The sequence below is a fragment of the Bidens hawaiensis genome, unplaced genomic scaffold (assembly GCF_021521415.1).
Source record: "Bidens hawaiensis isolate Kalapana, Puna unplaced genomic scaffold, B.hawaiensis_p1.1 tig00027305_1, whole genome shotgun sequence".
Lineage (NCBI taxonomy): Eukaryota > Viridiplantae > Streptophyta > Magnoliopsida > Asterales > Asteraceae > Bidens > Bidens hawaiensis.
In genome coordinates, this window is record NW_027494410.1 from 208,147 (window position 1) to 280,235 (window position 72,089).

The following is a 72,089-nucleotide window of genomic DNA, read 5'->3' on the forward strand; positions in this document are numbered from 1 at the left end:
CGTGTTCATCTAATGGTACCATGAGAACTGCGGAATAGACCGACAAGACGGTTAATGATCCACACATACAAATAAACAGCCAAGTCTACGTCCTCAACACATGGGATACTGCGCGACTAAAGTTCATAAACAAGTTTAAGACTCTAAGTTTGTATGAACACATGAACATCCCAAAACATTAAAAATAAAAAGGGATTAGGTACGAGATTACTCACTTGATAAACGGTGCGGTGTAAGATAAAGCAAGAACCAACTCTTAACAAGCAAAGTTAACCTATAAATAAGATTATTGTTTTAATGATTTGTTTTAATGTCTTGATTATAAGTTAGCATAATTAATAAGTAACTTAAACAAATTATTATATATTATAGATTACCGGAAAACAGGGCAGAACAGGAGAGAAGACGAAGGCAGAGAGAGGAGGCGACTGAGGACAACGGCAGAGAGCAAAGGAAGAGAAAGGAAATAAGTATTTGTGTGTGTAGTGTTAAGAAAATAGCATTATTATTTATAGGGAAACCCTAGGGAACACAATCCCTAGAAAAGGGGAAAAGATCTTCAACAGGATCAAGCAAAAGACAACAAAAGCAAAAAGGTTCCAAAAGCAAAAGATATCAAAAGATATGGCAGCTGCAGGGGACAAGGAAAAGCTGACAGGTAACAGTAAACAGGCATGGGAGGGTCAGATAAAGGTACTGGTCAAGCATGGGAAAAGCAGATCTCAAAAGATAATGTCAGTCACTTTTCCTGCCAACCAATGGGGTTGGTGCGCATGCTGCGCCAAAAGTGGCTTTTCAGACATAAGATAGGTCAGGTCAACAGCACAAAAGATAAGATATCAAAAGCAAACAAGCAAGTTAAAACAGAAGAAAGGACACAAGACAGCGCGAGAAAGCTGCGCGCGCGAGAGGCTGCGCACACGAGAAGATTGAGCGCGCGAGGGCGAAGGCAGACAGAACAAACCTTAGCGCGCGCCGCGGGAAGAACTACAAATTCACAGCGCGTCGCGGGAGGATCTACAATTCTTAGCGCGCCGCGCGAAGAACTATAGTTCTTAGCGCGCCGCGGGAAGAACTACAGTCCCTAGCGCGTAACGCAGGAACAGTCAATCTTCACGCAGGCTTCCTTGTAAGGAGTCTAGCGCGCGAGGCTGCGCAGACATCCTTAGGCGGGAAGAACCAAAGGGGCAAGCAAAGAGTTAAAGAGGGGGGAGGGGTTCAAGGCTCAAAGGTTAAACAGAAGGGCGGGACGGCAACAAGAGGGAAAAGAAGGCGGAGAGAAGAAGAGGGACGGGACGGCGGAAAGGAAGAGAGAGGAAGAGGCGGGAAGGAAAATATTATTAGTAATATATATATTTTAAATGTCAAGTTTTAAAAGAAAATAATTAAATTTTAAATCATAAAAAGAATCGGATCAGAAAACGGGTACCTGGGTCGGGTCGGATCGGGGCAGATGTCATAGTCTCCCCTACTTTAAGAAATTTCGTCCCGAAATTTATCTCGAAGTAGGTTGCGCAGAGAACAGGTGCGGGTACTTGATCTTCATCTGATCTTCCCTTTCCCATGTAAACTCGGCTCCTCGCTTGGACTCCCAGCGAACCTTCACGATAGGGATGCGACTGCGCTTGGTTTGCTTAACCTCGCGATCCATAATCTCAACAGGCTTCTCAACGAAATGCATGGATTCGCCAACTTGAACTTCATCAAGTGGAATGTGAAGGTTCTCGTCAGCTAAACATTTCTTGAGATTGGATACATGGAACGTTGGATGCACATTGCTGAGCGCGGGCGGCAGGTCAAGTCTGTAGGCAACTTTTCCCACACGCGCGAGAATCTTGAATGGCCCAACATAACGAGGAGCAAGCTTACCTTTCTTCCCAAAGCGGACAACACCCTTCTAGGGCGACACTTTGAGGAGAACAAGATCACCAACTTGAAATTCGAGAGGCTTCCGCCTACGATCTGCGTAACTCTTCTGTCGGCTTCTGGCAGTCAGCAGATGATCACGGATCTTGGCGATTTTATCGGTTGTCTCTTGAACAAGTTCGGGTCCTGTGATTTGAGCTTCACCCACTTCGCTCCAACAAATCGGGGAGCGGCACTTACGACCGTAAAGTGCTTCAAATGGGGCCATACCGATACTGGAATGATAGCTGTTATTATAAGAGAACTCGACCAGAGGTAGGTGTGAATCCCAATTACCTCCAAAATCAAGAACACAAGATCGGAGCATATCCTCAAGAGTTTGAATAGTTCGCTCAGACTGTCCGTCAGTCTGAGGATGATATGCAGTACTCATGTCCAAGCGAGTTCCTAGCGCAGATTGGAGAGATTTCCAAAAGCGGGATATAAAACGGCCATCGCGATCGGATATGATGCTCAAAGGAGTACCATGACGGCAGACAATCTCCTTGACATAAAGCTGCGCAAGTTGCTCAACACGGTAGTTTTCACGAATGGGCAGAAAGTGAGCAGACTTAGTCAAACGATCCACTATTACCCAAATGCTATCATGTTTGCTTGCTGTCAAAGGTAACTTGGTAATAAAGTCCATCGCTATACCTTCCCATTTCCACGTAGGAATTTCTGGTTGTTCGAGCAAACCAGATGGGCGTTGATGTTCAGCTTTTACCTTAGAACAAGTTAGGCATTTAGCTACGAACACAGCAATATCCTTTTTCATACCGGGCCACCAATAAGTAATACGCAAATCCTTGTACATCTTATCAGCGCCGGGATGAATAGAATACCGAGATTTATGCGCTTCACTCAGGATATCAGCGCGAAGATTCTCATCAAAGGGAATCCAGATGCGATTTAGATAGCAGAGAATTCCACTCAGATTAGGGACAAAATGAGCTTCCGCGCCACACGCTAACTCGGCGCGAAGGTTACCATTACTGATGGATGCGCGCTGCGCGTCACGAATGCGCGATTCAAGGTTGCTTTGGATCGGCGCAAAGTGAAGCTGCGTGCACGGCAAGATACAGTTAAGCTGGCTGGGTTTTCGGCTGAGCGCATCGGCTACCACATTAGCCTTACCAGGATGATACCGGATCTCACAATCGTAATCGCTGATGAGTTCGTTCCATCGGCGTTGCCTCATGTTGAGTTCCTTTTGATCAAAGATATGCTGAAGGCTTTTATGGTCAGTGTAGAGGATACACTTAGTACCATAAAGGTAGTGTCTCCAGATCTTCAAGGCAAATACCACTGCGCCTAGTTCGAGGTCGTGAGTTGTATAATTCTTTTCATGAACCATGAGTTGCCTTGATGCGTAAGCGATAACCTTGCCTCGTTGCATAAGAACACAACCGAGACCTTGGTTGGATGCATCGCAATACACGACAAAATCTTCATTACCCTCAGGTAGCGCAAGAACAGGAGCTTCACACAACAAACGCTTGAGCGTCAGAAAGGCTTCTTCTTGCTTCGAGCCCCAAATATACGGTTTACCTTTGTGCGTTAGAGCTGTTAAAGGCAATGCGATCTTTGAGAAGTTCGAAATAAATCGCCGGTAGTAACCAGCTAAGCCCAAGAAGGAACGGATTTCGGTAGGAGTGGATGGCGTAATCCAGTTCTTGATTGCTTCAATCTTGGAGGGGTCGACATGGATACCCATCTTGTTAACAACATGACCAAGAAACTGTACTTCATCCGACCAGAATTCACACTTGGAGAGCTTGGCAAATAGCTGCTCGGCTCTAAGCTTTTGCAATACCAACCGAAGATGTTGCTCATGCTCGGCCTTGGTCTTAGAATACACCAGAACATCATCAATAAACACAATCACAAATCGGTCCAAGAAAGGCCTACACACCCGATTCATTAGATCCATGAAAACGGCGGGTGCGTTGGTTAAACCGAAGGACATGACCAAGAATTCAAAATGGCCATAGCGAGTACGAAAAGCAGTCTTGGGAATATCTTCATCGCGGATGCGCAACTGGTGATAGCCAGAGCGGAGATCGATCTTGGAGAAACAAGAGGCACCTTGGAGTTGATCAAAGAGGTCGTCAATACGCGGTAAGGGATACCGGTTCTTAATGGTGAGTTTGTTCAACTCGCGGTAATCGATACACATGCGAAACGTACCATCTTTCTTTTTAACGAACAACACCGGAGCACCCCAGGGCGAAGAGCTAGGGCGAATGAATCCTTTATCGGTCAACTCTTGAAGTTGACTTGCCAATTCCTGCATCTCAGCGGGTGCAAGACGATAAGGAGATTTGGCTACGGGGAAGCACCAGGGACAAGATCAATACGAAACTCGACTTCACGAGCGGGAGGGATACCAGGAAGATCATCGGGAAAAACTTCAGGGAAGTCACGCACAATAGGGATTTCACCAAGTTTCTTCTTTCCTTCATCGGGTTTAACCACATGGGCTAAAAATGCAATACACTTCTTCCGCATGAGTCTTTGGGCTTCGGCGCAAGACATAAGCTTAAGACCACTGGAGGGTTTCTCACCGTAGATATGAAGATCACCGTTTTCTCGAGGAATGCGAATCACCTTCTTGGCGCAAATAACTTCGGCGCGATTATTCGAGAGCCAGTCCATACCAATAATAACATCAAAACTTCCAAGAGGCATGGGGATGAGGTCGATTAGAAAATCATTTTCGTTAAGGTTAAGCGTGCAATCCTTGATCACAGAGTTAATTAAAACAGTTTCGCCATTAGCCAATTCAACTGAAAAATTTTCTTTTAAGTTATCGCGCGGTTCGCGCAAGCTTCTGCTCAAACGCGCGAGAAATAAAACTTCTATCGGCGCCAGTATCAAAAAGTATGGATGCATAATGTCCGTTAAGCAAAAATGTACCATTAACTACGTCATTATTCGCTTGCGCTTGGTGCGCGGTTATGTTAAAAGCTCAACCGCGCGTCACTTGGTTCGAAATTTGGTTCACCGGATTCGCTTGTGTGATTTGCACTTGTAGTCTCGGGCACGCGTTCCGGAAATGACTGGGATCACCGCAGTTGTAGCACGACCTGGGTCGTGGGTTTGGGTATGCTGGTTGCGGGTTCTGCAGGTAGGCTGGTGGTGTTTGCGCGATTGGGTTGGCGGGAAGAACTCTACAGTTTTCCGCCATGTGACCAGCGCAGCCACATCGGTTACAAAGTCGACATGGGACTTGAGGTGGGTGGTGAAGTCTACAGGTTGGGCAGAAGGGGTGGTTTCCTGTGTAAGGTTTCTTAGTTGGCGGGGCAGGGAGTGCCGGATTGGTTAAGGCATAGTTGTGGACTATAGGGGGAGTTGGGTAGGTTGACAGTGGGTTATGAGCGTATACTGGAGGTTGGTAGGTGGGTTGCTGGACAATGGGCGGGTTGGTAAGCGCATAAACTTGTCTGCGCCTACGCTTCGGGTTGTTATGGTGTGAGGGTTCAGGTTTGGTTTCTGTTGGTTCAGGGACAGTCTTGGTGAGTTTGGTCTTTTCTGTTCCCCGCAGGAACAGGGTTCCTGCTCTGACATGGTTGTCGCTGAGCACAGCGGCCAACTCAATGGCGTCAGAGAGGGTTACTGGGTTTCTGGCCCATACAGAATCTTGAATTTCCATGGGGAGACCCCCAAGGAATTTCTCGATGGCTCGGCGGGAAGGGGTAACAAAGTGAGGGACAAGCAGGCTTAGTTCATGGAAGCGCGTCGCGTACTCGCGCGCTTCGCCACTGTACTGCTTAAGATTCCAAAATTCTTCCTCCAGGCGCTTAACTTCGTTGGGAGGGCAGAATTCTCGCGTCAATAGATCCTTAAATTCCTCCCAAAGCATGCTAGAAGCAGCTTCTGCGCCACGCGCATGAGCTACTCCATTCCACCATGTAAGCGCTCTAGATTCCAGGACACTGGAAGCATATAGGGTTCGTCTGTTAGGAGGGCATTGGGTATGGAGGAAAGTGTTTTCAATCTTCTCGAGCCATTGGAGCATCACGGTGGCTCCTTCAAATCCTGTGAATTTCGGAGGGTTACCCGCATTGAAGGATTTAATATTGTATCCGGAGGAGTTGGGATTATTTTGGTTTAAGGCTTGGGCTATCGCGGCGGCCATTTCCTGGGAACGTTGCTGTCTACGCCTGCGCGAGGCTTCTCTCCTCTGATAACGGCGAGATAGCGGAGGCATTCTATAAAAGTTTTAGTTTTGTTAATATCTTAGCGCAAAGCATAATCTTATAAAGCTTGGTTTCGCGGGGTTAGATACCATCAACAGTTAAAGTAAAACATGAATTTGAATGCAAACTTAGTACAGATAACAAATTCGAATCGAGAATCGACAATTCATGTATCACCATGACTTTCCGAATTCTCAATTTAAAATGACTAGTAAACGAGTATTGGAGATTGACGATTCATGTATCACCATAACTTTTCAATCCTCAATATAAAATATACAAGAAAATGAGTATTGGAGGTTGACAATTCATGTATCACCATGACTTTTCAAGTCTCCAACCTCAGAACATATTCGTAAATGGAATTTGAAAATCAACTATTCATGTATCACCATGACTTTTCGGATTTTCAATCCCAACAAACGAATATGTAAGTAAAATCAATAAAAATCGAAATTCAGCAAAAATCGAAATATCGCGAAATAAAACATAAAACCATACGCTGCGTCTGCGCAAGCATATTTATAAATAACGAGTAATTAACAATAAGCGCGCAAACATGAGATTTCTCTCATGCGCGAGAATGGACTCTTAGGTATTCTAGGCCGTTACGTCTAACCACCTATCCTAAAGTCAACGAGCTCTGATACCAATCTGTAGCACCCCGACCAAAGGCGGATTATACATCGGGGCGCCACATATTGTTTCATTACTCGTGACACTATTGGGTGTCAATATGTAATAAATATATTCATTCGCGCACGCGCAACGTAAACACAAGATAACACAAATCAACATAAATCATTATATTATAAGGCAAAATATTCGAACAACAATAACTTGTCTTGATACATTTTAATCTAGGTCCAAAAGTAAAATCGTCCTACGTGTCCACAAACTCCAAATGTAGCTACAGCAAACCTGAACATGTGTTAAAATAAAACGTCAAACACTTGCGTGTTGGTGAGAAATCAAGTTTAATAGATAATAGATAACAATAAATCTGCGCGCAACATGTGTATGTCTGGTTTTCAACAAGGGTGTAATCAGATCGGGACCAAGTCTAAGATTCATAGCTCATAGTCAATCCGTGCTCCCAATTGAGCACAAAAACAAGAAAACTGTGCAAGTGTAAACAAAAGAGAAAATCATAAACGATAGTTCTCCCGTGTTCATCTAATGGTACCATGAGAACTGCGGAATAGACCGACAAGACGGTTAATGATCCACACATACAAATAAACAGCCAAGTCTACGTCCTCAACACATGGGATACTGCGCGACTAAAGTTCATAAACAAGTTTAAGACTCTAAGTTTGTATGAACACATGAACATCCCAAAACATTAAAAATAAAAAGGGATTAGGTACGAGATTACTCACTTGATAAACGGTGCGGTGTAAGATAAAGCAAGAACCAACTCTTAACAAGCAAAGTTAACATATAAATAAGATTATTGTTTTAATGATTTGTTTTAATGTCTTGATTATAAGTTAGCATAATTAATAAGTAACTTAAACAAATTATTATATATTATAGATTACCGGAAAACAGGGCAGAACAGGAGAGAAGACGAAGGCAGAGAGAGGAGGCGACTGAGGACAACGGCAGAGAGCAAAGGAAGAGAAAGGAAATAAGTATTTGTGTGTGTAGTGTTAAGAAAATAGCATTATTATTTATAGGGAAACCCTAGGGAACACAATCCCTAGAAAAGGGGAAAAGATCTTCAACAGGATCAAGCAAAAGACAACAAAAGCAAAAAGGTTCCAAAAGCAAAAGATATCAAAAGATATGGCAGCTGCAGGGGACAAGGAAAAGCTGACAGGTAACAGTAAACAGGCATGGGAGGGTCAGATAAAGGTACTGGTCAAGCATGGGAAAAGCAGATCTCAAAAGATAATGTCAGTCACTTTTCCTGCCAACCAATGGGGTTGGTGCGCATGCTGCGCCAAAAGTGGCTTTTCAGACATAAGATAGGTCAGGTCAACAGCACAAAAGATAAGATATCAAAAGCAAACAAGCAAGTTAAAACAGAAGAAAGGACACAAGACAGCGCGAGAAAGCTGCGCGCGCGAGAGGCTGCGCACACGAGAAGATTGAGCGCGCGAGGGCGAAGGCAGACAGAACAAACCTTAGCGCTCCGCGGGAAGAACTACAAATTCACAGCGCGTCGCGGGAGGATCTACAATTCTTAGCGCGCCGCGCGAAGAACTATAGTTCTTAGCGCGCCGCGGGAAGAACTACAGTCCCTAGCGCGTAACGCAGGAACAGTCAATCTTCACGCAGGCTTCCTTGTAAGGAGTCTAGCGCGCGAGGCTGCGCAGACATCCTTAGGCGGGAAGAACCAAAGGGGCAAGCAAAGAGTTAAAGAGGGGGGGGGGGGTTCAAGGCTCAAAGGTTAAACAGAAGGGCGGGACGGCAACAAGAGGGAAAAGAAGGCGGAGAGAAGAAGAGGGACGGGACGACGGAAAGGAAGAGAGAGGAAGAGGCGGGAAGGAAAATATTATTAGTAATATATATATTTTAAATGTCAAGTTTTAAAAGAAAATAATTAAATTTTAAATCATAAAAAGAATCGGATCAGAAAACGGGTACCTGGGTCGGGTCGGATCGGGGCAGATGTCACATCATGTCCTTTGATCTAGGTATGGAAGTGAATCTTTGTTCATCAAATATTGCATCTCTTGACTCTATAACAGTGTTTATAGACACCGAGTCATTAGGTTCTAATACATAAAACCTATAAGCCTTGGAATGCTCGGCATAACCAATAAATATGCAATCTATACCTCTTTCACCCAAAGTTTTCCTTTTTGGTTCAGTTAGCCTAACCACGGCTCTACATCCCCAAACTTTAAGAAAACTTAAATTTGGTGACTTTTTGTACCAAAGTTCATATGGGGTTATTTTATTCCGTTTATTTGGAACTCTATTCAATAAATAGCAGGCTGTTAGCATAGCCTCACCCCAAAATCCATCACTTAAACCCCAATAGGATAACATGGCATTAACCATTTCTTTTAATGTCCTATTCTTCCTTTCCGCCACACCATTTTGTTGTGGTGTATAAGGAGCCGTTGTTTGATGTATTATACCGGTAGATTGAAAATATTCCGGATCATAATACTCACCTCCCCTATCAGTACGAAGATTTTTGATAAACTTATTTCGATGTAATTCAACTTCTTGTTTATATATTTTAAATTTGTCAAGTGACTCATCTTTAGCATGTAATAAATAAACAAAGCAAAATCTAGATGAATCATCAATAAATGTAATTACATATCTTTTATTTCCTAAAGATGGTGTACCATTGTAATTACATAAATCGCTATGAATCAGTTCTAATACTTTGGATTCTCTATTTACTCGATTTGTAAAAGGTTTTCTAGTTATCTTAGTTAAATCACAAGTATGACATTTTTCATTAGCAATATCAAAACCAGGTATTAAACTTATTTTAGACATATCTTTTAACCTTTTATAATGAACATATCCTAATCTAGCATGCCACAAAACAGATTTATCCAAAGTTCTATTAGAGCTAGTAGAAGCCATGTAAACAGAATTATGAAAAGGAACATCCAAATTCAACTTAAACATCCCATTACAAAGATAACCAAAGCCAACAAAGGCACCATGTCTTGACAAGATAAACTTGTCACTTTCGATCACTTGTTTGTAACCATAATTATTCAAAGCAATACCAGACAACAGATTCTTTCGAATCCCGGGTACATACAAGACATTATTCAAAAGCAAATGTTTTCCGAAAGTAAATAAAAGTTCAACAGATCCTAAACCCTTGATAGGTTCAGTAGCAACGTTTCCCATGATTAAAGTAGATCCATCTTCAACTGGTTCAAGCTTCCTAAACCATTGGAGATTTTTGCAAACATGACTTGTTGTTCCTGAATCCACCCACCAGGCAATATCATCATCCTGCACATAACATGCTTGAGATATTAAAGAACAATAATTCTGTACCGAATTATAATTAGGTATTAAAACCTGACCTTGTTGTTTTCCCGAGTCCTTAGACCCGCTTGGACCAGCACCATCTAACTTGCCTTTTCCATCACTTTTACCGGTCCGGCAGTCCTTTTTAAAGTGACCGGGCTTTCCACACTTCCAACACACTGACTTTGACTTCTTATTTGGATTGAAATTGTTGGAACTTTGAAACTTTTGTTTCCCTTTGCGTTTTTTAGCAGCATTGGATGATTCCACCATGTTAACAGAATTAGGCCCCGTGGGTTCTTTAATCCACACTTTCTCTTGAGCCCTTATAGACTCTTCTATTTGAAACGTGGTTCCTAATTCAACCATGGTATATTCCTCCTTCTTATGTTTCATGGTGTTTTTAAAATCTTTCCAAGAAGGAGATAATTTATCAATCATGCTTGACACAGCAATTGATTCATCCATGTTCATGTTATACTGCTTAAACTGCCCTAACATTCTCAACAACTCATTATATTGTTCCATCACAGATCTAGAATCAACCATCTTATAGTAAATTACCAACAAGGAATTTCTTACTAGATGCATCTTCTGCCATGTATTTTGATTCTAGGGTTTCCCATAATTCACTGGCAGATTCTACACTATGATAAACATGAAATAATGAATCAGACATACCATTTAATATGTGACCTCGACACAGATAATCATCGTTTTTCCATTTGGTCTGCCTTCGGGTCTGTTGCATTGTCACGTTCTCATCAGCACTCATCTCCACTGCAGGCATCGGTGTACTCAGTAGTACACAAGTTTGAGAGTGGTTAAAAAGAAGTGCATCTTTTTCTGCCATCTACGAAAATCGATCCCTTCAAACTTCTCCAATTTCCCAAATTTCTCTATCACTTTCTTAGAAGACTCTCCGTTTGACATCTTTCAACAAGCAGTAATGTTTAATCTTTTGTTGGGGATTTCAATATAGCAACCTGGATTATTTAGAGAGTCGTGTGATAACTTTCAGATTAAAATATTTTGGTGGTTCTTCAAAACACTTTAATCGGATAAAACTCTAAATTGAGACAAGAATTTCGTATGGAATTTTTGTAAGGAAGATGAATCAGGGCGTCTGTCGATCAATCCAATAACGTATATATCACCAGGGCAGTTGTATTCAAGGGCAGTTGTATTCAAGATAACTGCTTCAAGCAGTTATCTATTCAAAATTTAAAATTTATTAATAAATAACTTCAAATAATACTTATGATTATGTGTAACATAATCATAAAATTCATTTTTCTAATGAATTTTTAATGAAGCGTTATTAACGAAAATAAAATTTTTCCAAGCTACCCTGCTAGGGGCTGCCGCCCCTAGAACCCCGCAACAGGGGGCGCTGCCCCCAGACCCTTATTCGTTAGGGGCTTCGCCCCTAATATCACAGTAAACTAAAGCAAGTGTGTACTCCACACATCCCCGAATTTGCTTAATGTTTATTATGATTAAATTGATCAACCAGTTAATCCAATTACACTAAAATACTATCATGGGGATGATAAGAAAGTAATGTTGGCATGCATAATATCAGGAACTCTTTTCACTCTCTTGGCCTCGGCTTCTTTCGCCAAGTACTTTTTATTGGCAATGTTGATATTGGCGGCCGTGGCGGATTTTACAGGTACTTTTTATTCACTTGCTTTCAGGACGAACCTTTATATATGCTGTAACATGTTGTACATATGATTATGGTCTTATGTGCATTGTGCTACTGCAGGGGCGGATCTATAGTGAAAACGGGTGGTTCCCCGAGTTTTGAAATAATAGTGTATTTATATATAGAAAATAATAAAGGAACCACCTTATAAATTAGAAAGGAACCACCTTACAAACGTTTGAAGCCTTTGTCTAGCTGGAAACCTATTGGTTTTGTAACCCGGAGGTCACAGGTTCAATTCTGGTTTTTGAAACATTTTTTTTTACTTAGTTAGGGTTTTATAATAAACACAACCAGTGACCAGTCCACAAAACACCACACAGCGCCTCCCCAGTCTCGTCGTTTAACCGCCGCAGATCTTCTCCGTGATTCCAATTTATCAAACTATTACTTCTCAAAGCCACCACCATCAGATGACTTCGAAGCTGACTTCCAGGGATTCAAAGACCGAATTCAGGATAACAATAAGCCTAAGCCTTTTGTTTTCTCAGCCAACAATAACTCATCTGGTAATTCACTTTTTTTTCATTAATAGTTTAAGAAATTTGTTATAGGTAAATTACAAGTCGTGAACTTGAAGCATCTAGATCTGACTTATCAAACTAGATTGATGACATAGAAACTAGTCTGTTCTTTCTTGTTATGAATTGCGTATTCGTAATAATATATATATATATATATATTGAAATTTAAAGCTTTTTGAATACCAAAACTAAGTCATTTGAAAATTAATTGATCTTTAAGTTGTTTATTTGTCCCCAGCCCCTGACCCTCTTCAGCCCCTGACTGCTGGCAGCCTCACTCCGTCAGCCACTCGTCCTCGTCACTCCGACCATCGTGGAACGTCGGCTACCTCACTCTGTCAGCCACTCAGCCGTCCCCGTCCTCTTGCCACTGCCTACTCTTACTCGAATCCTCTAATCCTCCCACTTTGAAGGTAAGTTTACATTCACAATCCATTGTTAAATGTTAATTGTTCTTGACTTCTTGTAAAATGTTAATTGCTCTTGATTGTTAAGTTATTTGTTAAATTTAGTTTTAGTTTGTTAGATTGTTGGTTTTAATTTGTTAGTTTTTAATTTCTAATGACGGTGTCTCTTTTATTATTTTATCGTATTTTTATTATGTAATGAACTTTCTCGAACCATCGAATCGACCCGAACCTTAAACCGACCCGGATTTTTTTATACCCGACTCCATGAAATAGAAACGTCTAAAAGTAGTGCACCACATGGAAAAAAATCCTGGATCCGCCACTGTGCTACTGGTTAAACCTTAAGTGGTAAAACACCAAATGAGAAGAATTTATAGGATTAGTGTTGTATGGCAAGTATCAAAATCTGGTCTTTTGCCAAATTTTCATTTCCCTATAGTTGGTGGTCAAATGTCAGTTAATGAGCTATTATAGATTGATAGAACATTTCACGGTTTTACCTTCCCTAGGTGTCTTTGATGCTTATGCCAATATGTAAAGAAACTTATTAATCAACACCATTTGTATGTTTTTTTGACATTATTACGCGGCTTTGTGCAAACACAATCGGTTTAAGTTATTATGTGACCCTTCTTTTTTGCAATCAGTTGGATCTATGCTAGAAAATGGCCAAGTTTCTTACAAGGGCCTCAACTGGGAATATTATGTGGTTTTCTTTCCCTGTGTGCATGGGTAGCTGTCATTTCTCCAATTATAGTTCTAATCTCATGGGGATGTTGGTTAATATTAATATTGGGGCGAGATATTATCGGTTTAGCAGTCATCATGGCTGGAACCGCTCTGCTTTTAGCATTCTATTCAATCATGCTTTGGTGGAGAACACAGTGGCAGAGCTCAAGTACGTCTTTCATGAAATTTTAATTTGTTCCGGTTTTTTAAAAATATGAAAGAATAATACAAATGATGTAACCTTTTCATGTTTGTTATGCTTAAAATAGGGGCGGTTGCAATTCTTCTACTTCTGGCTGTTGCATTGTTGTGTGCATATGAATTGTGTGCAGTTTATGTGACAGCTGGTTCAACTGCTTCACAACGATATTCACCTTCTGGATTCTTCTTTGGGGTGTCTGCAATCGCTTTAGTAATCAATATGCTCTTCATTTGCAGAATGGCGTTTAATGGTAGGTTGTTCTTTTTGAGTTGAATTTACTATTTAACAAAATATTAGTTTTTGTGATTTTTTATCTTCATTCTATATTTGTTATGAACTAATAGGTAACGGTTTGGATGTTGATGAATATGTTCGAATTGCATACAAATTTGCTTATTCTGACTGTATTGAAGTGAGCCCTGTTTCATGCTTACCTGAACCACCAGATCCAAATGATTTGTATGCTAGACAAGCTAGAAGGTATCCAATTTTATTAGAGGTGACAAAATGGGTGGCCAGGTGGGTCGGGTAACTGGTCAAGAAGGGTAATTTTTTGTATGGGTCAGGTTGACCTAAAACCCTTTTGCACAAAAAGTTTGAAACTTGTATGAACATTACATAGATATTCCAGTTTCTTGAATAAATGATTTAAGAGATTGGGTGCATTGGTACACTTTGGGTTGGGTCACTTGTGACCTGTTTCCTTTCTGGACAATATTCTTTTTCTATTTTACCAGTTCAGCTCGTTAGAGACAAAAAATACGAATCATGCCTTCATTAGTAAATGGGTTGAAATTGCCACTTCTATGACTTCTTATCAGAAAATTCGTCTTCTATTTCTAATAAGATATATCTATTTATAGACTTGGATAGTCTGCTCATAGTAAAGATCACATTTTACAAATTATTCAACGATCGTTTTTCTAAATTATTCGAACATTATTTCAGGGTGTCACACCTTGGGCTTCTTTATCTCGGGTCACTTCTTGTACTTCTCGTGTATTCTATATTATATGGTTCAACAGCAAAGGAGTCCAATTGGCTTGGTGCAATTACATCAGCAGCAGTTATAATTCTTGGTATATTTTAAACCAACACTATGTAATCAACAAATATTTGTGACTGTTCTTGTACACTATTTATTATAATTTCTTAGATTGGAACATGGGTGCATGTTTATATGGGTTTGAGCTTCTTCAAAGCCGTGTGATCGCCCTCTTTGTTGCTGGCATGTCTCGTGTTTTCTTGATTTGCTTTGGAGTTCATTACTGGTCTGTTTCTCTAATTCTCTCTCACTACATTATTACATATCATCTATATATTCTTTTAACTATTTATATCATCAAAATATCTTTTTTTTGGGGTAATTTGCAGGTATCTTGGACACTGCATAAGCTACGCGGTTGTGGGGTCTGTTTTACTCAGTGCAGCTGTAACTCGTCACTTATCCGTCACAAACCCGTTAGCTGCAAGACGAGATGCTTTACAAAGTACTGTGATTCGTTTACGAGAGGGTTTTAGAAGAAAAGAACAAAACAGTTCATCAAGCTCATCAGAAGGTTGCGGGTCAAGTGTCAAGCAAACCAGTAGTGCCGAAACGGGCCACCTTGGCAACAGCACACGTGGAATGGGTGACCCAAACAGCTGGGTCCAAATGGGAAGTATCAACAGTGGTAAAAGTTTGGATAGTGGAAGACCGAGTTTAGCCATACGAACCAGTTCGTGTCGGTCTGCTATTCAAGAGGGCAAATTTGACACGAATGGCTTGTTGGCGGTCTGTTCTAGCAGCGGGCTCGAGAACCAAGGGTGCGAGTTGAATGATACGGCTAACCAACAGGTGCTTGATTTAAACTTGGCTTTAGCGTTTCAAGAAAAGTTTAACAACCCGAGGATCACGTCTTTACTGAAGCGAAGAGCGTGGGCTGGAGATGTTGAGCTGACCAATTTGTTGCAAGATAAAGGTTTAGACCCGGATTTTGCGGTTATGTTGAAAGAAAATGGGTTGGATCCAACAATACTCGCGTTGTTGCAAAGAAGTAGTTTGGATGCAGATAGAGATCATCGTGATAATAATGAAAATAATAATTTTATGATCACCGACTCAAATGATGTTAATAATGATTTGCATAATCAGATATCGTTATCTGAAGAACTTAGGATTCACGGGCTGGAAAAGTGGTTACAACTTTTTAGATTGCTTTTGCATCATATTGCGGGTACACCTGAACGGGCTTGGGTTCTTTTTAGTTTTGTGTTTATTGTTGAAACTTGTGGGCCAGTTTCGGCCCAAAACCGTTGAGGTTGTCGGTGCAACACATCAACAGGTATGAGTGTTTGAAATTCTAAATTTTAGGGTTATTTTTGTCTTTTAATCGTGATATGTGTTATGCAAAACATATGCAGTTTGAATTTGGGTGTGTGGTGCTGTTATTGTCACTCGTTATTTGTTCTACTATGGCGTTCCTTCGGGCCCTACAAGCTGAAGATATGGTTATGACTCCAAAACCACGAAAGGTACATTGATATTATTGTTTTAGTTATGTTTTTAGGGCTTTTTTGAACTGCCATTTTATGTGATATCTGTTATGATTTTCCAGTATGGTTTTATTGCCTGGTTACTGAGCACGTGTGCCGGTCTTCTGCTATCCTTCTTGAGGTACAATTTTCATATTTTTTCTCCAAACTATGCGTTTAATGGTTGTTAGTTTGTTTGCTGATGATGCATGTTACTTAAGCAGCAAGTCATCTGTTCTTCTCGGGTTGTCTTTGACTGTTCCACTCATGGCAGCATGTCTTTCTGTTGCAATTCCTATTTGGATACGTAACGGTTACCGGTTTTGGGTATCAACAAATAATTATGGAAATCAAGTTGGAAGTTATCGTTCTTTTTGGATGAAAGAGGTTTTTTTTTCTCTTCATTTCGTTCATCTTAAAAGTAAATAATGTATCAGGCTCACACAAATAGAAAAACAACTTCACAGGCCACACACTTTCCGTTTAGTTTTGTTTATGCCTGTTGAGTAAAAACATGCTGGAAATTTGTAAAATGACAAAAATGCCCCTAACATTAAAGCTTTTGCCACTTATAGATTTGCAAAATTACAAAAATGCTCTCAAATCTACTTCAATATGCATTTGGGAGTTCATTTAAAGTTGATTCTTTTGCATAGTTTTATGAGCATTTTTGTCGTTTTACAACTCTAGATGTAGCAAAGCTTTAACGTTAGGGAAATTTTCGTCATTTTCACAAATTTCTGGCTAGTAACAAGCTGATACTTACTTGGGTGACTTGTAAAGTTTTATTATTTTGGTGGCCTGATATTTAACCCTTAATTTTATTGAGACTTCTTGATTTGCACTCATTTTAGGACATAATTTACCTACAAGATTATTTCAATGTAGGGGGTTATTCTTTCAATCTCCATCTTATTATTTGTTGTATCGGTATTAGCTCTTGGTGCAATAGTCTCTGTAAAACCATTAGAGGATTTGGGCTATACGGGTTGGGCCGGTGGTCAAAACAGCCTTAAATCACCATACGCTTCACCTCTCTATATGGGCTGGGCCATGGCTTCTGTAATTGCTTTAATAGTTACAGGCCTGCTACCAATTGCATCTTGGTTTGCCACATATCGGTTTTCTCTCTCCTCAGCAATATGTGTGGCCATATTTTCAGGTAAAAGTAACGATTAAAAGATTTACATATGGTTTTATTACTTGGGGTTTGACCCAAATAACCCTTTAGTCCATTAGTTTAAATTTGACTATTTTAGTCCAATAGTTTCATTTTTTTTTTCCAATTGAAGTCCAACCCACTAATCTCATCTAAAAGGGTTATTTGGGTCAAACCATAGGAACTAAAACCGTATTTAAGTAACTAAAAACAATATTATAAAACCAAACAAATCTTTATTGCTACAATTTTTTATTATTTTTTTATTTACAGTTGTTTTGGTTGCATTTTGTGGTGCATCGTATCTTGAGGTTGTTAACTCTAGAGATGATAATGTTCCTGAAAAAAGTGATTTTCTGGCTGCATTACTTCCTTTAGTGTGCATCCAGGCTTTGCTGCCATTCTGTTCTGGTTTGCTTAAATGGTAAACAGATCTCTCATATTCACAAATTACATATATAATCTGAGATAAAAATATTAAATAGTTAATTATAAATGTGGATAATGACTTGCAGGAAAGATGATAACTGGAAGCTTTCACGAGGTGTTTATGTGTTTGTCATAATCAGTCTTCTACTTCTTCTTAGTGCAATTTCAGCTGTTATCGTCATAGTTGACCCATGGACGGTAATTTTACATATTTACCTGCTGATTCATGTATTTAGCATTGTATCAACTATCAACTTTTTTATTTGTTTTTAATGGTAACAGATTGGGGCATCGTTTCTTTTACTTCTTCTACTCATTGTTCTAGCTATCAGTATCATTCACTTTTGGGCTTCAAATAACTTTTACTTAACTAGAATGCAAACATCTGTTGTATCTTTTCTTGCATTTCTGATGGCCCTTGCTGCATTTTTTCTTGGATGGCATCAAGGTAAATAAAAAACCCTATTTTTGTGTTTTTTTTTCCCGTATAAATTGTTCACAAAAGACACATAATGCATTTTTATTTTATGTTTTTACAGAGAGATTTTTCGTTGGAGCTTGTGTTGTTACTTTTCGTTTTTGTTTCTTCTGGCTGGCAGGGCATTAACTGTAAGGGCATTTTTGTCTTTTCACTATAAATTTAATAGAAACGTTTGAAGTGTGAAGTTAATTGAAACGAGAATGAAACCTCAGTGACTGTAAAGGGTCACAGGGGGCTAAAATCGTAGTCTACTCTAGATTTAGCTATCATATTATTGTTTTTTAAATAAATTCTTTTCTTTTATAGGTTCTTCTTTCACCTCCAATAGTAGTATATTCTCCACGAGTGCTACCCGTACGACGCTCATGCAGATTGTGGAAAAAACGTCAGGTTTGTTGGAATTTCCACTTTGCCTCTAGCAAAGTGCTTTTCTTTTTTCAATATGGTCCCTCCACTATTCATTTATATCACAAGTAGTCCCTCAAGTTTCTCTTTTCTTCAACAGTGTTGCTTTCATTGTTCTTTATGGGATTGCACTAGCAATTGAAGGCTGGGGCGTTGTTGCAAGTTTAGTAATTTATCCACCGTTTGCCGGTGCTGCTGTTTCAGCGATTACACTTGTTGTATCATTTGGGTTTGCCGTCTCCCGCCCATGTTTGACTCTGGAGGTTTGACTTTTGACCAAAAGTTTTGATCTTGTTTGAATTCTACAATGCATCTGACTGACTTTTGCACTTTCTTTAACAGATGATGGAAGATGTTGTACACTTTCTCAGTAAAGACACCGTCATTCAAGCAATTGCTCGATCCGCCACCAAGGTTTATTATAAAACATAATAATTGAAATCTTAGTATATATTTTTTACGAGAAATTTGCATGAATGGTCCCAGTGGTTTGACCATATTGCAAGTTTGGTCCCTAGATTATAGTAATTGCTAACTTAGTTCAAATATTTGTGAGAGGGTTGCATGTTTAGTCCCCACTGTAAATCCCAGTTAGTTTTTAACGGAAAAGTGACGTCTTGTGTCATTGATGTGAGGGTAATTGTATCTTTCCATATTTGGAACCTTAATAAAATACTCTTTCAAACTCAAAAACTCCTAAGGTTGATTTCATCACCTTCGATCAGTGCAAAATTGAAACCTTCTCACAAATGTTTGGACTGAGTTCTAGTTATTATAATATGGAGACCAAACTTGCAATAAGGTCAAACCACAGGGACCATTTGTGCAATATTCTTTTTTTCTCTCTTGAATTTATTTAAATGGGTTTGTTTTATTATTCTCTATGCAGACGAGAAATGCGCTATCGGGAACTTACTCAGCTCCACAGAGATCTGCTAGCTCAGCTGCTTTGTTAGTTGGGGACCCAAACATTACACGTGATCGAGCAGTAAACTTCGTGCTCCCGAGAGCAGATGTGATGAAATTAAGAGAGCGTTTGAGAAATGAAGAATTAGTTGCAGGGTCGATTATTTTAAAAATAAAATATGGGATATTATTTCAACATGACTCGACCAATGATATGGGTTATAGAAGAGAAATGTGTGCGCATGCGCATTCTAGCTTTAGAAGAAGCAATCGATACTGAATGGGTGTACATGTGGGATAGATTCGGTGGTTATTTACTTCTTTTGCTTGGTTTAACCGCCAAAGCTGAACGAGTACAGGTGTGAACACGATTTATATTTGAAATATCATAATTTTCTTGTGGCATCTAAAGAATTCATATTTTCATGTTTTCTTTTCTTTTTTGTCAGGATGAGGTTCGATTAAGACTCTTTCTTGATAGCATCGGGTTTTCAGATTTGAGTGCTAAAAAGATAAAAAAATGGATGCCGGAAGACCGTAGGCAGTTTGAAATTATACAAGAGAGGTAAGGGCCCAAATCGAGATTAGGGCTGTAAACAAGCTGAGCCAGGCCAGGTTGTATTCTGGCTCAGCTCGTTTATCTTATTGAGCTGAAAGGCTGTGCTCAAGCTCAGATCATTTAAAAGCTCGAGCCAGCTCGTTTATTTATATTTTTACACATATACATATAAAGCAAAAGATCATATTTTTAAATACAGAATAGTTAATATCTATATAATATATAATTTTATATACACTGAATATAAACAAGCCGATGAGCCGAGATAACCTTGTCTTGGGCTCGTTACATTTACAATCCAAACTAGGTCAGCTCGTTTACAAACAAGCTGATTTTGAGCGATCCACGAGCTTTTCGAACAACCCTAACTGAGGTCCCCCTTTTTTTCCTTTCAGAAATCTGATTAATCTGACACTTTTTTTTTAAATGCATGCACAGTTATATAAGAGAGAAAGAGATGGAAGAAGAAATATTAATGCAGAGACGGGAAGAAGAAGGTAAGGGTAAAGAAAGGCGAATAGCTCTTTTAGAAAAAGAAGAAAGAAAATGGAAGGAAATAGAAGCCACTCTCATTTCATCAATTCCAAACGCCGGAAGTCGGGAAGCCGCTGCCATATCAGCCGCCGTCAGGGCAGTTGGTGGTGATTCGGTTCTTGACGATTCATTTGCACGTGAGCGAGTTTCAAGTATCGCACGAAGAATCCGCTCCACTCAGCCCGTCGAGCCCTCCAAGTAATTATATTATTTATCATTTTTTCTTGTTTTATTATTATTATTATTGTTGTTGTTGTTGTTGTTGTTGTTGTTGTTGATTCAAGCCAGTCTGCTTCGGAGATCTGATTCTACTTTCATGCCACCTTTCACTTCCCCGTGGCATTGCCTTTGATTCTGGCTTTAGATTCCGAAGCTGGGACACAAGCCCAAGGCATGGATCTGGTTCGAGAAAGGGTGGACGAAGACTTGGTTGAGCCTGAACCCGGTCGTGAACGAGCGGACCGATCACTAAGTGGGGATGCTCCCTCCAGCATGAGTGAACCTTTTCGAAAGTGGTTAGGAATGGGCGAATTATCCCTACGTCCTTGAGCATTTTCAAAAGGTAGACACGAACCCACGAAGCACCGAGTTCGGATAAAGTTGAGAGCTCCAAGCTAAAAGCATGTACTGGAAAAGGATTGCTGTGACAGGAATCACGAGTGCGGTTTGTGTTCTTGATGATGAACCCGTTACGAGTGGTAGATACTGTGGCCAGATGGACCAAGCTGTTTATCTTAGCCAAAGAGTTAGTTTCTCAATGGTGGTTATGATCCAGCCCGAATCAGGGCCTGTTTGTTTGATGGGTACCGAGTTCCAAAAGCAAGTATGTTTGGAAATTCTCGTTGCGGGCTCCGAGCAAGGAATTGAAGCGGGCCAAGTCGTGCTTCGTCTCATAACAAAAGGAGACCGACAGTCTATCGTTTCAAAGGAGTGGAATATCGGTGCTGCTTGTATGGCTGATGGAAGGTAACATGGTCAAACCTGGCCAAACTTCGTCAAACATGGTCAAACGTGATCAAACCTTGTAACACTTGATCAAACCTGGTTAAATTTGGTCAAACTTGATCAAACCTGGTCATACTTGGTCAAACCTGATCAAATCTGGTTAAACGTGGTCAAACTTGATCAAACCTGGTTATACTTGGTCAACTCTGGTCATACTTTATCAAACCTGGTTAAACTTTGTCACCTGTATGTGCAAGTTATTTTATGTTTATACTAGGTTAGATCCCGTGTTACAAACGGACGGAAAATATAAATATAACAATGAGATATAATTATAAATTTTATTAAACCGCGCATTAATAAAGGAGCAATATAATCCAAACCTCGTGACTTAAACCACCATTTCAATCTAAACATCCATACATCCAGTCCAAACGTTCATAAATAATTTCCAAAATCCAAAAAAAAAATAAAATAACAAAGTCTCAAAATTAAAAAATAATAATAAAACAATTCATTGTCTTTATTACTGTTCGAAGGTTTATCTTATACATTTAATTATATTTTGAGTTTGTTTGTTTGTTAGATCTGTGAAACTCTCACTGTTCCTTCCTGTTATTAATTATGTAATTCCATATTATTATTATTGCTATAATGTTCCATTGTGATGACGATCATGGGCGAATTTTAGTGAGGGACAGGCCCAGTTTTTGTTGCGTAGCAGTATAAATTTATTTGTTTTTATAAATAGTGAATATTTACCCGTTTTCGACTTAAAATTTGAGACCGGCCCCCTCTTTTATGAAATTTTCAATACATTTTGAGTCCGCCCCCCTCGACGAACTCGTTCAAGCTTCGCTACTTGTTGACGATTTTAACAATAATTTCAAATTCTATTCCAATCTTTTTTTTTAATTATTCTTGCTTAATTTAATAATCATTTATTAACATATCTATATCTATACTATATATAATGTATCACTCATGGGCAAATTAAAACACTATGTTTTTAAGTAATTTACAATAATGAAAGCTTTATGTACACCATGTAGCATAGGGGCAAAGTTGTCCACTACAAAATATGGTTTTACGTAAATTCAATTTGTTAGAAAAAAATTACAATATTAGCCCTTAAACTTTACTAACTTTTTGTAAATTTAAGAAGTTGTTACAACTTTTAACCCTCATCTTTACTCATATATTTGACAAGTTTATATATTTTCTTGTTTTCTTCTATATCTCTAAATCAATGTTGTAAAACTTGCTAGACGGTCCTTAGGCGGCTGACCCTCTTGGAGGAAGTACTCGGGGAGTACTCGACTTGTACTCGGACAAGATAAACATAACATAAAATAAATTTTGGATATTATATATATGTTAAGACAAGCATAATTCATGTTAAAATAAACATAATTCAAAAATTCATGTTTTGTTGTTATTTTTAGCATTTTACTAAAAAAAATAAAAAATTGGTGGCTGAATTGACCTTGGAGGCCGAGTAATCCCGAGTACTCCGAATTTTGACCGAGTTGGACCTTGGCGAGTAATAGTGACCGAGTTAGGAAAAAGCGGCAAGGTTGATGTCCGAGGACCTTGGAATCGCCGATTCCAAGGCCTTGGAATCCGACTTTTACAACACTGCTCTAAATATATTATGTTTAAAGAAAAAACAGAGCTTACCGATGCATCGTACTTATTTTTGTTGACGTTTCCATATAAAACTTATTCAATACTAAGGTATGGTTTATAATGTACAAGTCACTGAAGGATTAATATACAACTCAAATATTTAACTATAAATCAATAAAATGTTTAAACACATAAACATGCATTAAAGTACAACTCATGTTCCTTTTTAATTTATAAATTTTGAAATTACAAATTCAGTCCTCCATGTATATAACTCACATTACAAAAACAAAGCAATAAAATCAACTCAAATTAATGTTATACGAATTCGTAACTGCTTCACAAAAAGTTTGAAGGCCAAACTTAAACCGTGGGCATAACCGTTAGCAACGGGTTTTCGTCGAAAACCGAAAACGATCCGACCAAAAGTTAATCAAAAAAAGCAACTGTGAAATCAAGCAAATGACCAGTTTTACGGTTTAAATCAAACAACGAACACCCATAAACTTGTTGCACGATTACCAAGGTATGTGTTTCCCACTGTATCGTGCGGGCACCCGTCTAGTCAAAATTAAAGCACATATCTAAATCATTGAAGCAAGTAGGTTGGTTTGAGATTTAGAGTGATTTTTGTGGTTTGTATTCAATTTGGTATGATTTGAAACTTGGAACTGACTGTGTAAACTGTTAAACTGATAAAACTGGTTCGTTCATCAACTTGGTTGGTTTGATTTTTCGTTTCTCAAAACCATAGTTACCAGTTCTATCTAAATGTTTAGTAAAAAAACTGTTGAACCAGACCAAGAACACACAGCATTAGTTGTTAAAAAAATATTTAAAAATCGTATTTGCTAAACGTTATAAAAAAACGTCCATAAATATTACATAAAGACCAAAAATTAATTATACAAGAACACGTGAAAATACAGTATAAACACAAAACATGAATGGCTTATTGCAAACGATAAAAGCTTTGTTTTTAAGCACGAAGTTGTATTAACTATTAACTAAACAATTTGAGTCGTTTTCTTTTTAAAAAATTTTCAAACCGTTTATATTTGTGGATAAAAGTATACCTTGCTACACAGAAATAACATTATAAATACTTTTATTTAGTGGGCAACTTTATAGAATAGTAATCAAGTTTCAAAAGTGTTTTAATTAAGTCACTTAATTTTAAAAGGTGCTCCAATTAGGCCTGTAAATGAACCGAACGTTCGATGAACTATTTGTGAACCGTTCGGCGGGAAGTTCGTTTATGTTCGTTTATTTAATAAATGAACGAACACGAACAAGATATTTGTGTTCGTTTAATTAAACGAACGAACATGAACACATGCTTCGTTCGTTCATTTGTGTTCACGAACGTTCGTTTATGTTCGTTTGTGTCTGTTTATTTATATTCGTTTAGTAATAATAGAAAATAATTAATTATTATCTGGATGAGTCATCTGATTAAAGGTTTTATATTTTTTAATTTGAGTTCATTTAAGTGTTTTCATTTATGTTTGTTTGTGATCATTTACATTTTTTCATCTATGTTCATTTATGTTTGTTTATCTTTGTTCAGTTATGTTCGTTTAGATTATAAACAAATTATAAATTAATGAACATAAATGAACATAAATGCTTATTCTTTTTAAATAAAAGAAAATGAACATAAATATTTGTTTGATTAAGTGTTCGTATACGTTTAAAGTTAACTAAGCGAACACATTGATGAATATGTCGGTCTCAATTTCTAGGCTCTGTTGATTTTTATTTGTGTTCGCTTGTGTTCGTGAACACATTCATTTCCTTAATGAATGAACATGAACATAAAATCTTGTTCGGTAAGTGTTCGTGAACCGTTCGTGAACATGTTATTTCCTTAACGAACGAACATGAACAAGGCCTTGTTCGTGTTCGTTCAGTTCGTTTATAGCCCTAGCTCCAATTAAGTAACTCAGCTTTTATATTTTATTAAATTAAAGGTTTTAACATGTTTTTTTAACCTTTTTCTTTTTTTGTTTTACATAGGAAATATTTTTATTTTTTTTAACTTGACGCTGAGTGACGACGTGGATTTTAATTTTAATTTTTATTTTTAAATTTTAATATAATTATCGTTTTTAAAATTTTTTTAAATTTAACTACATATATTACAAATTCCAACCCCACATCTTATCCTCCATTTCTTTCATGGCGCACAAAAAAATTGGTGAGACTCAATTTGAAGATTTAGTGACCCGGTTTAGTAAAAATATGCATGAGTGACCTAATTGAAACACTTTTAAAAGTTTGTTACTATTATATGAGATATTCCCTTATTTTTTCAACCTTTTTCGGTTGATATTATTTATTTAATAGTGTGATCTTCATGCATCTTGATCAATCACATTAACTTCAAATACAAGTTATTATCTCAGCTACTTGAAGCATACGGACCAAATAGAATATTTCCCCTGTTGCTCAAGATTCCATACGATATGTTGCGTTCACTTGACGCGTTGATCACAAGTAATAGTAATGGAAGCCAACAAATTAGCTTTCAAAAGTTGAACCAGACCAGCCACTTAAAACGAGTAAACAAACAAAGAAAACCCCATGCTGTAAATAAACCAAACGTTTAACGTGTCAATCGGCTGGATGTTCTTTTACGTTTGTTTACTTATAACGTAAACAAACATGAACAAGATTTATTGTTTGTTCATTTAAATGAACAAGCAAACAAGTTAACATCCATTCCACCTACATCACTTATATTTGTTGAACGTTCGCCCATTGTTTGTTCGTTTACTTTCATTTTAGTAAATATATGCTGGTGATTTTAGTGCCGTCAAACTATTTAGGTAATCAGAATTTCTTGTAGACCAAATGAGAAATCATAATAAGGATAGATATGAGTTGGAGTGGAGTACATGCTCCTTCAATGCTATTACAACTTCGGTACTTAAAACACCTATAGCTTCGCTACCACGAGACTATGAGAGGAGTACAAAGGGGAACTACTTAACTGGTATGGTTATCGCCCTGGCAAGGTCGAAGGATTGACACCTTTTGTAGTCTAAGGGTCAAAGCCCCTAGTTGGGGTTGTCATGGGTGTTAAAGTGTGCATGAAAATGATCTCCAAAAGTTACTAGACTTAAGTAGAAGTTGGTACTCGCGGTAGAGATTTCTGATAAGTGGAATTTTCCTTGACGACCAAAGTGAAAGTTAAGAGTTTCATAGGTGAGATTGTTAATTTGAATTTATATAAGCCAAAAACCAGTAGATCGTACTTTTAATTATTTTAAAGTAGTATTTTCCTATGTTAAGTTGTATTCTATAATTTATTATATATTTTTCTATTTATAAAAATGTATGTTATATATTTTTATATGGATGAGCAGAAAATTGAATTAACCGAACTGAAACCGAATTAACCAAAAAACCGAACCGAAACATTAGCCGACGGTTAATTTTTTGTTTTTTGAAAAACCGAACCGAACCATTGATGGTGATAAAGATTTTGAAGATGATGAAGACTGAGACTAAACTTAGAAGGTGAACAAGATGATGAATGAAGATTAAGACTGAACTTTTAGAGTTTTTTTTATTAGGAAGTTTGTTGAATTTTAAACTCTACTACTCTAGCAACTTTGTATTCGTATCACGCGTCTATTTTTGTTTTTTGTATTTAATATATTTGTGGTACACTAATGAGTCTAATACGCTCTTACAAGCTTAAAATCATCATCATCTTCATTTTAAATTTTTATTTTTGCAATGTATGCACATAATTGAAAAAAATAAAATAAACTGACTATAACCGAACCGAAACCGAAAATAACTGAAAAACCAAAAACCAAACAGTTTGCATATTCAGAAAGCTGATGACTTCGATTTCGATTTTGGTTTCGCCTAAAACCGAACCGTGCTCAGCCTCATATTTTAGATGTTTGTGTCAGGTAGATTGTTTGACTAAACTCAAATAAACGAAAACAAACGAGCTCTTATTCATGTAGGTACTCAGTGCTGTTCCTCTTAAGTCCTAGTAACAAGACTAATACTGAAGTAAAAGGTGTAAAGATTTTGATGTGTCAACCGGCTTTGAGAACCTACATAGTGATGTTTTAATGCCAAATCAATGGCTGATTTTACTATTTATTGAATTCAAAACTCAAATTAACACAAAAATAAAAAAATTAACTGTAATTTGGGCTATCACACGATACACCAAAACACCATTGAACCAGAACATGCAATCATGTTTCCCACCATTAATAACTAATTTTCCAACAATCACCTTTAACAAACTTTATTATCGAGTAAATTATAATTTTGGTCTATGTGGTTTGACTTGTTTAACCCTTTCTATCTAAAAATTAAAAACTTTTAACGCATCATGCTTGAGATTTATACTCTATTAACCATTTAACCCCATCCATTTTTTCTATTAAATAGTAGGACCATTATTTTAAACTTAAAAGACTATTTTATAATTCATGAAGACCATAGTTAAGGACTATTTGCATAACTTCAAATAAAAAACAAATTAAAAAAAATCCCGATTTTGTTGATAGTAATTAATGACTAAACAATAAATATGCTTTTCGTTAGTTTTATCTGATTGTTTTTAATGGGTCCTGCCAGGGATACCCTCACACCCCATCAATACGTTCCGTATAGCTCTATACGGGACGTATCGGTTGGTTTTTCTAGAAAAAACCACCAAATTTGTTTTATTATGTTTTTTTGTCTTATCATCAGAAGGGACGTATAGCCCTATACGCCGCCTCTGATATAGTTTTTTTAATTTATTATTTGTTGTTATTATTGTTATTATTAAATGTATGTTGATGATTTAATAAATTATTATTATTTATTGTTGTTATTAACATAACCGGGGTTCTAAACATCCGTTTGGATCGATTCCAGTGGCATTAAGCTCGTTTTTACTGATATTAACAGAACCGGGGTTCTTTATGGTGATCCCGATCACACAATACATATCGAGCAACCGGAAGGGTTCATAAGCAACGAGCATCCCGACTATGTATGCAAGTTACAAAAAGTAATATACGGTTTAAAGCAATCCCCGAGAGCGTGGTTCAGAAAGATGAGTGAGTTCTTGCAACATAATTACTTTGAGATGTCTAAGGCTAATGCAAGTTTATTTGTCAAGGCAAACGGGCCTAAATTGGTTGTAGTTCTAATGTATGTTGATGATTTAATAATCACCGAAGATGACATAGACGGGATTGAGCAGCTTCCGGTTGCTCGATATGTATCGTGTGATCAAGATCATCTGAAACCTTGAGATATGATAATATAAGTAAAAACGAACTAAATGCCGGTGGAATCGATCCGAACGGATGTTTAAAACCCCAGTTATGTTAATAATAATAATAACAATAATAATAACAAATAGTAAATTTAAAAAATATATATATCAGAGACGGCGTATAGGACTATACGCCATTTCTGATAATAAGACAAAAAAACATAATAAGACAAAATTGATGGTTTTTTCTAGAAAAACCAACTAATACCGATTTTGTTAAATAGTAGGACCATTATTTTACACTTAAAAGACTATTTTATAATTCATGAAGACCATAGTTAAGGACTATTTGCATAACTTCAAATAAAAAACAAATTAAAAAAAAATCCCGATTTTGTTGATGGCAATTAATGACTAAACAATAAATATGCTTTTCGTTAGTTTTATCTGATTGTTTTTAATGGGTCCTGCCAGGGATACCCTCACACCCCATCAATACGTTCCGTATAGCTCTATACGGGACGTATCGGTTGGTTTTTCTAGAAAAAACCACCAAATTTGTTTTATTATGTTTTTTTGTCTTATCATCAGAAGGGACGTATAGCCCTATACGCCGCCTCTGATATAGTTTTTTTAATTTATTATTTGTTGTTATTATTGTTATTATTAAATGTATGTTGATGATTTAATAAATTATTATTATTTATTGTTGTTATTAACATAACCGGGGTTCTAAACATCCGTTTGGATCGATTCCAGTGGCATTAAGTTCGTTTAGACTGATGTTAACAGAACCGGGGTTCTTTATGGTGATCCCGATCACACAATACATATCGAGCAACCGGAAGGGTTCATAAGCAACGAGCATCCCGACTATGTATGCAAGTTACAAAAAGTAATATACGGTTTAAAGCAATCCCCGAGAGCGTGGTTCAGAAAGATGAGTGAGTTCTTGCAACATAATGACTTTGAGATGTCTAAGGCTAATGCAAGTTTATTTGTCAAGGCAAACGGGCCTAAATTGGTTGTAGTTCTAATGTATGTTGATGATTTAATAATCACCGAAGATGACATAGACGAGATTGAGCAGCTTCCGGTTGCTCGATATGTATCGTGTGATCAAGATCATCTGAAACCTTGAGATATGATAATATAAGTAAAAACGAACTTAATGCCGGTGGAATCGATCCGAACGGATGTTTAAAACCCCAGTTATGTTAATAATAATAATAATAATAATAACAATAATAATAACAAATAATAAATTTAAAAAAAATATATATCAGAGACGGCGTATAGGACTATACGCCATTTCTGATAATAAGACAAAAAAACATAATAAGACAAAATTGATGGTTTTTTCTAGAAAAACCAACTAATACCCCCCCCCCCCCTCCCCCCCCGGTATAAAGCTATACGGGACGTATTGGTGAGGTGTTTTAGCAAAAGGAATGTGGCTGTAGAAAACCCCTTTTTAATAGCATAAAGTATAGTTTAGTTTTTCTTTTTCTTTTGTTTTTGTTTTAATAATAGAACTATTTTTATTGCTACTATTTAAAATTATTTTCATATAATTTCCAACTATTTGTTTGTTTTTCAGTTAATACATAGTATTTGAGTTTGAGTTAAATATTAATTTAATGAATGATATTAGGTTATTTGCTTTTACTTTTATTTCCATCCTCTCTCAAATTTTTCCTTTCCTTTTCTTTATAAAAAAGTAATTTTATTCCATTTTAAACTCATATCCCAAATTAAACAAACATTTTTCCTATAAAAACTGTTTTTTTTCGTGCACATATACTTATTTTCACTAAATTGCAAAAAAGGTTCACGTTCTTTTTTTTTGTCAAACGTCATTTACCATACTTTTATAGACCAAACAGCACATTTCGTATGTTGTCACAGTTATTACGACCACAATAAACAAACAAATATCAAGCAAAAACAAACAAAATCAAAACTTGTTCTTAAACCCAACAACCGGACTCGTGTGTTGTGTTACAAGAAATCCGTAAAAGACCCAATAAATTCATAAATATATTCACTAGAAAGAATTGTTTAATAACTTAAATCACTTACTAGTTCTTTTTTAACCGTTATACATAACATCTTTAGAAGTTCTGATAATTATAACGATATATGACACCCTTGGTTTAAAAAAGCGTGAGGCGAACAAAAGCGAAGAGGTCCTCATCCAAGGCGAAAAGCGCAAAAGCAAACGCTTTTTGAACACGAGGCGATCGTATTTTAAAAAACATGTAATTATTTAAAGCAACATATTATAGACAAACCACATCATAATATATATTAAACGTCTGAAACATCAACATATATATATCCCAAAATTCCAAACGTAGTGTAATATAATTTTTCGAGTACCACATTACTCGCCCAAAAAATCAAAGTAGCATAAAAACAAGTTATCGAATACTAAATTACTCATAAGTGTTTCCAAAAGAGCACTACTCAAAAGTGTTTCAACTTTCAAAAGTTTATTGGTAAATGTGAAAAGTCTAGAAATGACTAATTATAAATGTTAAGTTAAAAATGTGTTAACTGGTCGCTTTTTGTACATAAAGCATTCGCCTCCTCGCTTTTTCGCCTTGCACAAAAGCGCAAAAAGCGTTCGCTTTTTTAACAGGCTTCGCCTTGGGTAGGCAAAAGCGTTAAGGTGTTCGCCTTAGGTCGCTTCTCGCCTCACCTCACCTCGAACACGCTTTTTTAAACCAACATGACATCAATTAAATTGACGAAAGTTAAGAAAGATAGTAAAGTCCCTAAGGACAAATAACATTTTGGCATCATGTGCAATGCACATGGGAATGGAACAGCAAGACCAAATGGTTTGTCTACACATAATCATGGCTTGTTCAACATCAAAAGGGGTGATTGGTTGGACCTGTGTCTCACACATGGGTAAGATTGGCTGATTGCCCACATCAACTTCACATTCTTATAACATAATTAATATATAATTCTAAACTTATGGTTAATAATATATTAAAATTTAAAACAATTAATGATATACTACAAAAGTTTTTATTGCAAAACGCCCATAGAAAAATCATTAAAAGATATTTTCAAAACCAAAATATTCTAGTGCAACGGTTGAGACTTCCGCATCACGTGGTTTACATAAAACTCAAAAATATCCCCAACTTAATAGTTTAAACCCATACCTCAACAGATATTTTCATTTCTTTTTGTGAAATGTTCATGACAGTAATCCATATAAAGAACATACATGAAAATAAAAACACAAACATGTATATAATGATAGTTAAAACACTCAGTTCAGTTAACACAGTCAGTTCCAAGTTCCAAACAAAGCCGTCAAACCCAAACCGCTAAAACTGAAGTGTTTGAATATCAAACATGCCAAACCAACCAATTTGCTTTGGTCTGAACGGTTTAGTCAGTTTCAACGGTTTATGAACACCACTAAGGCTAAAATAAGTATGAGAACATCAATAAATGCTCATCATACTTAGCATTTGCTTCATAAAACACCATTACAATCCAAATTTAATTTTTACAAAACTATTAAAGAGCTACACTACTACAGCTTCATGATCTCCTATACTTTCCTAAAACATTTTCACCATTTCTCTAACCACACTAAACCATTGTCCCTAATCACCAAATACTACAATTAATTATGCATCTTTGGTTATATTGTAAATCTATTACTACACATGTAACTAACATCTTTAACCTTCAGACTTAACAGAAACCTGACACAACTCTTTATCAGCAAAATGTAAAAGCCTCCTAAGCCTAAGTACCATATCACAATGAAACAGATCTTTCTACATATCCTGGTCATCCAAGATAATGCGTGTAACTCAGCTGCCAAACGCTCCAAAATCAAATGATTCTCTACTGTCTTCATTTCTCCACTACCATTATCGTTATTACTACTGTTAATATCATTTGAGGGATGATATCCATAACATTAAACATACTATGGATGTTTATCAGTTTTTCTAATTTATTCAATAAGACAAATGTAAAAAAATGGATAAAGTTATGATTATACCTTCGAATTCGAGCTCAAGAAAACATCCTATTCGCATGATTACAAAATCCTGGGGCCTAACAGCGGTTATATCCGAAGAACACGCTTGTGTAGTATCTGACATCCTTGCTGTAAAATTTGTATCTTGTCTACTGCTAATTCTACCAAACGGGAGCGTGCATGTGTCAAGCAATTCGTCTCGAGAATTTGTCCATATGCAAACAGGCCACCACCAATCCTGAGGCCAACCATAGCAACAATGCAGCCCGGCACGAGCCCACCATCAGACTCATCCATTTGAGAACCCGGCCCATTATCTAACGAACCGGGCTCAGAAAGAAAGAAAAGCGGTTCAAACGTGTATTTTAACTTTAACTCATCTTGATAATGATATCCAGGCCTGGACATCTGCCATGAGTTTTTCGGGCCCATGGAATCTTTCCACATCCCCGGGGTACTAGAATAGGAATGAGATCTACCCGAAAATGAAAACAACTGGATGATATCATCAGATGAAACTCGAGAGATCCTTTGGGCTTTATTATAAACCGTGAAATAGGGCTGTTCAAAAAGCTCGAGGCTTGTGGCTCGCTCAATAAAAGCTCGAATAAAACTAGCTATAAAAGTTGATTTCAAACATCCTGAGCTGATTTGGATCATTTTTGTAACTGAGCCAAAATCAGCCCAGGCCCGGCTTGTTGGCTCAATCTTAAGCTCGTGTTACTTCAAAATCGAGCTAGAGCCTAGCTAAGTTCCCTCGTTTAATTTCGATCCCGAGCTCGAACTCACCATGGCTCGACTCGGGCTCGACTCGGGAACAGCCCTACCGTGAAAGCAATTTCTTAATGGGCTCTTGTGTCCCTAAAGCTATATAGAAAAAGAATAAAAATCAACAAGGGTATACCTCACAACCTTAAAACTATATAGAAAAGAATAAAAATAAACGTATTAACCAGCTGAATTACCAACTTAATAAACTCTCTTATTTGTTTATTTAGAACGGTTAACTCAATACCCTCTACATCTACACAAATGTAAATCTTAAAACTAGATACTGTAAATGTCTTTAGTTCTCTTTGTTGCTACTAAATGTGTTTTTACTTGGTCTTGGCCGAAAGTGAAAACGAGTAATAGACTCTCTTCTTGTCACGCTCAATGTCTCCTATCACTTCCTACACGAAGCGATTAAGCGTCACTATAAGTCATGACTACATCTCGTGATCGTTGTACATTTCCCTCCTTGAGCTGTTAAACTTGTCACTAGGAATCATTCATACTTCCAGCAAGCAACTTATTGCTTGCTATCATGTCTCTATACCTCCAACTTATACTCATTAAACAGATCATATCATATCATACAATAAAGATGAAATGTTACACTTCATATCTTACACCACATACCATATCTTACACTTCTTGTTTCTGAATATTAGCAGCAGCAGTAGCAAGATCCTCATCCAACTCAATATCCCACCCACCATCCCACCTTATAAAAAACTCTGTATCCTCCAAATACTTAACCCGATGCACGTCTCCAGCCGGCGTAAACAAGAAATCACCCACCCCCAATTCAAACCTCTCCTTCTTGCTCAAATTCCACACTATCTTCCTGCCACTCAACACCACCACATCATGCCCATGCGTATGATGATGCGCCGGTTCAATACTCCCGGCCGTGAACCTCACCACCGCCGACGTCGGAGACTCCCTCACTATCTTCATACTCGCCCCCGGCATTATATCCACCGGCGAAAACTCACGGCCGGCTGCCAGATTGCATATCGAGCAACAACTTGAGTTAGGGTTAGGGTTGGATCCGATTTTGGACATTTCGGATACGGAATTATCGAGGAAAGATTGGATATTGTCCGGCCATGGTTCGGAATTGGAAGCCGGACAAGGTGATTTGAACGGCGTGTTGAGGAAGTTATCTAGGGTTTGGATGGCTAGGGTTTCGGTGGCGGAGATGCCGGAGAAAGCGATGACGTTGGGGTTGTTGATAGAGCGGGCGTTGACGGCGTCGGCGGGGGTGAGGCAGGTGGCGGCGTAGACGCCAGGGAATTTGTTGGCGAAGATGGATACGCCGACGCCGGTGCCGCAAGCGATGAGGCCGCGGATATCGAGGCCGGAGCTGACGATTTGGCCGATTTTTTGGCCGATGGAGTAGTGGTTGTCGGTGCCGAGGTCGTCGACTTCGATGTTGAGGGATCGGAGGTGGGAGACGAGGGTGTCTTTGATGGCGCAGCCGAATGGGTCGGCGCCGGCCACGAATTTCAGACGGCGGTCGGTGGTTTCTGACATTTTAGTAAGTGTGGTGATTACTGGAAGCGGATTAGGAGATAAGGACACGGTGTAAATTTTGTTCCATTAAATTATGTTGTTTTAAATTATGGAAAATTCCCAAAATATCTCATATTTTAAAGATCAAAGTGTTTTTTTTTTTTTTTTTCCGAATGGCATCCAAAATTCAAATTTCCTATTTGTCTCTTTGCTAACTCGTCATCGTCTCTACGAAAATTAGACAACAAGTTTTTTAATTTGTTGCTTCCCCGCCATAACTATTGTTTCTCACATTTTTAAGATCATGGACAGCCAGCATTGCCATTAGAGCATTCTCAGCCTATTCCCTATATTTTTGTGAAAAAAAATTTTGTAAATTATATAGTATGATTATAAGTGGTTGTGTGTAGAGGAGAGAGTGTATACCCTAGAAGACTTCTCCAGATCCTGTACCCTAGAAGACTGTGTCCTTCAAGAAGAGGAGACGCGTAATGCGTTTTAAATAATATGTGACAAACATGAATTTCAGCCACGGATTTTTCCTTTTTATTTCAATTGTCAGATGTAGTGTATTTTCTTTGCTTTCATGCATTGAACTCCAACACAATTCGACGGATGATCATGCTAAAAAATTGATCTCACACTACATGGTTTTCGTTTAATCAAATCCAATCATAAATGGCACAATCCAGGAGCTGGATTCTTGCTGGTATGTCATGGGAAAAATCCCAAAGATTAATCAATATTCAATCCTACACTAAAGAACTGTAGTCCCAATGACATTACAACAATTCTATGAGAAATATAACTCATAAGACTTCCACAATTTTACTTGTGATAAAAATAACCAAAATCCGGTATTATTCGCTTGACACCAACTGATATCTTTATGTTCCTGCAAAAAAATTACAATCCAGCTTTCTTCTCCAGTTTCTGAATTTGGTTCAGGAAGATCCATGTCATCTATAACACCAAAAACCCACTAATCAGAAACATTATACTCGTTAAACGTTAATAACTTAATAGAGAGAGCATACCATGACATGTGGCGCGATCCTAACACAATATACTGGAAACCCTGTGTAGAATTTAAAGGGCCCACCAGCCTTGAGGGTTTTCATGGCACAATCCATAGATCCCGTGTAAGGATATTTTCCCTCAGCATCAGGCTGCATTTTTTGTATTTGAGTTTTCACATAATCAAAAGGCAAACTACATGCAGCAGCAAAAAACCCTGATACAGAACTGGCCCCTGCAAAAAATAAAAAAACATATATAAACAAAAAAAAACCATCTAGTTATTACATAAAATACCAGCAATCATAACAATATCTTGATATAGCCTTTTAAGTCCACAAGATTACCTTATCTTGTCTTTCTATCATACTTGAATATTATGTGAACCTCCTTATAGCAATTGGCGAATAGAATATTGTGGGCTAAATTAGATGCAAAATAAAAAACCTAACTTATAATCTACTACAAAACTTAACTGAGTTCGCGTGAAAAATTGCTAGTCATCACATAAAATCACATATGTAAAAACTGGTTATGTGAAAAAAAGATTATTTACATGTTTGAAAAAACGTAAAATGACTATATCAGGAAAAAAAATGGAAACTCTTTATAAAATCAGCAAAAAGTAACCTGTTACTAGTTGATTAGTTGAACAAGGCATTCATTCTAGGCCTGTAAACAAACCAAACGTTTAATGAGGTGTTCGTGAACATTTAATAAAACGAACGAACATGTACACATGTCGTGTTCATTCATTTATGTCCGCCCACGTTCATTCATATAAGTACATTTACTTTCGTCCTTTTATGCTTATTTATATATCTATTTAAACTTTTTAGATCCATTACAGTTTAGTTTAGTTTTTATTATTTTTTAGGGCCCTACAAATTGTGATGTTCACATTTACTTTTAATTAGTTTTCATTCAGTTATGTTCAATCTATGTTCATTTGTTTATGTTCGTGAACCGTTCATGTATACTGTTAACAAATGAACACAAACACATTCATTATCTTCATGAACAAGGAAACCCTGTTTGTTTAATTGTTCGTGTTCAATCGTTTGTTCGGTTAAAGTTAAACGAACATGAACATGCCCATTCATGTTCGTTTACATGCCTAAATTTCGTGCTACGCTAACTTAAAGTTATAAGTTGGTTCCTATGTTGCCTCTAATTTACTGTTGGTTACTAAAATCAAAAAAAGAAGTGTAAAGTTAGTTTCTACTTTGCACAACTTTCCAAAATTAAAATTAACCAGCTCAGTCTTACCTAAAATTGTAGCAGCCTCGCCAAAACCAAGATTATCCTTAAAGAACTCAACACTCTGATCATAAGAAGCAAGCATTCCCATGTTCAAAGCCATAGCCCTTACAACCTTTCCAGAGAGCCAACACACCTTCATCTGCAGTAATCCTATACAAAGCATGAAATGCATTTGTGTAGTTACGGCGTTGGGCAGCAGGTAAAGTTGCATCAGCTTGTATACGAATCAATGCCAGGTCAGCAGGGCTCCCCACAGTGGCTCCAATTGCTCCAGCTGTCAGCCCACATAAAGCTTTCTGATATAGAGGCAATGGCTTTCCATCATTGGCCTCAAGTGCCTTGTTTGTCAGAATCCTATCATTTAATTAAAAAATCATGTTACCAACTGCATAAGAATTCGGGTTACATGCATAGCAGTATGTTCGTCAACGGTAGTACCTAAATGAACCAAGTCTAGCAGTTGTGTATGTAGCTTGTCTAAGCAATCCAGCAGATAGACCCTGCTCAAAACAATACGCTTAACACATCATCAAAATGTATAATGAAGATAACCCTAGAAGTATAACAAAGAAACAAAATTAATAGAAATATTGTATCAGACATATATGCTTCACGAATTCAATAATCTTGTGTTGAATCACAGTCGGATTGTACAGTCTACAGATCCAAATATAACTACAATCTAACCATCAAATCTTCTTAAGCAATCATCAAATCAAAACTGAAGGACCATGAATGAAGATGAAGAAACACTAACCGGACCCCGGACAGATTACTGGTAACCTGGGGGTTAGATAGATGTTTCCCACGAGGGGTTAGACCCTTGGAAGATTGTTCTTCTGATAACCTGCAAAACAGACACCGTGAGCTCGTCACTGAGAAGGGGGGGGTTCCTCCTTGTGACCACCCTCCGGCGTGAGAATCAGACTAGATTACTCTTTAAATATAAAAGTATATTAAGAGATTGCTAGAGCAGATATCAGGTATAATATGATGATAATGTGATAAGATATGATAGGATGAGATGGTCATACCATTTGTGGTATTTATAGCCGAAGGTAAGTTTCCAAGGAGGTATGGCCGGCTGCAACAGTGTTCCTGTTCCACCAACAGTAGCCTACGCACGTGCCCTGCTGGTAGTTGGTGGGTAGGTAGCGGCTGATAGCGACCAGGCCTGCTGTATACTATTCCTTTTCCACCAACTGGCGGCTACGCACGTGGTATGGCAGTAGTTGGTGAGTAGGCAGCGGCCAATAGTGACACAGTACAGGAGCATGCTGCTCGCCATACTGTTGTCAATAAGCTGTCGTATCTTTAGTCAGATCTTTTTCCCATACCTCGTCAGGTACAGTACAGATCTTCCCGTATCGTACGGACTGGCTTATTTGGGCGGGAGTATTCCCCCTCCCGCCCTTGTGCGGGATTGTTCCCGGCTTCGCTCATTCCTTCAGGTGACACTGAGTGATTGAGAGCTAAGTGCTTTGTGCGTGTAGCCTTGCTGCGCGGGTGGCCTTCCCTGATGGCTTGTATCCGAGGCTGCGGGGACAGGCGGAGTCCTTCACCATCGGGAGGCATTTCCTGCGGGACCAGCTTGCGTACTGCGCGTAAGGACGTCACGTCTCTGAGCATGGTTTGTCCTGCGGATCCAGTTGTTTTCTGCGCAGACGTCCCTCTTCAAGGTGAGTCTTGCGGGTCCAACTGGGCTCTGCTGGGACCTACCTCTTCAAGTCCCCCCAGTCCAATGTTCTTCTCATGAGTGTTTAATAAAGTGAGGTGAACTTTTAGACTTAAGCAGAGGGTTTTGAAAAGGGTTTTTCTAAGGTTTTCCATGGGGATTCTTCCCGCGGAAGTCCTTGTCACTTGCAGAAATGCCCGAGTTTCCTGCTTGGTCTTTGGGTATGATGCGGGTAGGCTGTAATCTCCTCGCACGTCAGGAGCGTTGAGTCCCACTTGTGTGGATTCTCCATGAGGTTTTGGTGGTTTTGAACATAGTGATCAATTATGTTAAGACCACCAATTCCATCCTGGAGCTTCGAACAACGTAGTTCTCGACGTTCCCGCTATGCGGGGATGTTATTTCCGTTTCCGCAAGCATTGCCCAGAAGATCCTTCTTGGTTTCAATTCCCAGCGGAGCGCTAGGTATGTGAAGGGTTTTGCCTTAACACTGTACCTGCGCTCTTCTTACGGTTATTTTACTTCCAAGGTATTCCTGGCGTCAATTCCCTGCGGGTGCTAGGTTTGTGAAGGGTTTTGCCTTTACACTGTACCCGTCTTATAGTTACTTGGTTGCCGAGGTACTTGGCTTCAATTCCCTGCGGGTGCTAGGTATGTGAAGGGTTTTGCCTTTACACTGTACCCGCATCCGTCTTACGGTTACTTGTTCGCCAAGGTTTTCTTGGCTTCAATTCCCTGCGGGTGCTAGGTATGTGAAGGGTTTTGCCTTTACACTGTACCCGCATCCGTCTTACGGTTACTTGTTCGCCAAGGTTTTCTTGGCTTCAATTCCCTGCGGGTGCTAGGTATGTGAAGGGTTTTGCCTTTACACTGTACCCGCAGCCGTCTTACGGTTACTTGTTTGCCAAGGTAAGGGGGTATTTTCCCGCCTACTTTATGATCTGTTTGAATTTTGAATTTTGAAATTCGAAAGGTTGGTGAGGATAAGAACAGTCCAAACATCTGAAACGTCGTGCGACGGTTTCTTCTGACTGTGTCAGGACGTGCAGGAAGTTATGGTGACGTGACAGTACATGGTCATTCCAGACGCTTTTTCAGGCGCGTGGGCGTGATTTTTCGGGCGCGTGGCCGCGAAATTAATGGTACGCAGGCTGTCAACAGCTGTTGCCAGCCTGCTCTTTGCCACGTGTCATAGTTTCATTGCACCTTCGATTTCTCTCTCCTTCGCATTAAATTCACCGCATTAATTGCGATCACTATATAAAGGGGAAGAGGGTCATTTGTAATTCACATCTTCACTTCTTCTCTTTCATCTCTAAGACGATTTCTGGTGAATACTCTCTTATTCAGTTGAGCATTCCTCCGAAATCGTTTCTTCTTCCTTTGCAATATGTCTTCACATGATACTGAAGCTGTAGTCGATGATAAGAGTACTGCTGGCGAGTGCCAGTGTGCTCTGCCCGGCGATCAGTACAGGTATGTTGTTAGGAAGTTCATGCTCGATCCTCTCGAGCCTGAGTTTCCTGAACCCCATCAGACCGTGTACGATGCCCCCAGTGGCAAGATCGGGGTATATGCTGCATTCTTTGTTTATGGGAACCTTAGGTTCCCATTGACAAAGTTTGTGTATCGTGTCCTGGAGAGGCACGGTGTGCATTTGACCGAGTTGCACCCCATGGCGATCGCCAAGATTCGCCACTTCGAGTGGGTGTGCCGGATTTTGGGCATTGAGCCCTATGTGGACCGCCTGATGACCTTCTATACTTGGAGGTGCATCCAGGGGTGGTACACCCTGACAACCCAGATCAAGGGTTTGAAGATTTGCGCGACCGAGCGCAGTCTCCGATCGTGGAAGCGGGAGTTCTTCTACATTTCTGCCCGCGCCGTCCCCATTGCTATGAAGTTTAAAAATGGCCAAGCCATTCCGAGCCACCACGCCACCAACTACCAGGAGGCGGAATGGTTTGCGAAGATATCCCGGGTCCAATCTCCGGTTTACCGGTTTGCGGAGTCCGGGATGGTGATGCTGGGGATGAGCCGGGTATGGAAGGGGGCATCTCAGGTTCCCATCCTTCTCGAATACGGTTTGAACTCTACTCCTTATGGTATGTCTTGTCTTTCTTGCTGATATGAGTTTGTCTTCTAACTGTTTCTTTTCTTTCAGAGGGGAACAATTTGGAGTCGCTCCTGTACCCGCGGGAAGCTGACGGTCCCGTGCGGGTGGGTACTCGTGCTCTTGACGAGAACGAGTTGCCCATCCTGGAGCAAACAGCGGATCGGTTTGTGGAGGTCTATCCGCTGGGCCACGAGATCCTGAGCCACCGGCGGCCAGGTAAGGCGTTATTCTCTCCTCCACCCCTCAGTGCTGTACCCGCTGCTGGAATTCCTGACATCCTGTCTTCTTCTGAGGAATCCGCAGATGGTCCTCCGTTAGTGCGGAAGAAGAGGGCTGCCGGCGGGAAAGGGAAGGAGAAGGCGGCCTCCACAGCCGATCCAGTGCTCCTATCTGACACTGAGTCAGATAGTGAAGAGGTGGCGGGGAACCCCGGTGGTGAGAAGACCACTGCTCCGGAGGCTACGACTGTTACCTTCGGAGAACCAATGGCGACGACGGTGACCGGCATCAAGAGACCGGCTCCATCGGGTTCGTCCCCGCCCATCCGTACGTTCAAGCTCAAGAAAACCCGTAAGTACAACTCTTGGCTTTTATCTTCGTAGTTTAATCTTCCAAGTCTTTTAACACTTTTCTTCTTTACGCAGGTGTGGATGTTGGCGCATTCCAGGGTGAGGGGCCGAGTACTGCCTCTCCGCCAATGACGGTAGGCTTGGTCAGCCTACCTGAGGCGTCGACCCAGGCGCCTGCGCCTGCTTCCGCTGGTTCAGTTGCTCATTCTGAGCCGACTGTTCCAGCCGAGATGACGTCACCGCCGGCTGTGAGTGCGATTTTTACAGCATCCTTCACAGAGCCGGCGGTTACTTTTGCCGCGGATTCTGCGGCAGCGACTGCGGCGGCTGCCACCATGCCCCCGCCACCGGCACCGACGGCCGGCCCATCAGGTACGCATGGGAGTACTCGCCAATCTTTGCCACCTTCCCATCTGCCTGACCTTTTGGATGGGTTTCCTTTGGGTTCAGGTGATGGGTTCGGCGGCTATCGGCCTGTTATAGACCCTACAGGTGCGTAGGGTTCCTTTGGCCCTTTTTCACTTTTATTTTTTATCATCTTTTCCTAACTGCTTTTTTGTTTTTTGCAGTGTCGGATTCCAATGAAGTGTATGTTCCGCGATGGAACATACGCCGAGGAACAACCCTTCGTACCCCTGTGGAGTGCGTGGAATGGGCTCGCCACGCTGCTCCCCATGGTGCGTTGGGGGAAGCCATGGCTAGCTACCAGGAGGGTAGGCTAACCAATGAGCTTCGGGTTCTCCAAGCCCGGATGCAGCCGCGCGTCGAGCTGCTTTGTCGTGAAAACGACAAGTTGAAAGCAGCTCGCGCCAAGGAAGTATCTCAAGCGCGGGCTCTTCGGGAGGAGAACCAAAAGTTGGCCGCAGCTGCTGCGGAGAAGGAGAAGGCCTTCAAGGCCCTCGAGGTTGAGGTTCAAGCGCGACTCGAGGCCCGCTCCAAGGCTGCCCAAGCTGTTAATGAACAGCTTCGGCTGGCTAAGGAGACTGCGAGGAACGCAACCGAGAGGGCCACTAAGGCTGAAGCCGTTGCTGAGCCTTTACGCGTGGAGAACGAGGAGCTCAAGGCCAAATTAGAGGCTCTCCAACGTGCTCATGATGCCTTGGCGATGGAAGATGCCAAGAAGCTCCAGGAGATCTTGGACCAGAGGGGCGTGCTTGACCATACCGAGCGGAAGCTTAAGGGCGTCGAAGAGGCTGCCGCAAAGGAAGTGCTACTTGCCAACCTTAACAAAAGCGAAGCCGAACGCGCCTGTACCCAAGCTCAAGCCGCCCTCAAAGAAGCTCTGGTTGCCAAGGAATGGCTTCTTCGAGAAGCGTTGTCTCAGGTATGTCTATCTTCATGTCTTCACGCTTTTCTTTGTAAATAGGGTGCTGACACTTGTATATTTTCTTATGTAGGTTGTGCATCGGGTCTTCTCAGAGACATCCTATGACGATGCTATGAGCGCAGCCCTCAACGCTTCTCACGAGGATGGGGAACGGGTCGGCTTCCTGCTTGGTCTAGGGTTTGTTGAGAAAGGCGTCCCGCCATCCAACTTCCCTTTGTACAATGTAGATACTGAAGCCATATATGACCAAGCAGTAAATCAATACGCCGCCTTCCCGCATCCGGTGGTGGAGAAGGTGAATGAAATTGCTGCTGCTGATGATGGGCTGCCTATCCTTAAGGCTTTCCTTGAACAGCCACGCTCTACTGACGGCGCTGGTCCAAGTGGAAGTGGCCCTGAAGCCTGATCCTGAAGATCCCTTCCCGCTGCTAGGATAGATTTAGTTTGTATAGATTCTCTTGTAGGCGGGTAGTCACCCGGCCATTCTTGTAACGAATATTTATGAAATGTAAATCTTTGTGCGGCTAAGACCGCTTGATTCATTGGATTCCTTGCTTTATAAACTTTATATGACTTGCATACTTTAGTTTAAATTAGCAATTTTCCAAGTGTTTAGAATAAGTTAACCTGTTGAACGTGGTTGATAATGGGTTAAAGTTTTGCTTCCTCTTTCGTGATTGTGCGGGTAGAACCGTCACTTGCAGTTAATAGGATGGCTAAACTTTAACCTTCATCTGACCTGCGTGTAGGTTTTCCTCATCTTTTGAGGATAAGTTGACCTTTGAACGTGGTTGATAATAGGTGTGAATTTTTGCTTCCTCTTTCGTGATTGTGCGGGTAGAACCGTCACTTGCACTTAGTAGGATGGCAAAACTTTACCCTTATCTGACCTGCGTGTAGGTTTTCCTCATCCTTTGAGGATAAGTTAACCTTTGAACGTGGTTGATAATAGGTGTGAAGTTTTGCTTCCTCTTTCGTGATTGTGCGGGTAGAACCGTCACTTGCACTTAGTAGGATGGCAGAACTTTACCCTTATCTGACCTGCGTGTAGGTTTTCCTCATCCTTTGAGGATAAGTTAACCTTTGAACGTGGTTGATAATAGGTGTGAAGTTTTGCTTCCTCTTTCGTGATTGTGCGGGTAGAACCGTCACTTGCACTTAGTAGGATGGCAAAACTTTACCCTTATCTGACCTGCGTGTAGGTCTTCCTTATCCTTTTAAGAATTTTGTTTTGAACCGTTCGACGCGCGGTTGCCAATAGGTTAGTGTTCAGTTTCCTTTCATGAATCATGCGGATAGACCGGCACTTTCATTTAATGGGATAATTGAACTCTTCCCCTTTAACTGACCTGCGTGAAGGTTTGTCACGTTATTGGGTTTGTGCGGGTAGGACCGCCTTCCCACGCAACGACTTCTCGCAATGTGAATGCCGTCACCAGTGTTGCATAGTTTAACCGTTCGACGCGCGGTTATTGATAGGTTATTATTCAGTTTCCTCATTATGATTCGTGCGGATAGACCGGCACTTTCATTTTTGGGTGCTGAACTTCTCCTTCAACTGACCTGCGTGAAGGTTTTGTCCTGTTATTGGGTTTGTGCGGGTAGGACCGTCTTCCCACGCAACGACTTCACGTAATTATGCGGTGAAAGCCGGCATATTAGTGTTCAGAAAAGTAAAATCATCAGCTTCGATGTTCTAAAGAGAATCATTTCCATTAGAAGTGGCTCTTGGCCTTTTCTTTACAAATTGGAATTGATTTACATGCAAATTGTGTAAATGAGCTCCCTTCCATGTTGGGATGGGAGTGCCATAGAGCCGATACGCACCTGGTTCGGAATCTCGTTCTTTACGCAGCATGTAGTCTCGACATTGAAGCTGGAACTTTTATTCGTGTTTTCCCCAGCTGAGGTTCTACACGCACCCGCCTGCTCAGCCTTTATTGCGCCACTAGGTGCGCGAGCGTCCCATCTCTGACAAATGCTTCGACCATGTCTTTTACGTCTATGCATTCTTCAGTGTTGTGGCCTTTTGTCTTGTGAAAGTCACAGTATTTGCTCCGATCAGCATCATGACGATGTCGGATTATTGGAGGCTTTGGCCACGGGAGCTCTTCAGTAGCGAATATCTCAGTGACGCTTTTGGTGAGTGGCGTCCATCTGGAGTTCCGATGCGGATGTACATTATCCTTTCCGCCCAATCGATGTTGCAAGCCGGATGAGGTGTCAAAGTTTACCCTTGACTGCCAAATGCCTAGCTTCCGCTTTTTATTTAATCGGGCGGTGAGGACGTTGTCTTCTCTCGTCTTCTGAGTGTAGAGGTTTGTGCTCTGGGGGAGATCTCTACCCAGTTGCTTCTTCTCCGTTTCCGCATAGCGTTTTGCTGCTGTCATGATGGCATCCCATGTGGATGGCATGCCATCTTTACCCGTTAGGGTGCGGATGAGCTCTGGGTCATGTGCGCCCTGGATGAAGGCAGCGCGAACAAGATCTTCGCTGATATTGCCCAAACTTAGCTTCTTTGAGTTGAAGCGAGTGATGAAGTTTTGGCAGAGATTCATCTTCTTCTCGTATGCATTTGAGGATTGTCCATTGCTCCTCGGTATACTTCCGTTGCTGGCTGAAGTGTTGGCTAAACTTCTGCTGGAAGTCTGCCCAGTCGTAGATGTGGTTGACCGGTAGACGATCAAACCAAGCTCTAGCAGCCCCAACAAGCGTCATTTGGAACATGTAGCACCACGTGGGTTCCGTCCAATTGCTGACGGTTGCCCCCGCTATGAACCTGTTCAAATGATCGTCTGGATCAGATATACCGTCATATGTGCCTATGTTAGGCATTTGTTTGGCACTCTTTGGGGCGATTGCTTCCGCAATGTCCCTTGCAAACTTGGACGTTCCTGCATTTGCAATGTTTGGTCTGAACGTTTTGGAGAAGTCTCGTGGACTTCCACCTGTGCTTTTTGGTTTGAAGGCTTGTCCAAAATGCCTTTTCAGTTGCGATTCCATTTCCTTACGCTTCCCTTTTGCCCTATGGCGAGGGTTCGCGTCGGAGTCGGATTCCTCCGAGTCATCCTCCCAGTATTCGAATTCGTCGGCCTGTTGTACGGAACGCAAGCGTTCGTTCAACTCGGCCTGGAATTCCTTTTGTCGTGCCTCCGCCCATGCCTTGACTTCATCGAGAGTTTGGCGGGGGAGTCTTCGTTTCTCAACCTGGGTATCAGTGGATCCCAGTAGGCGATCATTTACTGCACTTGCCCCAGCATGAGTAACTGGGGTAGTGTTCGTAAAATTTACTTCACTTGCCCCGGCTTGGGTAACCGGGGTAGTGTTTGTAAAAACTGTGTTACCGGTATTCCCCCCAGTAGCTGGGGTTGTGGTTACCGGAATTTCTCTAACCATCTTTGTAGAAGTTTGAAAAAACTGGAGAAAAATGAAGTTCTAGCTTTATGCACGGATGGCGCCAATGAAGAAACACTAACCGGACCCCGGACAGATTACTGGTAACCTGGGGGTTAGATAGATGTTTCCCACGAGGGGTTAGACCCTTGGAAGATGGTTCTTCTGATAACATGCAAAACAGACACCGTGAGCTCGTCACTGAGAAGGGGGGGGTTCCTCCTTGTGACCACCCTCCGGCGTGAGAATCAGACTAAATTGCTCTTTAAATATAAAAGTATATTAAGAGATTGCTAGAGCAGATATCAGGTATAATATGATGATAATGTGATAAGATATGATAGGATGAGATGGTCATACCATTTGTGGTATTTATAGCCGAAGGTAAGTTTCCAAGGAGGTATGGCCGGCTGCAACAGTGTTCCTGTTCCACCAACAGTAGCCTACGCACGTGCCCTGCTGGTAGTTGGTGGGTAGGTAGCGGCTGATAGCGACCAGGCCTGCTGTATACTATTCCTTTTCCACCAACTGGCGGCTACGCACGTGGTATGGCAGTAGTTGGTGAGTAGGCAGCGGCCAATAGTGACACAGTACAGGAGCATGCTGCTCGCCATACTGTTGTCAATAAGCTGTCGTATCTTTAGTCAGATCTTTTTCCCATACCTCGTCAGGTACAGTACAGATCTTCCCGTATCGTACGGACTGGCTTATTTGGGCGGGAGTATTCCCCCTCCCGCCCTTGTGCGGGATTGTTCCCGGCTTCGCTCATTCCTTCAGGTGACACTGAGTGATTGAGAGCTAAGTGCTTTGTGCGTGTAGCCTTGCTGCGCGGGTGGCCTTCCCTGATGGCTTGTATCCGAGGCTGCGGGGACAGGCGGAGTCCTTCACCATCGGGAGGCATTTCCTGCGGGACCAGCTTGCGTACTGTGCGTAAGGACGTCACGTCTCTGAGCATGGTTTGTCCTGCGGATCCAGTTGTTTTCTGCGCAGACGTCCCTCTTCAAGGTGAGTCTTGCGGGTCCAACTGGGCTCTGCTGGGACCTACCTCTTCAGAAGATTACAAACCTTATAAAAGGAACCGATTCCTTCGTTCTTCAGCATAGTTCTCGTGACCTCGCCTGCAGAACCTTGACCCAATTGAATCCTCACCTGTAATTAGAAAATCACATTTCATGTAAATAATACAACACATTATACAATTCAAATCAAATAACAGAAGATTTATCATTTAACTCTGTCAGGATACAATCAAACTACCACAAATCTGTAGTAAATCATTAATGTTAATATAAAGGATTTGACAAAATCAGTTAAAGCATATTGTCGAACACCTTCTATGCATAATATCACTAATGAATCAAACAATTACAATTACGAGAACCTAATGTTCATCTTAAGAAGCGATCTGAAATGCAGATTTACCTTGATCATATCGATGGGCTGGATGACACAGGTAGCAAGCATACCAGATGCTCCGCCGTTGACAAATGGCTTGATCGTGGGCCAGACGCCGCCGATTGGCTTGGGTTTCTCTTCTCCCATGTTTGACTAGAGATTTTGGGGAGGATAATCAAACACAGGGAGAGAAAGAGACTCAAATGGAAGGAAGGAAGGATTCGCAATGGAACAGCCACTCGTATTTATACCCCCACCCGCCTGTGATGTGCTTTTGTATTTGTCCCTCAGTTTCTACCAATTTACGAGTGTGCCACTATTATCTTGTTCCCATGTTGCCCTTATATCCTAGGGATGACAATGGGTCGGGTTTAGGTGTTCCCAAACCCACACCCGGTTATAAAAGTCCGTCCCAAACCCGTCGGGTTTTAATCGGGTAATTACCCGTCGGGTTTCGGGTTTCCTATCGGGTTTTGACAAAATAGCCCTAGGGTATACCCGGCTCAAAACCCGTCGGGTTTCTACCGGGGTTTTGACCAAATATAACTAATCGATTACAAAGATGGTTACCATAAAGGTAAAATATCTCAAATAATTGACATAAACAAGTTTCAACAAATAATATATTTGGAATATAGTATATATATAATATAATAAGCTATATCGGGTACATCGGGTATATAACCGGGTAAATGGGTCTATGTTATCGGGTAATCGGGTATATTAGAAATCCTAAACCTGTCCCAAACCCACGAAAAATTTCAAAACTAATCCCAAACCCTAACGGGTCGGGTATTACCCATCCTATTTATGTCGGGTTTTGGGTTTTTCCATCGGGTTCGGGTTTCATTGTCATCCCTATTAAATATATCATAACAACCCGACTCGAAAAAACTATGTTAGACATATAACGTATCAAGAACTGTAAAAAGACAACACTAAAACTTCGTCCTCTAAAATGTTAACTTTTTAAAAGCTTTATACATAATAATAATAATAATAATAACAACAACAACAACAGTTAAAAGTTATATGTACGTATGGGTGGGTAAACATATACATATACATATACATTTATATAAAAGAAAAAAAACGAAGAATTAAAGGGACTGAACTCGGATCACTTGAATATGTTTGTGTTAGACAAAATTAGTTGGGTTATGTTGGGTTTTGTGAGACTCCCATCGTGTATCGCGATGGGTTTCTTTCTGGTCCATCGCCTAGTGCGATGAATCTTGAAACTTATAATTTTCATTTTCAATCCCTGATTTATTATAACTTGTTGAAATTGGCTTGAAAGTTTCGGGATGTTACGGTATCAATTAAGAAAAAGAAAATTTTGCTTATATATTTGTTGTAGATACTAATAAATATTAATAAATTACTATTTGAGCTCATATGAAGCAAAGTTGGAGAACCCTTTGCTTGAAGGGGACGTCTTCAACACTCAAGGGCATAATGGTCATTCCAGATGTAAACATGATGGGTCGTTCGTGGGTATGGGCCTTGATGGTATCTTTAGTGATTCCTACGATGACAAGTTGTTTTGTACGCACAAAGTGATTGGCGATGGCCTCGGTGAGAGATTCTTGTAAAGGGTAGATTTGGAATATACTAAGTTGGGGGCATTATAATGGTCGCTTTTATCGAGGACACCAACTACCCGAAGGAAACCAACCACTCATGTAGCATCATATACCAAGTGAAATCCCAGCAGTACCCTCGTTTTGATAATAAATAACAAGAACAGCCTTTTTGAAATCCACGTCACAACTGTCTTTAGTTAGTTATTTGGTTGATAAACAACCTCTTAGCACTCATAATCTACTACTTAAAAAATATATGAGTAAGTTTTGTATATTATATGAAGTGATTGTAATATCTAAGTGGTTGTTAGTGATGGACCGGTCAAACTGTATATCAAACCTAAACTGGGACTCCGAGCTTCAAAAAATTAAGATCTCGTTTTAAATATATTAATAGAATGCCCGCGTGATGCGGTGACGATGGCAAATTGCAACGCTGTAGTCGTTTATGTTGGTTCATAAGTCAACTCATGAGATATTGCATAATAGTACTTTAGTTTGTTAATTTTGTTATTCGTATAATATTTTACAAAACTTTATTGTATAACTGTTTTTACTATTAATATTGTTTCAAGTTAGCAGCATGAATATGGTATATCTTTTTATAACTGTTACACATGTACAATAAAATATAATTTGACATTAAAATTATTGTCTAATTTAGTAAATTATAATGAAAGTGCAATAAACAAAAACAAGAATAATAAATTTTAGTCATATTTTTCCCATATCCTAATTATCTCATCTTGATTTTTTCAACCACCATTCATCATCGGTGAGCATGCTTCACAAAGAGGTTGATGCCTAGGTTTCGTTGATACCTTTAGTGGAGGCTGAGATTCCTTTTTGTTGGCTACTTGCATTGCTACATCTTCTATGGCAAGTTTCGATACTGAAAAAAAGAAAATAATATTTAGTCTTTTAAATATGTTTTAACAAAGTAATAATGCTATATGTAGTTAACATACATACCAAAGCTTCAAACTTTTTCTAAGTTTCGTCCATTAGTTTCCTAGTTTATGTTGTACAAAATGATTAACTTAGTATGATTGAGGAACATAAAGAAAAAACATGTAAAATCAAACACTTGTGCCATTATATAAACCACGTGATGGATCAATATTCCGTATCAATGTCATTGGACATCCAATCTTTATCGAAGTTTATGAGGCAGCAAACCACTAACATTTAGTGAGTTTAGTAACTCGGTCGGATAAATGTTGTTATCGTCCTCAACTTCGTCGAAACTATAATAAACTCTTTCCCCACCTTGAAAATTGTCGATCGTTTGATATTAATAAAATTTTGGTATATATTGATATGTGGATAATTTTGTGATTCACAACTAAATATAAGTTTATGTGTACATTGAGTTGACTTTATTCTAATGGTTTTGTAATTTGAATTGTATGATTGAGAGGGTTGGTTTTGTAATTTCATAGTTGATAATGTAAAATAGAATGAGGGTGTTTATAAACATTTTATAGATTTTTAGTTGCATATCTAAGTTGTACTTTAATGCTTCATTGACTTGTACATTATAATCAACAAACGGTTTTGAAATTTTATATCGAATCGTCGACAAAAATAAGCACGTCGTAATGGTTGGTTCGGTTTTTTTAATAACATTATATATTTAAAAATATAGACGAAAGTAAACAAAAAGATAAGTTTGTCAATTTTTTTGATAAAGATAAGAGGTAAAATATGCAAACATTTCTAGATTTTACAAAAGTTAACTAAATTTTAAGGGTATATGTTGTAAGTTTTAAGGGGTATATATTGTAAATATAAAATAATACGTTAGTTAGTGATTTGTGTAAAGTCAAAAATACCCCTATTTTATGTAAATTTTATGCATTGAAACTTGTACATATTGCATTATAGATTGGACCTCTTAAAAATTAAGAGGTCCGTAGGATTCTCTTTATATGTAGTATATATATATAGGAAGTATATAATGAAAACCCATTTGAGTTGTGAAAACCCGTGAAAACCCTATGTAACATTGTTTTTTTTTTTTTTTGCACACGTAATATATGTTGTAACATTTAATACAAAACATCGAAATATCAAAAAAATTTGTTTTGCTATTTTTTAACATTTTTATACTAATTTTTTATATGTTTTCAGGAGAGAGAAAATGCTATATTTATGTTTACATTTTTTATTAACTTTAATTGTGTACCACATGATTCAAACTTTAATTAAAAACATATGATTGAGAATGGGTTTCTAGAGTTTTCACAACTCAAATGAGTTTTTATTTTAACCTGACTCTCTCTCTCTATATATATATATATAGGAGTGATATTTTGATAACCATGTTGAGTTTTAAAAACTTAAGAACTCAATTATAAGCCACACATTTAATTAAATGGATTGGAATATATGGTTGAGATTAAATCTAACAAAAAAGTCAAAGTAGGAGAGAGAATAAATATGTAAGTGGTTACACTAACTTTTACGTCCGTTACACATGTGTAAAAAGTCGACTCGGTGCGTAAAAAATTCTGTAATTTTTTTACGTGTATGTAACTTACATATATTACGCATGTGTAAAAAAAATTCGAAAAAAAAAATCGTTACACTGAGTTCTTTCGAGTTCTTAAGACTCAAAGGGGTTCTTAATTGAAATCTCCCAATATATATATATATATATATATATATATATATAAGTTTTATTTTGATATCATAAGCAGAATATTGTTCTACCTCGGAGGTATGATGTTCATTTCTATTTCTATTAGTCTGTTTAGTAGGGTTTTTTTTTTCTAAACTAATCTTAAATTAAATTATGTATTAATTCAATAACTGAGTATATGTTGTTAAAAAAAATTAAACAATAATTTAAGCATATGCTCCTAATTAGCGATCAAAACTTGTTTCGAGTACAAAAGGTTAATAATCGATATTATCTTATCCAACGTATTTGTTTTCGAAATTAAAATGATATACGTGCATCATAATTGTGAACGTCAATATTAAAAAGGACCATTGTGTGTATTGTTTTCCACATGATTTTTTTCAGTATTCTCCTATCAAGTTGCATCATGACGTGTGTTTCAACATATTTAAATTATGGTTTTTTATTTTTAAAGACAAAAAAAATCATGTACTAGGTTATATTATAAATTAGGTATCTAAAAATATACTAAAACTATTTTAGTTAAAAATTTAGCATATTCATTTAATTGAATGTGAAGCTGGAATTTTTTTTTGTGGAAATTACAACTTTAAATTTCCTAGAAAATGCCTCCGATTTTTTTACTCGCATAGGCCACCAAAATCATTGTGCCACCCTGGTAAGTGAAAAAGAAATAAAAAGATAGTGATAAAGATATAAAAAATATTAATTAATTGAATATGGGAAAAAATGTGGTGTATAGATTGTGACATTCGACAATTTCGGGTCTTGTTTGTATTCGTTTTTGTATTTGTTTATTATGTAAACCGACCTGATTTGTAAACCGAAGCTTATGTTATAATCAAAATGATGGATTTATGTTACAATACTGTTTCACACTTGCTGGGTCTTGAAAACATCCTACCTTTATTTTTATTTTTATTTATTATTTTTTTTTTGTTTTGTGTTTTTGTCTTGATCCATTTTGCATGAAAACTCTTGTGTCTCACACCCATAATTGACCACCAACATTACCCTATATATACACCATCTTTCCTCTTCATTTTCTCTTGCCACAACTTTAAAAAAAAAAAAAAAAAAAAAAAAAAAAACTCTCTCAAACATCAAAGATTCAAGGTTATCTTCTTAAGTGTTCTTGAAGGTTTTTAGTCTTTCATCTTAATTAGTTTATGTAGCCTTATTAATACTTATTTATGGTTGTGCAACATATATATAATATACGCCCCTTGTTTATCTTTGGTAGTTACTTCTCCGATTCTGGTCGGTGAGGTTTCGGACCTCATAAGGCAAGGCTTCATGGAGGACTTCATGTCCTTGATATATATACATCTATATAACTTGTTCATACATATTAATCTTGCTTATTTTAGTTTGTTGGTCATGTTTACAAGTTCCATGGTTATGGGTTTTTAAGAGTCTATGCTTCGGTTTAACCGTAAATAGCTCTAAACCGTAAATCGAACTTTGTTACTAGTTTTTTTAAATAATTGTTTAAACATACTTATTGTTAGATCTAAGTTTCTAAAATCATTTTTACAAATTCTATGGTTATGGGTTTGTAGAATCTTACCTCGGTCTTAACCCGAAACATGATCCAAACCGAAAACCGAACTTTTGTTTAAAGACTTTATTGTTAACTTTTGGTTGTAAAACTTAAAGTATTTTTTTTATTTGTAAATTATTATACAAGTTCTTTAGTGTTTGGACATGTGGAAACCTAACCGATTCTTACTCGCTTAAGACACACAAGTGTGTTTTTTTAGCCATCAAGACTTGTATATTTCTTTTAAAAATAGTTACAAATTGATTTTTAAATATTTTCTTAAGTACTTGGAAATGTTGGATCCAACTTGATCTCATAACAAAGTTTGGACCGACAAAACTGAACATTCGCTTAACGTGCGTTGTTAGTTCTAAAACAATGGAACTACATACTTGGTTAAGTCTTATTAAATTTTATTGAGTTATCTCATAACATTCAATATTTTGGAAAGTTGACTATAGGTTTGACCAATTATCAAGACCCGAACCGACAACCCGAACACTCGATAAAAAAAAACCGTTTTAGTATCTTTATTCCAAAGGGATTTGCATTCTTGCATTTTACCCACCTTATTACTTAACATAGGTTGAGTAAATATTAAGGTTAGATACTTTAACCCGGTTTCGAGCAAACTTACATTTTTAAAGGGTTATTATTATAAATTCTTAAATAGTTACATTTTAAACCTTGAACTTTAATTATTTACATTTCTCGACATTTATTTTGTTTAAAGACCTTCAAGAAAACCTTTATAAATTCAAGACTTCTTTTCTTTTTAGGCATTGTGCGTTAAACTCGTCGTTCCGACAAATCTCCAAATTATCATCTTTCAAGTTTACTACTTGAAGGTGAGTACTTCATACCCCATTTTCCATCTTTTATTTTGGGGGTGACATTTCATACTTATTCAACAAAATGCTTTATATTTGAATCTTAAACCACAAACGTAGTTGTATACTTTACCTAAATAATTGCTCGATTTGGTGTTCTATGCTTATATGCCTATGTGTTTATCGCTTTTGGTTGGTGGAACTATAAAATCCTAGACTATTTGGCATCCCCTTATAGCAAGGTGTCGTAACGTAATGCAATTAACGATAACTATAAAATCCTAGACTATTTGGCATCCCCTTATAGCTAGGTGTCGCTAACGTGTTTAGCGATATCTATTTATCCAAATTACCAAACCACTTTTATTTATCGTTTCGTATGCAAGTTTTGTGGCTATCTTTATTATATACTAATATGATTAAACTTATGAATTGCTCACCAACCTTTGTGTTGACAAACTTTATTTTATGAAATGTTGCAGGTTTGCATCTTGGTTGATTTATGATTGTGAAGAAAACGACATCAAAGACCTTAGGATATTAGTAAAAATGAACAATATCAAATTTGCCATATTTTGTGATATCTTGTTTATGGTTATTTTATGGATAATTGTTATGTGACATTTTTGATGTTGTGAAATAAATTGAGTTTATTAAATACTGTCACTTTAATTAGTGTTATGTGCTTATGGACAATCGTTACACCTCGGCATGTTCCGCCGCCTTTGGTCGGGGTGTGACAGATTGGTATCAGAGCCCTGACAATAGGATAGGTGGTTAGACGTAACGACCTAGTATTGTTATGCTTAGGGTCCTATACGTGTTCTTATACGTGGTTACTCTATTTTGATTGTTCATATCGCATATTATTTAAAAACTTGTTTAAAATTCACCAATATCCCAAATGTTCACATACACACACTTTCATAGTATTTCCAAGGTATCCTTACCTTAAAACGCGAAAAGTAGATTTTCATTGTGTTTTATGGATTACAAGATTAACTTGGATCCCGTTGTTTATAATCCCTTAAAGGTTGCATTTATATCGGGTTCGGAGCCCTCATAGGAAGCGAGACATTATAAAACGACCATTTGACAAAAAGATTCAAAGAATCGAAGGTGATTTACTTACCTGGAATTGTGGGATTATAGTGCTCGCTTTCTAGGGCACAAACCATGTTATACATGTCAATACTTTAAGTAGTCGAATGCGAGTGTTCCGGTCGCCATCCTAATTTTTCGGTGTCAAAACAATAGAACTACGGTGATTCGTGGACTAGTGCTTTGACATGACGTTGTATCCCGATTTATGGTGTTATTATCGTTATTTGAGTCGAAAACATGAAAAAGTTGCGGTGATTCGTGCACATGTTTAGACTCCAACGTTGTGTTTTATAAAAAAAATTTTTTGAGTTGGAATATCAAATCATGGTAGTTCATGTACGATTTTTTTCGACTCTATAAACCTCAAAATCTCAAAATTTTAAGCTTTAACCCCTCAAAATCTCAAAATCATTTACGATTGTTTCCGGTTTGTTGTTTATATACAAAGATTTATATTTTATCTAACACTAACATCTACTCCTCACTAACTCTAGGATTCACAATCAAAAGGAAAATTTAACTTCACCTTATTATTATTTTATACACTCTCATATCCATTTCTTTTTACCTAAAACTTATTCCATTTCTTTATAATCTTTTAGCATGCCTCCACTAAGACCACGCAAGAGCACCAACCGACGTATGGTTGCTTTTATCGTCAAGCAAATGGCCGCTGTGATTCCCGAACTTGTAACTCAAATCCAAGCTACCCAACCTCCTCCACCCGTTGTTGCACCCGTTGAACCCAAACCCGTATCCTACCCATATAAGCAATTTACTAGTGGCAACCCAACCGAATTCTGGGGTACGAACTGTGCGACTACCTTGTTGCAATGGTTCGAGTCTATGGAGAATGTGTTTAGATATAGCGAGTGCCCCAAAGCGAAAAAGACAAATTTCGCTTCAAGCATGTTTAGAAAAACCGCTCTAACATGGTGGGATAGTGTCATGCATCTCCAAGGGTCGGAAACGGCTATGGCTCTTCCATGGTCCGACCTCAACGCACTCATGATGAAGAAGTTTTGTCCCAAACACGAACTTCAAAAGCTTGAGGAGGAATTTTGGAACCTCAAGTAAGATAGTGGTGATAACGCCGCTTACTCACTCCGTTTCCACGAGCTGAGCATTCTCATCCCTCATTTGGTTACCCCGGTTGAGAGTGAGCTTGACAAATACATTAGGGGTTTACCTATGCAAATCCGGGACTCAGTCATGAGTAGCAAACCCGTGAATCTTGAGGATGCCATTACTCTAGCCGGTGCGCTATCGGAGAATCATGTGAAAGCGGGTACCCTAACCCTTAAGAAACCAAACGAAAAAGCCAAACCCGAGCCCGCACCACAAGCCAAGGTTGAACCCGCACCACAAACCATTAACCACTCCAACTCTTCCCGTCACAACAATAACAACAACAATAAACCCAAAACCAACTACCGAAACTATGTCGTTACCCAACCCCAACCTCAACAACAAACCCAAATTCCACCCCAAACCCGAAAACCCTATACCGGTACCGCCCCACTATGCAACATTTGCCAACTCCATCACCCACCAAACATGCCTTGTCGCCATTGTACCATTTGTAACCGACTTGGTCATCTCAACACCACATGCCGATCCGCACAACGAACCCAACCTAACCAACCAAACCAACCAAGAACTTTTCCCCAAAATACTCAACACCGATATGCACCCTACCCACCAAACCAACCTCAACAACCCCGAGCTTGCTACAATTCCGGTGACCCTAACCATTTCCGCAACAATTGTCCTCGCCTCATCCTTACTAACCAAACCATGACCGCACCTTACTACCAAACTCAAGCTTACCAAGTTCAAACCTACCAACCTCAACTTTCCCAACACAATGCACCACTCATCCAACCCATCCAACCCATACAAGCACCACCTCCTCCACCACCGCAAGCACCTCAAGTCAACCAAGGCAATCAAGGACGAGCTTTCATGATGAATGTTTATCAAGCTCAAGCGGCAAACGATGTTGTGAACGGTATGTTTTTAGTGAACCAACATTTGGCTTCCATTTTATTTGATACGAGTGCCGATAGAAGTTTCATTTCTTTGAAATTTGAGTCGAAAATTGCCGTGTCTCGAACCAAGCTTTCCCGGTCGTTTTCTGTTGAAGTCGCCAATGGGAACTCCATCACCATAAATTCCGTCGTCCGCGATTGTACTCTCGTTCTTGCTAACCATAAATTCTCCATCGATCCTATCCTGATGCAAATGGGAAGTTTCGATGTCATAGTAGGCATGGATTAGTTATCTTTGCACCGTGCCGAAGTTGTTTGCTTCGATAAATTCATTCGCATTCCGCTTGTCAACGGTAAAATCCTTATGGTATTCGGAAAAGCTACCTCGAGAAGGCTTAATCTCATGTCGTGCTCCAATCGCAAAAATACTTACGCCAAAAGTATGCTCCGCTCCTAGCTCTCTTGGCGACAAAAGACAAAAAGGAAAGGAAAATCCAAGATATTTCTATTGTTCGTGATTTCCTCGATGTCTTTCCCGACGATGTCACCGGTCTTCCACCCGTTCGTCCGATTGAATTTCGAATCGATCTTGTGCCCGGCGCAATGCCCGTAGCCAAGGCTCCTTACCGTTTAGCCCCGTCAGAAGTGCAAGAATTATCGAACCAACTCGAAGAACTTTCCAATAAAGGTTTCATTTGTCCTAGCTCTTCTCCTTGGGGCGCTCCTATTCTCTTCGTGAAAAAGAAGGATGGTTCGTTTCGTATGTGCATCGATTATAGGGAACTTAACAAACTCACCATTAAAAATCGTTATCCCTTGCCACGAATCGACGACCTATTCGACCAACTTCAAGGCGCAACTTGCTTCTTCAAAATCGATCTTCGATCAGGTTATCATCAATTGCGTGTTCGCGAAGAAGACATTCCAAAAACCGCATTCCGTACTCGATATGGATATTTCGAATTTTTGGTTATGCCCTTCAGGTTAACAAATGCACCCACGGTGTTTATGGACCTCATGAACCGCGTTTGCAAACCATTCCTCTATAAATTCGTTATTGTCTTTATTGATGACATTCTCATCTTTTCCAAATCCAAAGCCGAACATGAGCATCATTTGCGTTCCATTCTCAAACTTCTTAGAAACGAACGACTTTATGCCAAGTTCTCCAAATGCGAATTTTGGCTCGAGCAAGTTCAATTTTTGGGACATATCGTAAACACAAAGGTATTCATGTTGATCCCGCTAAAATTGAGGCCGTTAAGTATTGGAAAACTCCAACGACTCCCACGGAAATTCGATCCTTCCTCGGTTTAGCTGGATATTATCGACGTTTCATTCGAAACTTTTCCAAGATCTCTTTGCCTCTTACCTCCCTCACTCATAAAGGAAAACCATTTGATTGGGGTTCGAAGCAAGAAAAGGCCTTTTGTACTCTCAAGGACATGCTTTGCAATGCTCCCATTTTAACCCTTCCTGATGGAAACGACGATTTCGTGGTATTTTGCGATGCCTCTCATCAAGGTCATGGTTGTGTCCTCATGCAACGAGGTCAAGTCATCGCTTACGCATCAAGGCAACTTAAGGTCAAAGAGAAGAACTACACGACTCATGATCTCGAACTTGGTGCCGTTGTTTTCGCTCTCAAAATCTGGAGACATTACCTTTATGGTACGAAATGTGTGGTTTTTACCGATCATAAAAGCCTTCAACACATTTATGACCAAAAAGATCTCAATATGATACAACGACGATAGGCCGAATTACTTAGTGATTACGATTGCGAAATTCGTTACCATCCCGGTAAAACGAATGTTGTCGCCGACGCTCTAAGTAATGTTAAATCTGTTATGCTTCTAAGCGTTGTCGTTCAAACCAATCTTCAAATTCGAATCTTTCAAGCTTAACGTACCTCTGTTGAAGAAGGTAACATGTACGACGAAATGTCATGTGGAGCCGAACTTCAACTCGAAACCAAACCCGATGGTCTTTTGTACTTTCTCAATTGTTTGTGGGTTCCAAATCGCGATGACCTTCGTACTTGCATACTCGACGAAGCTCACAATTCGCGGTATTCCGTTCATCCCGGTGCGGATAAGATGTATTTCGATCTTCGTGCTACCTTTTGGTGGCCGGGTATGAAAAAGGACGTAGCGTTATTCGTATCTAAATGTCTTACTTGCTCAAAAGTTAAAGCCGAACATCAAAGACCTTTTGGTCTACTCGAGCAACCACCGATTCCCGTTTGGAAATGGGAAGACATTGCTATGGACTTTATCACTAAATTACCCAACACCCAAACTGGCAACGATAGCATTTGGGTGATCATCGATCGTTTGACCAAATCTGCTCATTTCATTTCGATCCACGAGAAGTATTCTGTCGAGCAGCTTGCTCAAATCTATGTTCGAGAAATCGTAAGTACAACGCACCAACTATTCAATAAACGCAAATGCGCGTTGTACCGACCCGTTTGAGTAACCGACAACCAATTCAGCCCCAATACTTATAAAAATCATCTTCCAATAGCCCGTACACTAAACCGAAGCTATCCGAACTGAATTGGTTATCACTTACTTCATATGTCGCGTTAAACGCAACAATCTACCATTCTAGTCAACCGAAAACAATCTTTCAAACTACAACTAGTTGACCAATCAAACTAACACCAATGTGCATAATATTAAAGTATGTTATACTAGACATACCTAGGAAGATGTTGGTGCAAAAACCTCCACCAAAACAGTCCCGGAATTGCTCAACTGGACAGCCACTCGGTTAGCCTAGAACAAGTCGTTTATCGATCAATACGCGTAAAATAATGATCAATTAAGGTGTAAAAGACTTGGGTAAACATAGAACTAACCTTCAATTGAAGTTTCACGCCCTAAACTTGGCTGCAAAAAGGAAAAACGAGGGTGCTTGGGGGCTGCCTTCCTGCCGATCGTACACAAGGGGGGGGGGGGTAGGGTTTATGGTTTTTATGTTTTATGATATAATATAAAATGTTTCATCCTAGCCCCTCCAAGTTGAAAGATATGGCAACTTGAAAGAAAAGTTAAATGATTTAACGTACCGGGATGACGAAAAGGTTTCCGAGAAATGTTGGTTAAATCCCGAGAAATATACATACTTTACAAGCTTCTAATCCTTGAACCGAAAATTAATGGGCGTTACATTATTATTATTTTTTTTGGGGGGGGGGGGGTTAAAAGTATTTTGAGATAGGTGCGTTTTTGTTATTTCTGTTTCATTTCTACTATTTTTTTGGACACCAAACAATAAAAATCAATAATTGATTTCATTCATATAGGTTCCAAACAAGACAAAGGAATGGTAATGACCAATTTCATTCCCTTGTCCATTCCATTCGTTATCTCATTTCATTCCCCCTTCATCCCATTACCTCCAACCAAACATACCCTAACATGTTTACTGAATGTAACAATACTGGTTATTTGGATTGGGCAGTCAAATGCTAGCTTAAAACAGGTTCATTAGATTTGGGACCGTCTCTGAGGATGTAAATACCTCAGCCAAGCCAAGTTAAAAAGGTCGTCTCCATATCATTTTACCAAACTTTTGAAAATCCAATGATACGGTTTCGTTCTTTAAAAAAGGACCAAACCGCAAAACCAAAGTTGTTTTGCCGGTTTAGCCAATCCCAGCCAACCATCAATTCGATTTAGTTTTCCTAAATATCGTGCTTACCGGTTTGACCAGAAACTCTATCAAAATCGGTTGAACGAAATCATAAATACCCCTATCCATTATAAATGGTTGTTGACTAATGGATTATAGTTTAAAATTTTTAAATCCAATTTGTGTATTATTATGATGAATTATTGCTTCAATTAATTCCTAGTACAAGCCCATTATCTCCTAGCCTATTAACTAAAAAGTATCTTTGTGGCCCGTTAATTTACATATTTGAACATAAGTTTTAAGGACAAGTTTGCTCGTTAAATTACCATGAATATAGTGATGTGGCCCTAGGTTTTTTGATCTACTGGGCCAAAGGCCCTGACCATATGGACACTCTGTTCTTTGTTAACTTACGTTTGGGCCATGACTTATTTTACACTTCTTTTTGCTAATAACAGGTTGTGCACTTGTTTGATACCTTTTTTGTACTACGACTTTGGGCCTTGAGAAAGTTATTAGGTTGATCTAAAAGTATGTTTTATTACTTTGACTAAACAATTGGGTAATTTGTCTGAAAAACACTTCAGTCAATTTATACTTTATGTAAATGTTCGTGTAATGCGTGAAACTTAGGGAACATCCCAAGAAAATTAGACGTGTTAATGAACTGAACATTCAGTGAACTATTCGGCGAGAACTATCTTTGTGGCCCGTTAATTTACATATTTGAGCATAAGTTTTAAGGACAAGTTTGCTCGTTAAATTACCATGAATATAGTGATGTGGCCCTAGGTTTTTTGATCTACTGGGCCAAAGGCCCTGACCATATGGACACTCTGTTCTTTGTTAACTTACGTTTGGGCCATGACTTATTTTACACTTCTTTTTGCTAATAACAGGTTGTGCACTTGTTTGATACCTTTTTTGTACTACGACTTTGGGCCTTGAGCAAGTTATTAGGTTGATCTAAAAGTATGTTTTATTACTTTGACTAAACAATTGGGTAATTTGTCTGAAAAACACTTCACTCAATTTATACTTTATGTAAATGTTCGTGTAATGCGTGAAACTTAGGGAACATCCCAAGAAAATTAGACATGTTAATGAACTGAACATTCAGTGAACTATTCGGCGAGAACTTTTTTTATTTAATAAACAAAAAAACTTGTGATATATATATATATATATATATATATGGAAAGGATCTAGAGAAAACTCCTTTTTAGGGAGAAAACTAAAAAACTCCTACTTAGAGGGTTATTTTTGTAAAAGTGCTTTCTAATTACAACTAACACATCGTGAACCCTGTGCCCATCTTCCCCATCTCCCCTGTAACAACTATTGAAGCTCGAATCTAAACCCTAATCGAAGATGATACTGAAGATTGATTCTTTGAATCGTTACATGCATATATCGCTAAAGATCGACCCCGTAGCTTTGATTTCAATCATCAAATTGGGCAATTGAAGGTGTTTCAGTCGGTTTATTGGTAAACTTATCAAGTATTGCTCTGTATAAAAGTTTTACAAACAAAATTGATATTGTAATCCCAGATTTATACGATTCCAGGTTAGAAATAGGTGTTATTTTATGGGAAAAAAACCCTAATTTGTTTTATTAGTGTTCCAAACCAAGTTCAATAATTGATGTTGATTTAAATTCCGGCAAATCCAATTGTATTCTATTGCAATCTGTCGGTGTTTACTAGCAAGGTAGCATTTTAATTATATGTTGCATATGTGTAATATAACGTTACGTATTGCATATATGTAATATAAACTGCACATGAGTTATTTGGTTTGAATGACAAATCAAACTCCTATGCTGATATTTGCTTCAAGTTTTAGCATGTCTACTCGTAATTTCAGCAATTTTATGGTACTGAACAACCAGATAACATCTTACTTTTGTGTATTACATATATTCAATACAGTGTTACATGTGAAACTATTTAATATAAATTAGCATGAATTTAATATATATGCGATACAATCTCTTTTGGCATATTCGCTTTACAATAGAATTTATCATCGTACATGATACATGCCCATCGGCATGTTCTCTAGTTGCTCGTTGATTTTATAGGAATCAATTCAATAAAAAAAGGTAACTAAATCTCTTATTCGGTTTGTAGCAAGCCTAGTTGTCAACTATATCATTGAGTTAATACCATGTGCAGTTTGGACTTTTAGTTTATGGTCACTCTTAATTAAATTAATGTGTAGTTGGACTTTATACACAACAAGCCGACACGACCGTTTAAAACGGGTTCCAAATACAGTGCTTTCAATGATTGCTGGTTTTGACTTTGTTTTTCAGGTGAAAATATGGTTGGTGATGATGTTGATCAATACCATGTCCCTAAGGTTTGCTTTGTGTTTTTAAGTTGCAACATTCATTGATTTGATAAACTAATTTAATCATAACAATTTCTCAACGTTAGCGGCATTTTGAAACGTGTTGGTCAAGATACAGGTCAGCATGACAACTTTTTATATGGGTCAAAGTTGAGTTGGCCTGAAACACATTTTGCCCACAATCGTCTTCATACCAATTTAGTAGCAGCAATACCATAGTATTAAGTAGGTATGAAAATTATATTTTGTTTATTTATATTTTTAATATACTCTTTGTGACTAGAATTTATTTTTTCTAATGCAGGGCGAGGAAACATGTGTCATGCTACAATCACACATAAACGATGCCATATTGCACTGGTTTTCACAGCTATTTAGGGGCTTATTAGAGGTGATATTAGGAGCTGGACAACTTTATATTTTGAATTATGCAGAAAACTTATGTACATGTGTTAGCATAGGCGTCGCAACGAGTGAGCCAAACCACTAGTTTAATTAAACAAGTGTAATTGGATATGTATAAAAACTTCCAGATTTTATAAATATGAAGTTGGTTTTTTATGCATTTTATTAAAATTCTTTATTGTTTTTTTTTAAAATTTTGGGTTGTTCTTTAACGGATGCTATTTTCATTTATTTTGGGCTCATGTATGGATTGGTTCTATTTAGTGTTGTTTTAGTGTGTTTTTTTTCCTGTATGAAATCTATTTTATGGTGGTCTCACAACTGGCTACAATAAAAAGTTTTCTTTTTTAGTGGCATCTGTTTCATCATTCTCTAAACCGTAAGAACATAAAATTCACCGTTTATATGTAAGTAAAATATATATTGCACATATGTAATCCAAATAAATAAGCTTGTATTGATGTTACAATTTGAGTGTAAATAGGCACTAACAAACATATACAAAGATACAATTTTGAAAATGTAAGTCAAAACATACATTACATATATGTAATATAAACAAATAAGCTTGAATTGAGGTTATGATTTGAAAATGAACAAGCGCCCGCAAATAGCTGTCACGAAGTCGAATGAGACTGTATTATAGGCCATATGCTATTTGGTACTTTCTGTGGAGTTGAGTTCTATTCACGATGTCTTTCATGTTTCGAACCTGAAAAAGTGTCTTACTGACGAAACCGAAATCGTGCCATTAAAAGACTTAAACATAAACGAAAAACTGAATTTCGTTGAACAACCGGTGGAAATATTAGAGGGAAAAATAAAACAATTAAAACACAACAAAATCTCTCTAGTAAAAGTTCGGTGGAATTCACAAAGGGGACCTGAATTCACGTGGGAGCGGAAATCCGAATTCAAAAAGAAATACCCGCACCTGTTTCTAAACAAAGACAAAGTTGAATAATCGAATTTCGGGGACGAAATTTTCTAACGGGGGGAGAATGTGACATTTGAGCCAAAACAAGGTACACCTCAGTACGTATTTACCGATTAAGCAAATAAACGCCTTTTGCGGAACAAACGAACGATTAACCGAACGGGTCGGGTTATGACCCAGATATCTCGGGGGGGCCATTCATAAGTGATATACGATCTATACAAGCTAAAATATTAGAAATATGGCCTTAGTTTGATAGCAAACAAGTTAAACGAAAACATGATCGTTTAACCACCCGCTATAGATTTAAACGCGAAAGATAGTTACAAACCAAGCATTGTATCATCCGTTAAGCCTAAAAAGACTTACCAAACACTTATTTGAAATGTTTTAAGCGATCCGTGAAAATATTTTCGATTTTTACAAACGTATAGTATGTTTAGAGAATTTTGCACAAAACTAGCCGAAAAACACTCGTTTTCGCTCCGTTTGTCGCACCCGATATATTTTTGTCGCCAAAAACCGGACCCGAAATAAATTTGGACTCGGAATTTCACGTTCAGGCACGAAAATCGAGAAAAGTGGGCCAAACGGGCCCAAAAGGGGACCCAACGAGCCCAGCCCGCCAAAGAAGACTTTGACCCCCTTATTTTTTCTTTCACATATAAACTAGATCCAAGATATTTTCATCATCATTTTCTTAAAAATTCTGGACACAAGTTCTGCTCCAGCCAAGAACCAGCAAAAACAAGGTAAAGAGGTCTTAACTAATTAATTTTCGGCTTGTTTAAACTCGTTTAATACCATAAAAACATGTCTTGATTACTAAAAATCATTCCTAACCGTGTAAAAATCCTAAAAATGGTCCATAAACATGTTTTGATCATAAACACGGTAAGGAACCTGTTTTGATAGTTTTTTTGGCCATAAACACGGATTAAAGGGTTGAAACGGCGTTTTTACGGTTCAAAAGTTCGTTTTTGTGCACTAGTCGAAACCCTAAGTTAAGGGCTGTTATGTTGATGAGATATTGCTTGGTTTGTGATATAGGACTTGTACCTAGCTTGCTTAGAAGCACAAGAACCTGAAAACTTGATTAAAAAGTCAAAAACGAGCCAAACCCGCCAAGGTAATGCCGAAACACTCGCTTACGGGCTATTTAGGTAAAGGTTGTGATGTGCAAATTTTTAGGCCATGAAATTTTTCAGGAACATCAGGGAACATGTCAATGAGTCCCTGTTCAAATTTGGTAATTTTTCGACAATCCGAGAATATTTGGCGAATTTATTACTGAATTGGGACGTTTATTTGGAAAAAATAGCTAAAATACTTCAAAAATTATGAAATTTTTTTGGGAACTCATATTTGATGTATTTTGATCACATATGAATTTTGGGATCCTTTGGAGAAGTTTAAAGGTGTTTTGTTTATTTGCGTTCGCATGAATTTTTATAGCCGAATTTGGGCCGAAAAGAATATCGCACGAGCTTTTTACATTCTGGAATTGATACAGGTTGTTTTGGGACATCATTTGAGTATTCAGGAAATTTTTTGGAATTTTTGGAAATTGTTTGGGGTAAACGAACGATTTTCAGGCGAAATATAGATGATAAAATGAATTTTTATAAATTAATAAATCAGTAATTAATTTCAGAAATATTTTTATAAAAATATAAATAATTTAATTGATAAGTGGTTAAATTTTCATAATTTAATGATTAACGGTTAATTAATTATGCTAATTTGAATATTAAACAAATTCAGTTTTTATAACAACCGGCAAGTTCGCGTCTAACGAACCTGCGGGAATATCAAAACACTAAGAGTGATCAAAAATCATATTTTTGGATTAATTAATTAAAAACGAACTTTTCTATGAGAAACCTGGACAATCCGGGTGGATTGTGGGCGTTTCTTCTCAAATCAAACTGGATAAACGGAAACAGGCCCCGTGGCTAATCCGGGACCCCAGTATGTGATCCTTCTTTATAATTTAATCATTTTATTAACCAATACATTTACTCAAGCTTATTTTCCCATAAATGTTTTCTGAACGCGTAAACGAGCAACTTGACCCAGCTGGGAAATCGGGAGTCTGAGCCAAGTTCGGTTTTAAGTATTAGACATTGAACAACATCACAACCTAAGCCTATTGCCACTTTCTGGGCGTTCCAGCTACACCCAGATTAGTTATACAGCCCAGTTTAGTATTGAGATTATAATAATATTAAAATATTAATATTATTATAATATTGATCATAGGAACTACTGATAGCGGACCGTACAAACCACGAGTTGATACAGTACTGAATATCTACTAAACCGTGAGTTTCATGACCCCACTTTTAAACTGTTTTACGAACTTTTGGGGTGAAAAGCATGTTTGATTACATATACATACCTGAAACATGTACTGATGTGAATTATCTAAGTGCTAACACACGAAAGTCACCACGATCACCGTGATTAACTTCGAGCCGGCGGCTTGTGAATAGTACTATTGGTTTGACAAACCCAAACGGAATCGGCCTGGTTGCCGTGTCACATAGCGCCGTTTGCACATGACCATATTTATACAAACAGGCTACGTAGTGTTAGACATAGCTAGCGGGGCATGTTGTGGGCGGAAAGGGGCCACAGTGGTTGATTGAGCGTGGGAAATGGAGGCACGTAGCACGAACAGTCCAGGCTTCACTGTAACTTAACATAATTACATCACATACATCATTTACATGCATACGTACTTATTTCATGATTACAAGTGTTGATTTGTGAATATTCATTACTAATTTCTTGAAACTCGTGAAACTCACCAACTCTAGTAGTTGACCCGTTTTAAACTGCTTTTCAGGTGTACCTAAATCGGAGTAATTTGATGATCTGTTACTTGCCTGAAGTATGTGGTTGATGCTATGTGAATAGAGGCAAGGGAGTTAGTAGTAAGAATGTATAGTTAACGAACTAGTTTTGTTTGTATCACCTAGACCGTAAAACAATGATAGAACAAAGAAATGTAATATATTGTAAATTAGTTTGTAATGTTTCTTTATAAACAATGTGTTGATATCAGAGGTGTCTGTTACATTCCCGTTTTACGCTTCCGCATTGTGTTAGTCGGGGTATGACATAAGTGCAATATAACTAAAAGTTATACGGTGGGATGCACCGTTAATGCATCAGATATGCGTAATATTCCAATAATCATGTAAATTAGCCGATTACTATCGTTGTATGACAATATATGCACAAATCCCTCATAATTGGAACTTATTATACGCCTAATCGACAATATAAATGCAAATCGTGCAGATTCGACTCAAAATAAACCTAACCAGCACTCAAAATACGCCTAATTGACACTAGATACATTCATCGAATAGTTGGAGGGTGTCCCAAATGAAACAATAAATTAAGCCTATAATAATTAGACACATACCAAAATTGAACAATTAAATATAAATATAAATAAAACAAGTTCATTTACACATATGTATTATCACTAAACGTATACAATTACATTAACATTACTGCATTCACTACACATATGTAGTATAACTAAAAATATACAGATTATGCACTGTAACTAAAAATATGTAGTAAAATATACATGGATACATCAACATTATTTGGTTCAAACATATTACACATATGTAATACAAGTAAGCATATACATTTATATTAAAATTACTACTTTCAACGCTACATATACGCAACACAACATAAATATGTTTTAAAATACATTGTGTATGTATTGCATAAATCTAACGCACCAGTATTGCGTATATGTAATGCATGAACATTGTTATTACAAAAACGTGTTCAATTAGACATTTCATCAAACAGTTGGAGGGCATTCCAAATCAAACAATAATTATGCCTATAATGATCAGTTACACACCAAAATTGAACAACCATATATGCAATATAACTAAAACAATTTCATTTACACATGCGTATTTTAACTAAACGCATATAATTACATTAATATTACTACGTTCAGCACTACATATGTGTAGTATAATTAAAAATATGCAGTGAAATACATCATTTATGTACTACATATATGTAATATTTGACTGATAACCACAATACATGAGCTGATATCAGCATACGCATTATTATTGACTTTCTTATGTAATTACTACGTTATATTGTTCTTCAATTGAAGGAAAAAAAAAAAAATTGGGACTATCGGTGTGATTCCGTGTAATACGCCCAATCGAATCATAGAATGTGTGAAATCAACTATTACAATCACTTACCTGATGGAGTTCTTAGTCTATGTGCTTGATTTCGCAATCGATTTGCTTGACTGTGCAGCCAAATCGACGATCTGCAGATGAAACCTTAGATTGTAAGAAAGAAGCGAACAACGAGAGTCAGGGGAGCAAGAATTGAAAGGAAACAGGTGATAATAATGAGATAATTTTACCCCTCTTCATTAAAAACCCCCCTCTCCTTTCTTTTTTTTCCACTTATTTTATTTTTATCCATTGATAAAGTAAAATCAATTTTTTTAATGGAGTTTTCTAGTTTTCTTTATAAAATGAGTTTTCTCTTGATCTCACCCCTATATATATATATATATATATATATATATATATATATATATATATATATATATATATATATATATATATATTTGTTTCATTTAGTTAAAGAAACGCACATTAACACATCTCTCGTTCGTTCGTTTAAATTTGCTATGCGCATGTATAGTCGCTAGTTTGCGTTTGCTTGTGTATTTATCAAAACTTTTAGGCACATTATATTTTAGTATAGTTTTATGAAATTAAGATATCACCCTTTAAATTTTAGACCATGTTTACTTTATATTGGTGTTCACTTATGTTCGTTTATCGGCCAACAACATTCATTTGTGTCCGTTCATTTGTGATCGTGAACCGTCCATTTACACAAACAACATAACCGAATGAATTCATTTTCTTAATGAATGGACCCAACCAGCAAAACCTTATTTGGTTCGTTTCCTTTTCAAAGATAATTATAAATGCTCAGATTTATTTTACAATTTAAAATATCTATGGATATGAGCCACCCTAGAAAATAATAATAATAAAATATGAGCATGTGAAATCAATCTCCAGCTCTACATCAAAATTTTAATGTCTAAACCATCTTGCAACCCAACCACCGGGCAGTTAAGACACCACTGCATTGTTAACTTGTGAAGTACAACTCCCTCAAACACCTCTAACCATTTAAGGACAACGAGCCAATCGACCCACAAACCCCGCTCAATAAATATAGACCCACGGACCAATGTTTGCTTACTGAAAGAATCCTCGGTGCTTACTGAAAGAATCCTCGGCTAAAGCCAATATCCTCAACTATGTACTGGAAAGGTGTAAGTTTAGCAACTCATGTCTAATGCTCTCATCCAAGTCAACTATTTTTTTTTTTGAAACGACTAAAAGTCAACAAACAATATTTATCGAAAAAGTTATTGTAACTTTCAAATGGAAACTGCTTTCATCTTATTAGTACGCTAATGAAAATGATGAAGTTTGGCGTGCATATTTGACTATATATTCGTGCCAGCCAATGATTTTCCACAACGATTGTTTAGTTATAATGATAGACGTTTTTGTCCAACGTAATTTGAGCAATATGGAAATTGGCTGGAGTATTGTGAGAAAACAGATAAAGTGCTTAGTTTGTTACCTATTCAAAGAAATTGGTCAAAAAGATCATTTTGTTATCGCTGATCTACGCTTATTGAAGTTAGCATTAGATTTACTGTTTGTAACAACAAATGTTAAGTGTTTCCCTTCAATAAAGCATGGAGGTGGATCTACATAATCGGATATATGGCGATTATATGCACGTACGTTTCTTGCATTTGTTATAATGTGAGAGTTATTTGCGAAGTTATGAGTGACGACGTAATTGATCGTTTTCAAAAACATAATAACCCGTAAGGAATAACTGTAAAATGTTTTTATATTTTTTTAATGTTTCAAATGACATTGTATTATTGCCATGTGTTTTTCCAATTATGATAAATTGCTAATGCATATCGATTATGTATTGCTTTATGACATGTAACTTGATCCAAACCGGTATCGAAAAAATATTGACTTCATAAAGAAAAAGAAAAATCGTCTCCAAGGTTTAAGAAATCACATTCATAGTTACATCCCGATCCAACCTCGTGGTGTTAAATAATAATAAATAAATGCCACGTGTGTGTTAACGACTTAACGGGAATAATGTGGAAGCAGTTAAGCAAACAAGCGCCAGGGGTCCTTCCCACATGCTGCTTCAAACTCATGTTTTACCCATTTACCTTTTTCTTGTTCAATTTTACATAACCGTAACACATGTACCTTCTTATTCCCCACAAAATAATGTATTTTGTATCCATTAAACGATAAAAAATTATGGAAAGTCGCTTAACCCAACTTTGAATTAAAAAAGAAAAGTCTCTGAACATGACATGTTTAGAATGTAAGTACTTATGAAAACATAAAATAATGTATTTTGTATCCATTAAACGGGTCAAAATTGACAAAATTATTGTGTAAAAATGCTAGCATTGACACTTTTTTTCTCGTTATACAAGATTGAAGATTGTATAAATTTGTGAACGATAAAAATTTAATAGTTGGGCTAAAGTGTATGGTTTATTTGAACCATTGCTCTTCATTTGACACATCTGCGTTATGTCAGTTTTTTCTCTATCATTTAACAACGTCCTTCATCCAATGGCATTGACCATTCTCCTTATTATTCATCATACTCCACCATTCTATTATATAATAATATAAAGAAATGAAAAGGAAAAAAAAAGATTGGATTAGATGGTATATATGTGGGAATGACCTAAATGACCACGTGCCATTTTTCCCATTTTTCTCATTTCATGTATGAGATGGTATATAGGGGATGATGTTCAAATGAGGCTATTCTCAAATTTATGTGTCACGTCGGACCCCTCACTGGCCTAAAATGGTATATACCCACCGGTCTTATAAACCATCTATATAGTCTCCACACATGTAACGATTGTGTTGTTACCCATTATCTATACTGTATACAATATAAATATAACGAACCTCTTAAAATTCAAGAGGTGCAATAAATAATGCAAATTATACAATACATAATGCATTAAAAAAGATATTTTAAGGACACTTTTTTCTTTGGAAATCATAGACGGTTATATTTACTTTTCTTTAAATAAAAATAGTTATAATTTAGTCCTAACTTCAACTTCAATCCATTTTTGTTAATTTATATAGTAGTTACATTTTTACCCCTTATTATAAGCAAACGACCCGCACAACTTTTAAACGATCATTACCTTTTGACACATTAATATATATTTTTTTTATAAAAATTATACCATAAAAATGAGCATTTTATTCTCTTTAATTTGAGTATTATATTTATTAATTTTAAAAATCTAACATGTTACGTGATGACCAATTAATACCGACAATTGGCTAGGTGGGTTCGGCTCATGGGTCAAAACGGATTACGGTCGGAACATGACGACTCAAAAAATGGTTAATT

At 38.1% G+C, this 72,089-nt stretch overlaps 1 protein-coding gene and 2 pseudogenes across 2 annotated transcripts; 1 reads left to right on the plus strand and 2 right to left on the minus strand.

The window, feature by feature from the left end:
- Positions 1-11,179: 11,179 nt before the first annotated feature.
- Positions 11,180-21,600, plus strand: LOC143575198 (calpain-type cysteine protease DEK1-like; annotated as a pseudogene).
- A 12,277-nt stretch (positions 21,601-33,877) lies between these two features.
- LOC143575199 (DNA damage-repair/toleration protein DRT102-like) lies at positions 33,878-34,771 on the minus strand. The gene has a single exon (XM_077059630.1). It carries the CDS (start codon positions 34,769-34,771, stop codon positions 33,878-33,880), a length of 894 nt encoding a protein of 297 aa, XP_076915745.1.
- A 728-nt stretch (positions 34,772-35,499) lies between these two features.
- On the minus strand, positions 35,500-47,695 carry LOC143575207 (mitochondrial dicarboxylate/tricarboxylate transporter DTC-like; annotated as a pseudogene). The gene is made up of 6 exons (XR_013142729.1): positions 47,533-47,695; positions 47,176-47,259; positions 37,469-37,530; positions 37,037-37,384; positions 35,788-36,002; positions 35,500-35,713 (listed from the first exon to the last, which is right to left on the minus strand). The product of XR_013142729.1 is annotated as a mitochondrial dicarboxylate/tricarboxylate transporter DTC-like (transcript).
- Positions 47,696-72,089: the final 24,394 nt, after the last annotated feature.

Coding starts and splice junctions, on each gene's coding strand:
- LOC143575199 (XM_077059630.1), bottom strand. CDS start 34,771: ATGTCAGAAACCACCGACCGCCGTCTGAAATTCGTGGCCGGCGCCGAC.